The following is a 72,089-nucleotide window of genomic DNA, read 5'->3' as shown; positions in this document are numbered from 1 at the left end:
ACCATCGCTTTGTTTGTTATTGGTCCGTGATGAGGTTGGCTATAATAATGTTTCGTCAGAGTTCGACTCCCGAAAAAAGAAACACAACCAATTGCGATTATGCAGTGAAAGTCTCTCCCCTCTCCCTCTTTTTTTTCTCTTTTTTAAGAAGTAACCCCCATCAATCAAGTAATGAAATAAAAATGAGGATTAAATAAGACAAAAATGCGGATTTAGATTATGTACATGTATTTTAAGTAATCACTATACCTGTTTCAAATGTTAGATTCAAATGATATTGTCAAAGTTAGTTTTTTTTTTGAAAAATAGAAATGCAGAAACAAAATTAATTAATCAATCAATCATATACACAAATATGGATGGAAAGCAACATTGACTTTTCAGAAAATTTGAACCATGTATATAAACATACATAAAATATAATTATTCATATTACAGTTTTGACCAAACCTATGTGTGCTGTCATCGCATGAGTGAACTTGTGTTGGTATAGTTTGTATCTTTGTTTTGTTTTGTTTTTTTGTACCATATGCGTTGTTTTGACCATAAGCTGGTTGTTACCTGTTAGGCAGTTAGATAATAACATGTTTTTAAAAGTGTTGTGTACATTATCTAGTTTTTAAAAAAAAATGAATTGTTATACAGTGCTCGTTGTAGTCGAGTCCTCGAAGACAATAATGACAGTATCTTCATGTACATTATCTATTATGTCTCCTTTACTATACAATTGCTCGTCTGCTTTATTCATTTGATTGATTGTTTGTTTGTTTGTTTGTTTGTTTGTTTGTTTGTTTGTTTGTTTGTTTGTTTTAGGCGGGTATTTTCATTATCAAGTAATTCAATTGATGAGCGATATATTCTTTGGATATCGGAACAGACACCATGGCATGTCATGGCATGGCATGGCCTCAGGACACCATGGCATGTTGGTATACCCGAAGCACACTTTCAGCATTTTTTTTCCATGAGTGTTATTTTGTTGTTGTAGTTGTTGTTGTTGTTGTTGTTGTTGTTGTTGTTGTTGTTGTTGTTGTATCCGTTCGTAGTTATTATGATTATTGTTTCTATTTTCAATACGCCCGTATTATACTACTATACAGTTGTATTATACTACTCTACTACTACTACGACTACTACTACTACTACTACTACTACTACTACTACTACTACTACTATTACTACCACCACTACTACTACTACTACTACTATTACTATCACTACTACTACTACTACTACTACTACTTCTACTATTACTATTACTATTACTGTTATTGTTATCATCATCATTTGACGTGGGAGAGGTCCGTTGTTTAAAGGGAGATGTGAGCATGAGAATTACTCAATCTATGGGGGACAGCGTGTTTTGATGGAAACGGATATGTGCTCTGCAGCGGATTTATGAGCAGTGATTATCTGTATCATAGTCAGTGGATTAAATCCATAAGAAGTAGAACTAGGGGAAGGCGAAAAACGGACGGGTCGAGGTAAGTAGACCTCCTTTTGCGTTGGTGGTATACGGAAAAGATGAGGAGGGGATGCGTAGATGGCATGGCGACCCGGTCCCGGCGGCGTTCGGCTCTTCTAATCGCGAGATGAGTTGATTACTTGCGGAATGTGCCTCATAACATAGCCAGATGTGACATGTGTTCGCTGACTAACCCCCCCCCCCCCCCCCCACACACACACACAGACGAACACATACACATAATCAGACACACATAATCACACACTCGTATATTGAGACCCATATGCACCGTGCCCCTCATATTTTGTACACAGCACTTATACGGCTATTAAAGTATGGTGTCGTGATTAATAGAGATTCCACATCCACGAACTTCAGTTGACCGCTCAAAGAGAGGGAAGATGTTATTTTCTTCTCGCTCATACTGTAAGTAGCCTACACATATGGACCTGAATATGTCTGTGATAACCGCGCCTCTTGGCCGAGGGCGGTGTTTTAGCTGCATTTCGCATCAATACATCTCAATACTGGTTTTGCCGGCCGATCGGAGAAAAACCATTACCGATGATTGTGATCGCATTTAGTGTTCTTAATGTACTTTTGCTTTTCTTGCTCTTGATGTCAAAAGTTTCCAACGTGTTTCATTTTTCAAGCTATCTTTTGCAACTCTTGACTGTGCGTGGAGCGTGACCTCAAACACTGCAAAAAGTCCGGTGTTAAATAGTGAACACCGAGCTGGTGTTAAATTTTCGGTTCTCATTTATGGTGTTAAATTAACACCTCCGGGTGTCATTTCCAAATATAAAACTGTTTTTTAGTAACTGCACTTCTTGTTGATTTTTAATTGAAACAAGACGATCAAGAATTTTACATTAAAATACTAGATTTTTGAAAAAATGTGAAAATGAATTTACACCACAGTAACACCAGCTGGTGTGGTCTCTTATTGAAGCTGGATGGGTGTTAAACCATTGATATTAACACCAACAAATATCAAGTCAACACCATGTGGTGTCATTTTTGAATTAACACCAGTACAGTGTCAAAATAACACCAGGTACAGTGTCAAATTAACACCAGGTACAGTGTCAAATTAACACCACGAAGTGTCAGGTGAACACTTTTCAACACCATCACAGTGCATTTTCTACACCTGTGGGTGTGGTCCTCTATTGAAGTTTGATCGGTGTTAGATCATGGAGGTAGAATGGTTTCTACCTCCATGGTTAGATTTAACACCCATGGTGTTAAATTCTAACACCGATGTTTTTACAGTGAAGGAGGTCATATTGTGACCGCCGGTGTTCGTTGTTATTTTTCATAATGCAAAATTGTGTTTGTTTGCCTCTTAGCGATATACCTTTAGGGATTTTTTTTTTTCAGCTATAGGAACATGCATGTGTTCAACCTTTGGTGTTGAGTGTATCGATGCTGCTCATGACGCGAATGTAGAAATATTTGAAAGGGTAAGTGCAGATCATTGACAATTAAAAGAAGTATTTCTATTTTGAAAATTTAATACCCCCCCCCCCCGTCGTAAATATCTGTTAAACCCAGTTCTAAATAAGTACATTATTTCACAGAAAGAAAGAAGAAGAGGACAAAACAATCATATGACAGGTATGTTGGAGTAGCTGAATATATCACCATACCACTTGGGGTTTTTTTATCATCGTTTCAAGAAAACACAACAATATTACAATATTCCATCACGTTAAGAATATATTTGCAACCTTCATTACTTGTTTAAGGTGACTGTGCAATAAGCTTGAAAAATACGGAGGGAGAAACAACATCTTAAAATGGTATTCCAATACTCATGCGGTTGTTCTTGGTAATAGGACAGGCAGAATGACAGGACGATAGCGCTTACCTGAAGAAACTTTTCGCAGCGCGGCACCATCGAAAATACATTAATATCGCAGGTAGGTTCCTGGAGTCTGGGGACAGTCACAGTCCGTCGTTGTATGTAGCCTATACGTTGTACCAGAAGGGAGGATCGCAGCCACCCTCCTTCCTCTGCTCTTTCGTGTTCTGAACACTGTTATGGGCCTGATTGCTATCGGCATTGTATGGGGGCGCTGTCCACAGCGATTGCGCTGACAACGGTCGTCCAGTGCAAGTCACTGCCAGGTATGTCAGGTGTACAGAACAGCTGTGCATGTACAGTATTATAATCTTTCGTGTTCATCTCTGCCAACAATTTATCATGTGATGTAACTTCACATGACTTATTCGAACCCTAACGTGCAAACAGTGGTCGGTGTCTCTGTTGATGAGGTAATGATGAGGAGTTCATAATACCTCGCTATAGTATGTTTAAAAGAAACGGCTGGAATAAAAGCTATGTTTATAGCGGGAGTAGTCTAAAATGTGACCGACGAGTGTGATAATTTGTATGAAAGGCTCTGTACAGAAATTTGGTACCAATCGAGAATGCAGCTGCTTTTATCATTAGTGGATCTCTGGGTGTTTACCACAAGGGCATGTAGTGGCTCACTTTTTGGACCCTCGACAACATGTCATAGCATAGATTTACTCATAACTTGACCCAGAAGACTTATGATCCAAATAATGAGGGCACTTTGGTATGCTTCCTTTTATTTTGAAAACAAGGGATTTTTATGTTGATATTTTTGTATGTTTGTATGTGTCTTGATTTATCAGGGTTCTTTATAAAGAGATTCCGCTGTTTATACGGGGAATAACTAATGGTAGAGGCAAGAACAGGCGTAAATGAAGTAATATTCGGGGCGAAGAGGTGGTGTCGATGCTTTGAACTTATTGACATCTAATCTTTAGCCACAGGAGTTAACAACTTTGCGAAACATCTCCTGCAACATATCGTATGGCCCTATATTAGCCGAAGGCATGGTATAGTTTTGATTTAGATGGGGATTGAGGTTTAACTTTTTGTGGGATAATTAGAAACCACTTACATGAAATGTTTACAGAGCAAGAAATTCTTAGAGGAATTAAAAGTTTGTTCGATGAAAATTGGTTTTGAAATGGCTGAGAAATCCAAAAACAAAGTTAAACAAAGAGGTCCTAATAAAAGGTGGGACCCACCTTTTAGGAGGACCATTTCGTTTTGCTTATGTTATCTCAGCCATTTCCAACCCAGTTTTAATCAAATAAACTTTTAATTCCTCTTAGAATTGTATCAACTTTGATATTTCATATAGGCCTAAGTGATTTCTAATAATTATTCCACAAAAAATAATACCATGTTAAGTGAATACCCATCTTAACCAAAACTTATATTTCGTCTTTTTTTTAACTGTATATACTGTAAAGGTAGAAAGAAATAAAGGAGAGTCCTATGCTCTTGGTCAATCAACTATACCATCCCTTTAAGTTCAGTTGTTTGTGTCGTATCATGGAGTAACTTACGCCACCACATGACGACGATCCAATATTGAGCGACTTCTTTCTTCTCTCTTCATATAGTATTATTTTTCCTATCACTGTTTATTTGTTTGTGGTTTTAGTTTTAGGTTTGAATTTTAGTTCTCATGAAAATATTGTATCATGAAGCCCATGTCAGAATTTAGCATTGCCGTATTAACGTGTCGTCGTGAAAAAGATAGTGTCGAATATTGTCAAATCGTTTACAAAAAAAAAAAAGAAGAAGAAAGAAGACACAAGACACTCACATAAAATTTATCTGTATTACAAGGGTAGACTGACATGTGCTACTAGTATAACATTATACTAATTGTGAACGCCCGGGCATTACAGAAATATCAACTTTTGTTTCGGGAGTTATCGTCTACTCAGCCTTGTGACTAATATTGTGATCACGTGACCCCACACAGATATCGAAATCGCAAACACAGATGTTAACTCGCTTCCTGCTTGGCGGGTGATCTGGATACTTCACTTTGTTATCCCTCTTTTTTTTTTATTTAAAAAAAAAGAGAGAACACACCACAAGAAAAGAAAAAGTCAATTGAACCGCGACAGCGCAGACGACATTCATGTCATACACGTACCATTGCGTTTCCTCACTTTTAAAGGGAAACCTCAACTCATTTTCGGTTAACTAATTATCGCAAAAAATAAAAAGGAAAGAGACGTTATGGTATTTCAGACAGTATAGTGTAACATCTTCCCACTAAAGACCATTATTGCTCATTGATAAGTTAGATCATTTAAAAAGTTATGAGGATAATTAATGTTATATTCAAATATTCAATGTAATATATTCAAATATTCAATGTAATATATTCAAATATTCAATGTTATATTCAATGTAAGAATTCAAAACACAGCTGCTAGGCTTGTAACCCTTACAAAAAGATCTGACCACATTACTCCTGTTCTCCAATCCCTCCACTGGCTCCCCATACCATCACCGTATCACCTTCAAAATCCTCCTTATCGTTTACAAGATATGTAATAATCTTGCTCCATCTTACCTCAAAGACTTAATTTCTTTCCGCTCCTCCACTTCAACCCGTTCTCTTCGTTCTTCCTCCACTCTCCAACTATCACATGGTCCCCGCACCTGCACCCGCTATGGTGATAGGGCTTTTTCTGTTATTTCCCCGTCTCTCTGGAATAAACTTCCTCTCCATATTCGTAATGCTGATAACGTTGATAAGTTCAAGTCATCGTTGAAAACTTATCTGTTTACTCAACTTTAATTATGTTGTTTTGCTGTTGTATGTTATATCATAATACGTATATTTACATAATGCTGTATTTTATTTTAATGTCATACTTTTTTTTTCCGGATCAATGCGCTTAGAAACATCAGTATTAAGCGCTATATAAATGTTATTCATTATCATTATCATTATATATTGGAAAATATGATTATGATTTGGGATATGTAGGTGAGATATTGTTTGGTATGTCATGATGATGCATAAAACAATGTGATTCAGTGAATACATTTATGAGTTGAATCATTGTATAAAAGTGATATATGTTGATAGTTTTTGTATACATGTAGTTGTAAAAGTCGGGTTAAAGGGATGGTACAGTATTGGTGGAGCTGAGGATTTGACTTTTAACTTTTTGTGAGATACCAAGAAACCACTTATGAAATGGACACAGAGCATGCCATTCTAAGAGGAATTCAAGGTTTATTAGATGAAAATCGGTTTTGGAGTGGCTGAGACATCCAAAAACAAAGTAAAACAAAGCGATCGTAATAAAATGTGGGTCCCACATTTCATTAGTATTGCTCTGTTTTGGGTATCTCAGCCATTTCATAACCAATTTTCATCAAATAAACGTTGAATTCCTCTTGGAATTACATACTCGTTCATATTTCATAAGAGGTTTCTCATAACATCACCCCAAAATGTTAAAAACTTGAAGTTAGGTCTCAACTAAAACTATATGAGCCCCTTAATGTATCACGTTGTTATGGTGTAAGAGATATTGTATGTTATGAGTTAGTTTCAGTCGTATTCTGTGATATAATGTGTGTGGTGTACCTGTGATGTATATTTGCTGTTCATTATGTCGCGATATCCAGTGTACAAAGAATTTTCATCGTGGACAACAAAGTAATCAATCAATCAATCAATCAATCAATCTATCTATCTATCTATCTATCTATCTATCCATCAATTGTCTCATATTATTCATGTTTAATGAAGTAATATGTTGTCGCCCCTTCACTGCAAAACAAAGTTGGCGATATAGAGCAACTTTTCAACAATCATCTTAAATAGACTTTTGTCTATCAGCATAACTGATTTTTCACTTGCTTAGAATGCATGTTTGCCAAAGAAGAGAATCTACATTTTTTTATGCGTCTGACAATCGTACAAAGAAAAAAACTCTTGCATAATCTCTGCACTTAAATATCAATCTCAGATTAAGGTGGATAAAAGCTTGTAATCGTTTTGGTTTCCAGGATTTCTATTATGACGTCATCGGTGTTGACCGCGCCTACATGTAAATCATGTTGTGGAAACCTATTTTCTGCACGTTCTGAAACCAGATCAAAGCAATCCATGACAGTCCGTTGAGATAAAACTTATTAACACCTGTTACAAACTTTACATAAAAACCACAACAACATACACATAAGAATATTTTCCCTATCTAGCGTATTACTTAGTAGATACACCCTACCAGGATTTTAGGAACTTTCTTTTGATACTCCTAGTTTTGTTTTGTTTGTTTGTTTTTTGTATTCGTCATAAGCATTAAGTTATTTAATGGTAACGGTATAACATTAAATATAGCACGTTTTTCAAACATGGCGAAATCTATAAAGTCTGGTCGGAGCAGTATGCATGTGGTCCATTAGTTCATTCTTTTATTATTGATTTTTGTACTGGAATAATTACTTAGTTGGTCAAGATAAACATATCCGTTCTCTGTATAATTCCACGCCTATGACTTTGGGAACCTACAGTTTTACAAGCGTTATAGCTTAAATGTAGGCCCCATGATATATCACTTATTTCCTTATGACACCTTTATATCATGATATGACCATACATTTGTGTTCAGTATGTTCTGGGTTTTTTTTTCAATCAAAATACATGGTTGCATATATTTTGTATTCTTACTTGTTGTATTGCTGTCAATTATTTTGTAATTTCATTGAGAAAGTGGAAATATGAAATAAATTGAACTGAATTGAACTGAACTTGCAATTATATATTCGCCCTTATCTATAATTCTCTCTCTCTCTCTCTCTCTCTCTCTCTCTGTCTCTCCCTATATCTATCTATCTTACATGTATGTCTATATCTATGTATGTAGGCTATTTAGGCCTATGTGTATATGTATGTATGTATGTATGTATGTATGTATGTATGTATGTACGTATGTATTTATGTATGTATTTATCTATCTATCCATCTATCTATCGATCTATCAATGTATGTATCTATCTATGTATGTATCTATCTATGTATCTATCTATCCATCTATCTATCCATCTATCTATCTATCCATATATCTATCCATCTATCTATCCATCTATCTATCCATCCATCTATCTATCTATCTATCCATATATCTATCCATCTATCTATCCATCTATCTATCCATCCATCTATCTATCTATCTATCCGTCTATCTATCCATCTATCTATCTATCTATCTATCTATCTATTTATCCATATATCTATCTATCTATCCATCTATCTATCTATCTATCTATCCATCTATCTATCCATCTATCTATCTATCAATTAACATGGCTTGACACTGTTTTTCTCCGGTGGCCTGTTCGGGCCACTATAATCTTTAGATTACATCGTTTTGTTGCCCGAGAAAGACATGTAGCCCCTCGCCCGAAATAAAAGAAAACATTAAAAAAAAATATTTAAAATATGATAATAGAAAACTTTTTTTTTCTTAATCGTAATTGCGCGATCGGACCACCAAAAGATATGTAGCCTCTGTGGTTTAGTAGCCCAACATTATTTTCAAGTGGCTCCGTTCCACCGCGCCACAGCTATCGTCGAGCCCTGCCATTGTATAATATACATACATAATCATATACCATGATCATAAATAAAAAAAGAGAGGGGCGGGGGTGGGGGGGGGGGGGGGGAGACAGCCAAACCCCAGGGAGAGGGAAATATTCTGGAAAAGCGTTTCAGTACATGGGGATCCCACTTTTAAAAATGCAACGGAATTCTATGAAACATCGTCTACAATGTACAATATCAATATAACCACTTAACCCTAACCAGGCCGGGCTTTTTGGCCTGTTCTGTGGCCGGGGGAGGGTTGATTCAACCCCCCCCCCCCCCCCTCGAGATCTCGGCGGTCGATCGCACAATCGCCCTGAAAATTGGCACATACATTACTTGTCGCATAATCTACCAAACTATAGAAGAAAAAATTGAATTTGTCATTTCTCATATTTTGTATTAATTAATATGCGTGAAATCATAAATTTTGCTCTAATTCAGAAAATAAAGCTAATGGCATCCTAATTTTTTGGTGACATTAATCCTTGTAGCATTCCTAACAATGTAATTGAAAAAAAAATCTGGTATCAAAGTTAATTTCTTATGTATTCTATTGTTTTATGAATTTCTAATGTACATGTATTTCTTTGTTTTTCGACCTTTTGTTTTTTTTCGGTTTTTTTCACAAAATTTATTACAGAACCTATTTTAAGCATAATTATGCTAAAATCTATTGATTTCAGACATTCAAATGAAAATAAACATATCTTTTTGAATAAGGTGAGAAAACTATATTTGCATAGACTTTGTACACAAAATCACGTTTTCGAGCCATTTTCAGTCTGACAAGCATGTATAAAAGGTCGTGCAGCGTCGTAATGGTATGTCCGATTTTCGCGAAAATGGTGTCATAAGGATGTGCGAGACTTGAAAGTAAAAAGTCAGAGAGCGGCGCGGTCAAAAAAATGGTCGCGGAAAATGTCGAGGGGGGGGGGGGGTTGATTCAACTCCCCCCCCCCCCCCCCCCCCCCGCCCTTTTAGGGTTAATCTGGACATTACACTTTGGTTGAAATAGTTATTGTCATAATATATTTAAGTTCAAAATCAAAGCTAAATCCACACAAAACAGACAATTAGATATTTAGTTCCTATTCCTATATGGAAGCATTATTCAGAATAGTGTAGTAACTTCAAGGGAAATATGTTTGAGTCACTTTGTACCACCACTGTACTGTTGTATTCAAATGAGCGTGACGTTGATATAAGTAGCTGAAGTCCGTGAGTAGAAAGAAAAGGACATCGGTGTGTCAACTGAGTACTGACTAAAACGCGAGTTCGAAGCGAGGCATATATGCGTGATAAAAGTTTAGATGCATTCAGAAATCGATCAGACATTATTCAGCAGATTTGAAAATTATCTTAAAATGTGTGTAGATGGGTGTAAGTGTAAGGTTATCACGGTGTGTGAGGGTGTTTGGGGTTATATATATCTTTTGGTTAAAGCCATATGGGAGAAAACCACGCACATCTCGTATAAGGCTGAAATCTCCATCTATTTTGTAAGCACAAATTAATAGTCCATCCCCTTCTTTCCTTCTATACGATCACGGTTTAAAAATTCAAACATCTGGAACTCAGGCTACTCAGGCTAGGCTCGGCGATGCACAAATCCTGAGGATTGGCAGATGTACCAGGCCCTGACTGTAGCCAAGGCCAGTACACATGTATCGTACCAGGATATGGGCGACGAGTCTGTGAGTCAAACTGAAACCTATGTGTTCTCATTTCTACGTTAACAAAAAAAAATGATAAGACGAGGTTTGTGGTATGTACGTAACAGTTAACTTTGATTAAAAAGAAAATGAAGGAGAGAAAATAGGCAAACATAGGGAGTTTGGAGATAGTGGTGATGATGATGATGATGATGATCCACCACAGCATTTGTATAGCGCCATATATCTTTTATAGAAACATTCAAAGGCGCAGACTCCTCCAAGAGAGTTAGCAATTGAATGCCTGGTTAAAAATATGAGTTTTGGGTGAGACTTTGAAGTGATCCAGTTTGTCCAGTTAGTGATCGATCTGCGCTGAGGAGAGCGTGGGGTAAACACTTTACGAACGGGAAAAAAAAAGTGTCAGCAAAGTTCGGAGTCTCTCATTTTAGGGTCTATGTTATGCTTTGTTCTAATATTTATAATCTTGGCTCTCACCTCTCTTTAAGATAGTTTGATGTTTGCACACATCATGCAAACATCTTGGAGAAAGAAATTGATTCAGAGCCAAACAACAGAATCTCATAATCATAAGGAGTCGAAGAGAAAGAGACTACTTAATATTGGAATAATATTGGAATATTCAGATGTTCATGTTTACACGAATATCTGAATACAGCTTGCGATGTGAGCAAGCCTATTGAAAGAGACTACAAATAGAAGCAATTAGACATTCTAATAGCCCATTTTCTCCGAAATTTACTCTCTTTTCTTTTTTCTTACAAAGTATATTGCACCCCCATTTGTCTCCAAAAGTTAATGAGCTGAACCCCAGCAGATGTAACACGTAAACGATTAGCAAAATACTTGATTGAAATTCGAAAATAGACAATTCGCTAATGAAAACAAAAACCAAAAACAGTCAATCGATATCTATCAGCTAGCTTTGTTTGAAGAGATCTCATGGAGCCTATTATTATCTAAAAGCAACACAGTCCTACCGAGGAATTCTAGCTCTCAAGTCGAATCGGAAGGGACTGGTCGGAGATATTCCTTGTTACGTGGATTTCGACTTATGCAGTGGAATTAGCACATTAAAGGACAAGTTCACCTTCATAGACATGTGGGTTGAGTGGATGCAGCAATATTAGTAGAACACATCAGTGAGAGTTTGAGCAAAATCGGACAATCCGTTAAAAAGTTATGAATTTTTGAAGTTTCTGCTCAGTCACGGCTGGATGAAAAGACTACTATAGCTTGTGATGTCACATGAGTACAACGATATAAAGAAAGAATAAAGAAAATTCAACATATTTCCATTTTTCTCGCATAACAAAAGAACACTCGACCTCTCTCTTTCAGATGGCAAGGGGAATAATATTACCCTTAACACACGTCAGTAGCAAGTCGAAGAACTGTGCACTTTATTCAAAAAGTAAAGTTTTGTGAAATTCTCTTTTTATTTTCCTTATATAGTTGTACGCATGTGACATCATACACTGTAGTAGTCTTCTCTTCCAGCAGTGACTGTGCAGATACTTAAAATATTTGTAACTTTTGAACGGATTGTCCAATTTTCCTCAAACTTTCACTGATGTGTTCTACTAATATTGCTGCATTCTCTCAATCCTTATGTGTATGAAGGTGGACTTGTCCTTTAAGATTGTATAAGTACACATACCGTCAAAGCTGCCTTAGCGGCCACCTGTTTATAGCGGCCACTGAAAATCCCTTCTAGAGAAAAGTCCTGTTAAAGACCCTGTGTATAGCGGCCACAGACCCGATGGAGCCGTGTAGCCGAGCCGGTAATTCAGCGTGTTTTTCTGCTTTGTAGCCGTGCCAGTTATTCATGAGCAACGTTCAGTGATTGCCACCGCTGCATTCATCACTCATTCAGTCATAGTTTCAAGTTTTCTTCATGACTGTACACATGCTACTGTGCAACAATTTAAAAAACACCAGAATTTTTCAATGCATAAAACACACGTGTGCATACGTACAAACATACATGTATACCTGTAAGTGCGTGTATACTTATAGATGTATATAACGAGGATACATGTACTGTAGGCAATGCACACAAAATTGAATAACCTGTCTATAGCGGCCACCTGTCTATAACGGCCACTTTTTTTTTTCATCTCCCTTGGGTGGCCGCTATAGACGGTTCGATAGTACTATCTATCAGTGAAGATTATCTTTCTTCGTTTTATAGCCAACAAGCACGCCATAGCTGAGGTACTTGTACATTCACTTTGCTAGAATGTATTACACACCCGCTTTATTGTTCTTCTAAGTGATCTACGTTTTACAGGTTTCGCTTCTCAGTAGATCACTCTTATTTCAAAGTGTGCATTGATTTTCCATCATTGCCCGAGCGTACATTAATGGGTTCTAAAGTATATTGTATTATATTTCATGATTTCTATTTTGTTTTGTTTTGTGAGCGTGTATGTGTGTGTTGTTGGGTTTTTGTTTTTGTTTTTTTTTTTGTGCAAAATTCTCGCTTTACGATAATTTCTATGAGTTCAAAATGTATACTTTGTATAAGCGCGTCCTATCTATTAATTTATTCGATGTAAATAAATTGAAACGAATTGAAATGAATTGAAATGAATTTAAAAAGTCTATATATTATCTTCCAATATCTGAATTTTACAGCTTTTCGTGCACTGCCCTCTCTCGATGAAAACCGCAGCGGCGGCACAACATTTTCTGATTACTTGGTAGTGGCCATGGAAGGCATTTGATGAATAAATGTTTTCATTAAAATCATGTTCATAAGAAAAACACACAAGTCTCTCATGTTGTGGTAATCATCATTACCCATAACTCTTAGAGATGTGTAGGTAGGTCATCTTTTGATGTTTAGACAGACTGAATGGCATTCCTTATTCCAGGCATGAAGTAATAATGTGAGCGTATTAAAGGGGATAAGCCTACATAATATATGATAAAGTATTGGAGAAACTAAACAAACGGATAGTCTAAAATGTGATCGGCATCATTCCCTTTTAATGGCAGAATAGCTTGCCGCTTACTAAGACGAGAGAAGTTGACGTACTGCATGTCTTTGGCATAGGACCCGTTTTGACAACAGCAGCTGCAGCTCGACACCTGAGTAGCCAGCCAAGCGGGGCGATGACGGGCCATGCTAGACGGCCGAAACGGCCAAAATGACCGCAAGCCATTTTCTCTGCCAGGAAAGTGACGAGCGCGTGCCAAATCTGTGTTTCTCTTTCTCGTTGCCTTAAAGGCATTATTTTATCATTTGCAGATGAATACAAAAAAAAGTTCAGGTTTGGTGTTTCATAATAGTTCTAAAATGTACGTTAGGGATTGGAAACAATCAATGTAAAAAATAATTAATCAGTATAAGGAATGTTAAGTATTGTTAGATACAAAAATGTGAACAATAGTTATGATAAAACATCTAATATTGTTTGTAGAATAAACCGTGTACAGTAATGGTTTATTGAGACAAAAATGATAGTTATATCTCCTTATATTTTAGGCTTTATGCGAAATGCTTATTATGGTTGTATCTTTTTATACAACTGACCTACACATAGGCCCTATGCATCAAAGTAATAACACGAACATTTTTGAAATCACTGCTCCCAATGGTGTACAGTACCTTTAATTGTTCCATGATTGTCCTGGCAAGTCAACCCGGATAGGATCAGCAGCTAATGAAACGGTTCCGTTATTATCGAGACTTCCGGTTGACTGCTACTTTGGAGCATGGAGGTGGATTTAGTCTTCTCTCACCTCCTTGTTTGAAGTATATAATATGAAGAGTTTGTTTGCAAAAACCGATAAGTCCATTTTTTGAAGATTTTGAAGTACGGTCTCTGTCATAAAGTACAAAATAATATCTTTTAAATGATATATTGGTCACTACATATAAAGGTATAATTTTGAAGTTATGATCAAAAGAAGCAAAAATTTTCTTATTATTCTCTTTAGTTTTCTTGACCTTTAATCGCAAATATCTCCATTTGACAAATATGGACTTATCGGTTTTTGCAAACAAACTCTTCATATGGAGACTGCACATTAATTTTAAGCTTACAACCAGAGAGTTTGAAGAGTTTGAACATGTTGAAAAGATTATCTCTACACTATACACATGTACCTGATTTCAGGACTCGCACCCAGAACATAATGAGTTTGGGATGAAGACTACAGCGGGCGCTCTTCACATTAAACCTAAAGAAGTCATTGATTTCACACTGTCTTTCGCTGATGCTGAGTTTCGCATCCGGTGTAGGCGAGAGTCTCTCAGAATAATTCTCAGAATGACTTGCCCTGATCAAGATTCATCATCTTTGACAATCTCTTGGGAGGCTGACACATTATTGTGGCTTGAGAGTGACGGACTTGATGAGGAGTTTTCTGGGGAAGAGAAGATTTGTTTATTTTCTCACCCCCCCCCCCCAAAAAAAAGAGAAAAAAGATACTGCTCTTTGACAGGTTAGGGTAGTCGAGGGTACTAAGTAGAAGCGAGCACTGGTGTGCACTGTGACACCAGTAGAGCGCCATCTTTTGTTTCCTATCATAGACAACCTCTTCAATCTTCGAAAAGATACTAAAATGATGAAGAAAAAATGATTAAAAATCAGAAAAGCATTTTGGCAAAAAAGCTGCAGATACTGACTATGAATTTCTTTGCAAACTGAATTTTGGTTGGAAGATGAAAGTGTAACCTCATGGAATTTGAAGGGTTTTTTTTTCTTGTTTTTTTTTTAAAGAACTCGTAGTCTGGCTTTGAGAACCCTTGTAAGAGTTTGAGGTGAAGAACCCCCTCCCCCCCCCCCTTAGAAATTTGATGAATGAAAGAATATATCTCACTTTTTCAGGTAAGTGAAGATTATTTTACAGAATTTATTCAATTTTTCATTGTAAAGTCTTTTAAATTCTAACACACGTCTGGGCAAATATTCACCCGTATGAGCATTCTGCATCAGTTCTGCAAATTTCGCTGTAAACTGGCACCCGACCGACTTCCAAACAATAAAAGATCGGTTTACCGCAGATACCCTGCTGAACTATCTGACCTTTGTGTTGACTACTCACGAACGCTCTTCACTTTTAGACAATAGGACTGGTGGTGAGACCACTATGAGTCGACTGCCGAAGTGAAACACTCATGCTTATTCGTGTGTGAACAGGGTCAGGGAGATGAACGAAGCGACAGAGCGTCTGTAAATTATGGTGCAAACAATGCGTCCCCACTTCATGGCCTCACGTTCCTAATTCAACTCGCGCATTGCCTACAGGGAAGGCAGTACAAACTGAGGTAATGGAATTTTTTACCCCCCCCCCCAAAAAAAAAAAAAAAAAAATCATTAAATATCAGTCAAGTGGAAAATTGCCAACTTTGGTAGTGTTTGACATTGCTTGAGGACAGGAGCTTGTGCAGGCTATGAATAAGTTGAATAAATCAGGGTTTTGTATTTTTAATGAATTTGTATTGATATATGAGGTAATTTGCTATTTGTATTGTTTTTGAGAGTGACTGGATGACTAGTCTCGTATGGAGGCTCTTAACTTTTTTTAGAGCTGGAAAACATCCCAAAATATGTTGTTTGCTTGAAAGCACAGACAATTTCCCTTCATCTGCTTCAATAAAAAAAAAAAAAAAAATCTATGATTCGATTGATTTTTTATGATTTATGGAATATGCTGCATTTAACACAGGTTTCTATGGGAGCCCGGAAAAGGAGCGTGAGGCCACATGCGCAAGCAAGCAGTCGCGGCAGGCTTGTACGGGGCGCCAAGTGTCACATTTTGTTACGAAATCAGTCATTTCGTTTAGAAAATAATGACGTTATTTCCTTACGAAAATGATCATTTCGTCAACGAAGTGTTCATTTTGTTATGAAATGTATAGTCATTTCGTCAACTAAATGTTCATTTCGTTACGAATAACTTTATCATAATATGATTTTTTTTAATTACAAAATGATCTTTTTTTTCCCCACGAAATGTTAATTGGAATAAATTTCCAGCGGTGTTTAGGATTTATACGTGGAAAGAAAGATGGTCAAAGTAAACAAGATAATGACCGATTTAACACACCCTCTGTACCGTTACTATTGCCTGAAAAGATCAGGTATCAGACTCTGTCCTCCGCACAAAGCGTACCCGTTTTAGAAGTTCTTTTGTGCCGGATTCCATTCACACGTATAATGCCAGAGTAATGAGATAAGTTTTTATGATTAGTTTTTGGTGTATTTTTTTTCCATATATATCTAAAGAGTATAAGAAGGTATAGCGTGGTTGGTCGGGCGGTCGGGCGGTTCGTCGCAAAGTTTGCACCACGAACTTTTTCTACAGTTCAAAATTAATTCTGATCGAATTTGGGGTCATGGTGATATCGAGTGATTATCTTTATAAGTTGAAATAATTGAATTTAAACTTGGTGTGTATGATGAAAGTGAGGTGTAGATTTGTAGGATATGTTTCTAGTGTGTGTTTGATAGAGAAAGCATTGTTATGGTAATTTTATTTTATTTATTTTTTGTGTGGAGTGAATTATTCCCAATGTATTTAAGTTATGTTATTTCAAATTTGGAATATGTAATGATTTACAGGTTTATTTATGTAAGACACATTTTGTGTTATTCTGACAAGGCGCTCCCACGGTAATGGTATATACATATATATGAGTATATGAATATAAGAACGACCCAAGTCCATGGAAGACCATTTCGAGTAAACTAAAAAAAACTTTATATCTTTTTTGTTTGTCCAATAATATTCTATTTAACTGTGATGGGATGGCAACATTGTATATACAAATTAGAACATATATTATTATGACAATTAACATTAACATTAATTGTGGAGAGGCCATTTTGTGTGATGGACTTGGGTCGTTTTTTGATTCATATGGACTTGGGTCGTTCCTTGATTCATATACATGATATTCTGCTATAGAGATGAGAGAAGGACGAGAGAGGGCGCTATAATATGAATGTAAGAATGACCCAAGTCCTTCATTCTTACATTCATATAAGATTTAATTCATTTATTTCAGGCACTTCCGGGGGTAATTAGGATTTATCATTTATACACAAGATGAGTCCATGCATAAGCTACAATTTCCCATGTCAAACTGAATTTGGCCAAAAATTGGACTTGGGTCGTTCTTATATTCATATACTCATATATATATATATATATATTTTTTTTTTTTTTTGGGGGGGGGGATATTTTTGAGTGAATTATTGGGATATGTAGGTGACATATTGTTTGGTGTATAATGATGATGTATGAAAGGATATTAATGAAATAATTTATGAGTGGAATAATTATATGAAAGTGATATACAGTTGTATATTAATAGTTTTTGTATAGTTGTAAATGTTGGGTAATGTATTATGTTATTATAGTGCATACGTTATTATACAAATGATGCTCAGGATAGAGTGCGTTAGTGAAGGTGCGGCGCACTCGAGAGTATTGACAATGGTGCAACATGCACGAGGCGCAGCCGAGTAATGTGCATCATTTGTTTTATAAAATGGGTCGAAAACTAACAGCATTTTTCACGTACCTGTGTGGGTCAATACCAGTCAGCTACATGTAGCACTCGCTCAAAAGTCAAGATGTCCGAAGATGTTCGTCCCAAATATTTACGCACGTCGCACTCGGAAATCCCGCACATATAAGTACTGTACGTATAAGAGTATACGTACGCCACATGTTATGCACAAGAAAGGCCGGCCGGCAGCCCGAACTAGGTCTAGAAGTTGTTTACAGGATTGACAGCGCGTATAATAGCGCGCGACGCACTTGTAACAACTGATTGAGTGTGCACTGCTAGTGTAAACATTGTGACGTCAGGCCGTGCACGTTAATAAGAAATTAATGCACGCACATCACGTGGCTCATTTTAGCGCTTCCAATTGGCTACATTCTTGAACCCATTTTATAACGTACGTTAACATGAGTGAGTTTTATTCGTATTCTGTGATATGTCTGTGGTGTAAATGTGATGTATTGCATGTCTATTTTATTGCGATATCAAATGGATAAAGAATTTTCAGAGATGGACAATAAAGTAATCATTCAATTTCACAACGAAAGGACTATATTTTGTTTTGGAATATTAATGATTGTTTCGTCAACGAAAAGTTCATTTTGTAACAAAATGACTACATATCGTAACCAAATGTACATTCTGTTGACGAAATAACTATATATTGTAACTAAATGATAATTTCGTGACGGAATTATAATGAAATAATAATAACAATAAAGGGTAATTTCATATGACTAATGTGCCCAGGGCGCAGCGACCAAAAGTGAATTATGAAAATCATTACACACACATATATTTGAAAGTAAATGTAACAATAATGATGAAAAATAAGAAGTTACGTAATGTTCAATTATGCTGGAAAGCAATTGAAAACAAATGAGTCTTGAGGACAACTTTAAAGGTGCATATCAACATTCGAAAATGTAACTGATAGCTTGAGGCAACTAATTCCACAGGAAAGGTCCAGCACGGGCAAATGACCGACCCCCCCCCCCCCATGATTTCTTCGTTTTTGGAGCAAACAATCTATAATTTGGTAATCTCAAACATGTGGGGATTATTAAGTGTCAGCAAATTCACACTGTACTCTGGGGCAGACCCGTGTATGCCAAAAACAAACAAACAAACAAACAAACAAACAAACAAACAAACAAACAAACAATAATGATTTAAATACAGTTCGAAATTTGATGGGTAACCAATGCAGTGGGGATAAACAGGGGTAATGTAAGTACAATAATTGTATTTCTTCTGGCAAGGGTAACAATTCGAGCTGCCAAAGTTTGCAATGTTTGTAACCGTGAAAATTGATGGTGGTATTATACCAAAGTCAAGTCAGAATGAACTGAGGGCATGAACTTTTTTTCCTGTCGCTTAACGAGTAAAATACTGTCAATAATGCTTGAATTGTGTAACCGATACGTCACGGATTTACAAACAGCAAACATCTGAGCAGACATGGACATTGTGGAATCAAAATACTCCAAGATTTCTACATGTTTTAGATGGAGTAATAACCATAAAATTGTCAATCGTAACAGAAGGAAGACTGACCTTGTCAAGGAGAACTCTAGAGCTAATAAATTACAATTGTGACTTTTCTTGATTGTACTTTAACGAACGACAGCTCATCCACTTTTGACATGATGGATACAGGCCTCCAGTTTCAGAATAATATCAGTGGCATTGATTTGGGCACGCAGGAATGATGTGTATATCAGGATATCATCAACATAACAATGATAAAAGTCCACCTTCATCATAAAATGTGAATTGAGTGAATGCAACAATATTAGTTGAACACATCAGTAAGAGTTGAGGAAAATCCTACAATCCGTTCAAAAGTTATGAATTTTTGAAGTATCTGCGCAATCACTGCTGGATGAGAAAACTACTTTAACAGTGAATGATGTTACATGTGTACAACGATGTAAGGAAAATAAAAAGAGCATTTCACAAAACTTTACTTTTTGAATATCTTGCACATTTCTTTGACTTGTTACTGACGAATGTGAAGGGTGATATTATTCCCCCGGCCTTCTCTGAAAGAGAGAAGGCGAGTGTTCTTTTGTTATGTGAGAAAAGTGAAAATTATGTTGAATTGTCTTTAAGCTTTCTTTATATCGTTGTACACATGTGACATCACAAGCTATAGTAGTCTTCTCATTCAACCGTAACTGAGTAGAAACTTCAAAAATTCATAACTTTTGAACCGATCGTCTGATTTTCCTCAAGCTCTCACTGATGTCTGCTACAAATAATAATAATAATAATAATAATACATTTATAAAGCGCATAATAAGCACATGCTTCTCTATGCGCTGTACAATTCAGATACAACATACAAACAAATGACTAACAAATGTAACACTCAACATAATAAATACAATAATTAACAAAAGGAGTAATGAATGTTTATCTTAATCAAGGAAGACGAAACAGGTGAGTTTTAAGACCGGATTTGAAATTTGCAAAACTGGGTGCACATCGAATTTTTTGTGGTAAATTGTTCCAAAGAGTAGGTCCAGCAACTGCGAAAGATCTGCCCCCGTAATATGAAGTGTTGGTTCTGGGAATGTGAAGAAGCGCTTGGGTGCTTGAGCGAAGGTTGCGAGGAGGGTGATACTGCTTGAGCAAATCTGCCAGATATGTCGGGGAAGAACTAAGTTGTGCCTTGTAGGTCAGCAATATGAGTTTGAACATTATACGTCTGTCAACAGGTAGCCAGTGTAATTTTTTGAGGGTATGGGTTATACTTTGTTGACGAGGAGTCCGTGTGACAAGCCTGGCTGCGATGTTCTGCAGCATCTGCATGCGGTGGATGTCGGCAGAAGGAAGGCCATACAACAAGCTGTTGCAGGAGTCTATCCGGCTGGTGACAAATGCATGAACCAGTGTGAGTGTAGCTTTATTTGTGAGGAAACCTCTGACTTGACTGATGCATCTGATTGCTGCCATAGCCGATTTGCAGACGGTTTTTATATGTTCCTTCATACTGATGTGCTGATCAAAGACGACCCCCAAATTTCTAGCATGAGGCACAGGATTGATTTGGCCATCACCAACACAGACATTCAAAGGGTTGGGTTGAGAACAAAACTTCGATGTGAAATGGATCACTTCCGTTTTGGCATCATTCAGAGACAACTTGTTCTTCATTGCCCAAGCTCTGACATCAGCAATACAGGCGTTTAATCTTTTCAAAGATTCTTCACGCTCGGTGTTCTTAAACATTATGTACATTTGAGTATCATCTGCATAGAGCATTGCATTCACATCATGGGCTCTTATGATGTCATTTATTGGTGCTGCATACATCGTAAAGGAAAGGGGCCCGATGACGGATCCTTGAGGAACCCCTAGTTTGTCACTGCAGGTTTCCGAAAGGGCATCTTTTATCTGAACTGTATGCGTTCTGTTCTTCAAATAGGAGCAGAACCATTGAAGAACAGTTCCCCTAATTCCAAAGTAGCATTCCATTCTATCAAGCAGAAGATCATGGTCGATCGTATCGAATGCTGCGCTAAAATCTAGCAACACCAGCACCGCTTCCTGACGAGCATCTAAAGCCAGAAGGAGATCATTCTGGACCTTCAAAAGAGCTGTCTCCACACTAAAATGTTCACGATAAGCCGACTGGGTTTGAGGAAGGAGATCATTCTCACTCAAATACTCCCTGATCTGTCTAGCAGCAGCTCTCTCAACTAATTTTCCAACATAGCTGAGATTTGCTATAGGCCGGTAGCTTGATATATCATCATGGGGAAGATCATCCTTTTTTAGTCTGGGATGAATAATTGCATGTTTCAAGCATGTTGGCACAATACCGTTTTGTAAGCTGGTATTCACAATTTCAGCAAGAACTGGGGTGAGACAGTACATCACATTTTTAAGGAGAGTAGTGGGTATTGGGTCCAGATCACAATAAGCATTGGATGTTGCTTTGATGATTTTGACTATTTCATCCTCTGCCACCATGTCAAACTCACTCAGACTAGATGAGCAATGCTCTCGGACGGAAACAGACAGGTCCTCGTAGACTGAAGTATCTAGATTCTGCCGGATGCGTTGGATTTTCTCGTCAAAGAACCTACAAAAAGACTCTGCAAGTTGAATGGGGGAATCATGACGTGGCAGGATCTGGTTTGATACACTTGGTGATGACAAAGTCCGAACCATGCGATACAACCCTTTTTGATCACGAGGATCAATTTTCTTCAGAAAATAATCCGTTTTTGTCTGGCGAAGAAGTGCAAAGTAAGCTTTACACTTCTCTCTATAGATGTCCGTATGAACTTGAAGACCAGATTTGTAGCATGCCCTTTCAGCTTTCCTACGCTCTTGCTTTAGTCTCCTTAGAACACCAGAATACCATGGAGCATGAGGTCTAAGGATGAATTTCTTCTCCTTGCGTGGGGCATGTTGATCTAACAACCTCTGCATCTCCCTGTTATATAAATCGGTAATATCGCTGCAATCATCGGGTGGATTTGTGATTAATGAAGAATCCTCAATATCCTGTCGAAATTTTACCAGATCAACATCCTTGCAGTTCCTCAGGATAACGGAGCGTCTGACAGGAAGAGGCCGAGCAATTGACAAGCCACAGATTGCTGACCGATGACCAGAAGGCAACGAAAAATCAGTTGTTGTTGTTAATACTAGATCATCACATTCACGAGATATGATGAGATCAAGTGTGTGACCACTGGAGTGGGTGGGGCCCTTTACGTGGTTGCGAAGATTTGCCCCATCCAACAAGCTAAGGAATCGTTGGGCATCGACATTAGTTGGGTCATCAATGTGAAAGTTAAAGTCGCCAACTATCAAGAGCTTCTGACGGTTGGTGCAGAGAACTTCAATCAGACCAGATACTTCACTGAAGAATTTACTCATAGTCTCCCTTTTTCTACCAGAAGATGGCGGCCTGTATATGACTATGAGACGAAGATCTACTGATCCAGGGGACTTCAGTATCAAGTCAATATACTCAAAAGACTGGAAAGTCAATCGTTGATTAACACCCACGTTGAACCCTTCATGCACCAGTACACCTACTCCACCTCCCTTCCCGCCCAGTCGGGGGGAGTGGTGGAACGAGAAGTTCGGTAGTGTTGACTTAAAGTCTGCAAGGGTACGATTGTCACGATCTGAGTTAGTGAGCCAGGTTTCTGTGATAGCAAAGATATGGAGCTTTCTGGATATTACAAAGTCACATAAAGCTGCAGACTTTCCGCGGGCCTTTACTGAACGTGCATTCCAAACAGCAAAGTTTGTACATGAATATGGTCCTAAACTCATGTTTCTCTGAATGTTTACGACTTCCCGAGTTCTCATGACTGTTAAGGGAAGTAAATGCTTCTGCTTCTCATTACGCACAGTTATTCTAGTGCGTATGTGGTTCACCCTGGAAGGCCACTTGTTTCGTTCCTCCTTGTCCAACATATCATGATTTGCTCTCTTCTTCCTGACACCAGCGCGTTTTCCACGGTGGGTTTTCCTATACCTGACTTCATACCGTGATATACCAAGCTGATTTATCAAGTCCCGAGTGTCTCTAGGTACAGGAACAGGTGACAAGTTGCCTAACGATGGATTCAGCGACATCAGAAAGGAGCGATCATACCCATAATTACTTCTCTGACATACACTGACAGCACCACATACAGGCTTTGCGGCATTCACATGTATATCAGAAAAGTTGCGTTCACGTGGTCCTGGATTAGGATTTACATCACCACATTCTAGAAGCTGAAGTTGAAATGAAGCTTCTGAGTTTGAATAATATGGAATGCGGGATCCACAGATCTTTCTGCGAATAGGTGTAAAACTGCATAGCTGTTGAGGTTTCAATTGGGCAACATGGCTGACGTGATGGCTTTCTCCACAGTGCCCACATAGCAGCACCATGAGAACAAAAGATAACAGCCTGAGTGACTCCATTGTCCCCGTATGCAAGGTACTCCTAAAGATAGCTGATGGTCAGTTAGCAGCCAAGGCTGAGTGAACTTGAAAAGAGCATGAGCCCCTGGAAGGCATGCTATGATGGCTGTTCATGTAGTGTGTACAGAGTCCAATCCAAACATGGTGAAAACTTGGTTCTCAGAATGCAGGAAAATTACTCAACCAATTCCTCCACAATCGGTCCTGTGATGTCCACACTACTTATTCAACAGACTGTTAACCTCAAAACAAATGAATCTGATGACATGCAGCCGTAAGAGTGCAAACTATAGAGAGCACATTTAAGGGCTGCCTGCTAGGCGCACACTCATGCACTCCACTTTTATATATATATTGCTGCATTCACTCAACCCACATGTCTACTATAGGTGAACTTGTCCTTTAAAAGAGTGACAATGTAAAATATCTTTCGAACCAGTAAGATAAATCGAGAAAAGGGTGGGGGCCCCCGACAGATGCTTGTGGGACACCACAGTCTAAATGTCTCAGGATCTTGCTTGATTAATACAAAAAAAATGAAACCTTTTCGATAAAATGATTATGACTTAAACCACTCTTGAAAGAGCTTTATCATCAACACCTATAGAGACTGAATCAGAGTATTCACCATGCAGAATAATATGATTAACAGTATCAAATACTGAGGATAAATCGGGTGCACGTCACGAGATCGATACCCACGAGTCAGACAGCCCACGAGTCATGCAGCTCACAAGTCACAGAGCCCATTAGTTATACACTATAAGCTAACAAGGCCCACGAGACCGTGTTGTATCTGTCTAACTCATGGGCTGTATGACTCGTACGTGAGCTGTATGACTCTGGACCTGTTTTCAATGTTGAACTCGCGGGCTGTATGACTCTTGGGTGTCGGTCTAGTGGGATGACCCCGATAAATCAAGGAGTAGCAGCTCCTCCCTTCATCCATATCTCTCATGATGTCATTAGATAGTTACCTAGTTATGTGTCAACACTATGATGCGTCTATATGCTTACTGATGGTTATCCAAGATACTATTCTTCATCAGGTAGTCTGATAGTCTTGAAGAGACTATGCACCCCGCGCAAAGATCTTGTACAGAAATGGAAGAATCGATACAGGCCAGTTATAGGCCTCAGAATGAAGGGATGATTTCTTTATAGCAAAAGGTGGATGTATGCTAACTTTAACGAGGCTGGGACTGATGCCTACAGAAGACTCAGTCAAATTAACAATGCTGGCCATAATAGGTGCAAAAACTGTGGCCCAATCTTTCACTACAATAGTCGAAATTGAATTTAAAACTCCCAGGACTTCGTGTGAAACGACTTTATGTGATCATTAGCTAACGGAATTTTCATTTTGTTACGAAATGAATTTCTTTCATAACGAAATGAACATCAAAGAGAACCCAAATCCAAAGAGCAATGTTGATTGAGTGAAAGCAGCAGCATTAGTAGAACATGTCGGTGAAAGTATAAGGAAATCGGATTTTTTAAAATTAAAAATTTTAAATTTTTAAAATTTTGGTGTTGGAACTGCTAGATGAGGAGACTACTAGAGGTTATGACTTATGTGTGGACAACAAATATAGAAAATGTAAAGGGAACTCCATAAAAATTCATTTTTCATGAAAATTTCACATTCCATCACTTGATACTGAAGTTTGTTAAGGGTAGCAATTTCTCCCCTGCTTTAATTCTGAAAGCGGTCAGTCAAGTGCTCTAAGACTTTCATTATGCTATAGAAAAGTGAATTTTTGTGGAATTCCCTTTATGTTTTCGTTATTGTTGTCCACATACTTTATAACCTCTAGTAGTCTCCCCATCCTGCGGTTCCCCCACCAAACCTTAAAAACGCATAAATTTTGCATCGATTGTCCGCAAACTTTTACTGATATGTTCTATTAATGTTGCTGCTCTCACTTAATCCACATTACTCTTTTGTTTTGGGTTCCCTTTAACGTTTGACGAAATGACTGATTTCGTCACGAAATAGACTACGCGACACTTGGCGCCTCATAGGCTTTCAGATCGACTGCTGCACATACGTACTGTACTGGCCTGCAGCAGCTGTATGTAGTGTATTGTTGTTGCACGCAAATACAATACACATTGTACTATTAGACTGAGTATTAGTAGATCTAGTTGGATCCTTCGATTGTGCCAACCAGGAAGACTGTAATAGCTACTAAAATGGCTTCTATACTACTTGCCCTGTGGGTTGTTGGTGGTATATTACTGTCAATTCTTGTTGCAGCTATTCTGTTCATCGCATGGAAGTATAATCTAATCTACCAGTACTTACACCCGGTAAGTTGTCGGCGTTTTCTTTCTGCTTTACTTTCGTGCATAGCAAATCACCACTTCCTAATCATCGCTAGCGAGGACCCGTGGGTCGTCCCCAATTCGCTATTCGCTAGCCCGGAGGTTCCTCGCCCGAGCCATGTCAGCGCGCCGGTGCATCCTGCACTTGGCCGGGCGATTGTACCGGCTGAAGAAATTGCGTTTCTGTGAAAATGATTGGGCATTGGATCACTATCAATTGTAATTTTATTTTGTATGAAGAGCGGACAAGAATGTGATAGATTTGGTAGTACAGTAGGCCTACAGTGTAACGTTACAACGTGTAAACTCACTAGGCCTAACAAGTTACCGGTACTTGTACTACTAGAAACACGTAGAATGTATTGTAAGTTTAACGTTACAGTTGGAGAAGTACAAATTTTTGTATACAGAGCAGAGGAAGATAGAATAGAATTCTATACCGGTGGCGGTAGGCCCTACTGTATTTGCTAAATTTGCTAAAGACCCAGAAGTACAAGTGAAGTAGACACGTGCAACACCCACTTTATTGACTTTTTGTGCACTTCGAGTATTTCTGTGCTCAGCTCAACTTACCATGCTTACTGAGTTCCAAGCACTATTTTATCGGCATTCATATCATTGCTCTGTGAGACTGTAGACCAAATATGTTGAAAAGAGTATCATTTTAGAAATTCCCATTAAAAAAAGTAATGAAAGTTGAAGGTAACATTTACATTTTTATTGACTGTTAGATTTTGAATTGAATTTTTTTCGGGGCTCACCGTAACTTCCAGGACATTACTAGCCTACCTTTGCAGACCCATGCACTGCATGTGTGTCCATCATGTATATTTTGTGAATAAAGTTCATCAAAACTTACAAACATTTCTATATTATTCTTGCCACACACTCTATATGTGATCACATCAGCTCTTATACTTTTAGATTTGTGTTTATAGATAAAAAATACAGAAGACTGCAACAAAAAGGCTTTGCCTTTAGTGTGGCTGACACACAGAACTACTGAGTAGTTGAGTTTTGTGCATTATTCAAAATGTATATAACTGTTGACTTCCAAATTTCTAAGCAGTGGCCTAAACAAGTCCCCTGAGGTTCATATTTAATGTTTTGCTGCATTTTGGGAGTTCTGTAAAAGGTATTGTATCCCCTACCTGTATTTCAATATCTGGCACACTGGTACAACACTATACATGCGTACAGTACACCTGTAGCTTACATTGTATTATGCAGTGCAGTCGATATTATTGGTACGGTACACAGTTTTGTGTCAGAGAAATTACATGTACAATAGGAAATTTAGCCGTTGTCTCACTGTTATACAAGCTTATATTTAAAATAAGGTCGGGAAGTTTGCTGGTCCATCCACACTGGCAGTCAAACTTCTAGATCTTTAAAGTTCTCAAGTTTGGTCAGTGGTGCAAGAAAGAGCAAAGAGTATGCTGTCTGACAGCTAGTGATTGTGATGTTACATTTGCTGTACAATGCATGCACAAACGCTTGCATACACAATGACCCTGAGCCTAGGAGGTGCTGTCTGTGAACAGATATGGTGGACTGGTCAGGTGACAAACTTTGCAAAGTTGCTGCCATGTACAGACTGTACAGTTTGTACATTGTTCATTGCCCAAAGATTGAGAATGGTGGGGTTACGGGAAATACCCTACAGCTGTAGTTTGAGTGGGAAGTTTCACAGGAAGTTTTGTGAGATGTTTCATGAGAGGTTTGTGGTCACACTGACAAAATTTCAAGATCTTCCAGATTTACAATCTTAAACTTTGTGATCTCTTGCCAGTGTGACTGTGGCTACTGTATTGTCAAGGATTAATCATCACTATTGATTAAATATGCTATCGACAGTCTGTACAAATATTTGAATACCAGGTAATCATACAACTGACATTTTACAAGCTGTGTAGAATGTAGGTTGAGTTCTATCAGGAAAGTGTGTGCATCATTGCACAAACTTTGCCTTATGTTGGCTCCCTTTGTACAGTAGATTATTTTCTTTATACAGTGTAGATGAATGATTGTTTCATTAAATGTTTGCCTACAAGTACAGTTGTAGGTAGGGTCACTGCCACTGGGGTTAAAAAAAAGTGAATAACTTTGCAACAAATCCAAAATTATGTTGTTCACTCTATTAACAGTGCAGCTCTACATTATAAAGTAGATTACTCTCCATATGTACAATGTACAGTAGGCCTACACTTGAACAACCTGTTGTATGTACAGTACCAGTACCCCAGCTTCAGAATCAGAACAGAATGACACAAAGGATAACAGCCCCCATAGTGCAGTATGTGTCATACTACAATTGTAATTGCAGGCCCCTAGAGAAGAATTTTTGTGATCACAATTAGAACTGTTGATACGGAAGGTTTGACCTCCTCTGATAAATCCCAAGTGATGTAGAAATCAGGAGTGGACTTTGAGACCTGTCTCTGATTACAAGTGTATCAACTGGTGTTGATTCAGATTGGATCGCTCAAGGCACATAATAACTGCTAGGGGTTCCAGATTTGAAGAGTCCGAGGGCATGACGAAAAGATTTCTTTCAACAATTGATGCTAATTAGTGAACTAGTTTGTAGAGAGCTACAATGTACAGTTGTACATGGGATCACAGAGTGTACGCACAGTTTGATTTAAAAGCGTATTGCAGCTGGATAGTAGGCCTTATGGCATAAGATCTGCTTGTGCAGTCATCTGGGTTACAAATTGGTCTATCCACTGTAGTCAAAGAATTTAAGTTTTTAAGGTATGATGAATTGCATTGGGAGTAGTTTGTTCAATTGTGTTGAGCTCTAAGGTCATCAAATTTTGATTTAAAGGCTCCGACAAAGTCAGTAATTTCTTTTGTAGTTACTATAATGCCTTTTTTATGACAAAGAGGTTTTGTCATATACAAGGGTATACAAAAGGTTGAACCAACCTTTTATTAGGACCGCTTTGTTTTCAGTTATTTTGGGATATCTCTGCCATTTCAAAACCAATTTTCATCAAATGAAATTTGAGTTCATCTTTTAGAAATGTTTGTTCTTTAATATTTCATATTTAAGTGTTTTCTAATCATCTTGCAAATAGTTAAAAACTTAATTCCCCACACTTTTCAACCAAAATTGTACCATCCCTTTAAACACAGCCTTTCAAACTAGAGTTTTCACAACAACGTCCAAGGCGTCTGGGTAATCTTTTTCTACCCTGCCTGTTAAAATGGTCTCGTCAAAGGTGATAAGCACAATCAGGGTATGCAATCATGACTTTCTCACTTCAAAAAATTGTAACTTCTAAAAGAATGCACCAACTGACTTAAAAATTCACATGCAGCATGCTAAGACATCAGTAATCACATGTGGTAAGACAATAGCTAATTTCTTCTCATTTACTGTTAATTACTAAAGATTAATTACCAAAAAGTCCCCCAAAACCCACGTAATGCGTCAAAAAAACCGTTTTACAACTTACGTAAAATCAAGATTTGAGGTCCGTACTTTAAGTCTACCCCTATGTGTTTGGTATCAAATTAATGGATTTTTTCCTGGCATTGCTTGCATGTAATAAAAAATAGTGGTTCTTTCAGCTGGAGAAAGTTATAAGGTCTGAAGTCCCATCCTGGTAGGAGTGTAATGCTGGCTTATTTTTGTGTCATTGTGACCTTTTAACCCATGCTGTACAGCTATACATGGAGAAACAGCTTATTTTTCTGCTTTTCCTGAAAGTACTGAAGACACACTACAATGTGGTGCGCTGTTTGCCAATAAATGTTCAGCCAGTTTTGAGTTTTGAGCCATTTTCAAATGCTGAGTAAAATAAGTGCAGCCGTTTTTCAGTATTTTCAGTGAGGTATATCCTAATTTGACTACTTTAAAGAATCTTTCCCCCTTATTGAATATCCTTGTTTTTTTAACCATGAATTGTACATATGTAGAAATCTATTGTGTGAAAATTTTAGCAAATTTGAGCAATAGGAACTTATTTTTTTATATTTTTACAGATTGCTGAGCATAAAAAAGTGTGATACACGCCCATGTTATACTGCATGAAGGTCATATGATAAGTGTTCAGTGTTCATATTTCAATGCTTTTTCAATTTCTAAAGATATCATAAGTAAAAACATAGTATTTTGGCTTAATATGTCATTGTTTGAGTGTCACAGCTTGGATATCAACTCAAGTCATCATAAATCTCACATTCATTCTTCTATCTGTGTTTACAATTATGAGAATTGATCCAAACACTGTGCGCACATTCAAGGTCAAACTGTACAGATAATTTTTTGATTAAAAATATAATATCTTCCAAAGTACCAGCCCTAATCTCATAAAAATTTGTAATAATGGCCACTATATGTCTGTTACCTATTCCTGAAAGTTTCGCCTCTTCACTCTTCGGCAAAAGTGAAATATGATAAAATATGTAAAAGTGATTTTATTTGAATTCAAAATAATGCCTACAAAATTGATCATCCATTTCGAGAAGTGAAAATATGAAATTCATTCATATTTTGTGATATGTCATGGCTATGTGCTGGTGGTGAGTGAAAGGGATATTTATCAGGAATATCTAACAGCAATATCAGATGAAAAAAACATTCTCCTTTTTTTAAATGAATTTTTCCAATATATTAGTCATTTCAATGTAATTCGACACCCCTAATTTAAATGCTAATTTATGCGCAGTTTAATGCAAAATTTTGACTCTTTCTTTACATGAAATAAAAATTTGAACACTCGGCTACAACAAACAACAAAAAAAGCATTTTCACCAAGTTTTTTTCATTTTTGCCCTGTTACACAATTGCATACCCTGATTGTGCTATTGACCCAAAATGCTGCTTGGACATTGTCGCAGTAACTATTGCCAAATTTTATCTAGTCAGCTAGGGAAGTTATACACTGACATTACCCCAACATTACCCAAATAACCTTTCTACAACGTGTATTAGAACACAAAGTTCTGCGATATCATTCTTTTGATATACTGGACATGCATGCACAGCACTGCAGACAGAGAATGATTGACACACTGCACGCTGATCACATGCATGAATTGTAACCACTGATCTGTATTAAAATAGTTGAGATTGGTGATGGTAATCATGCTTTGTTTACTAGCATAATTACCTATGTTTTTACAAGTACAGTGTACCAGGTACTTCCAAGTACATTGTAGATGTGCACAAACTAGAACAAAAGGTGGCGCTGGCGGGTGGGCGGGGTAGTCCCATCAGTGGACACGCCCCCTTCATGGAAACCTACCCGTACCTGGAGAAGATTTTTGGTGTGTGTCTGTTAAAATTTTACCCCTCCCTCCAGTCTCCTGCGGTTTCATTACCCAAGGCAAAGAATTTTGTTCTCCTGACATTGTCCCGACATTGTCGGGGTGCGGTCTGTTAAATCAAGGCTTCAGTCTGGATAAGAATGATGCAGTACTTTACGTAATAGCAAGTACGGGTACAATGTACCCACAGTTATCTCACTCAGTCTGTATTTTTGCCACATTATTATGCATATTACTTCACAATTTCATAGAGGCCTGCTATTAAATTGTCTCCTAACAGGTTGACAAGGACAGCAAACGGAATGGCGGAGAGTTGGTCGCAGAAGTCCTGAAGTCACACGGCATCAAATTCCTATTCACGCTATGTGGTGGACACATTTCTCCCGTCAACGTTGCTGCCGACAAATTGGGCATCCGTGTTGTGGACACCAGGCATGAGGTACAGTATCTGCAGTGTTTTTGTTTAATTGTTTGTTTGTTTGTTCGTTGTTGGTTTTTTTCTTTGGAGGGGTGGTTTGTTTTATTTTTGTTTTTTTGTTTTTTTTTGTAATTAGTGGGTTAAATGTAATGTTATTGGAGAGTGAATGCTTATATTTCATGACAAATAGTTTGAATATAAAAAACTGGTCTGTACCCGTCACATACACTGTATGAATACAATGTATTGTACATACACTTGTAGTGCTCAGTACAGTGTACATGCATATAATTAGTAGTTGCTGCCTTATGGTAGATCTGCAAGCCATGCTGTTGTTGTGGTTTGAAAGTTTAGGATGCAGGCTATTTGCTCAATATCAAATCTTCTTGGTTGCTTATTTTCAATATTTCCTTGCAAACTTTTTTTCCCCCATCCTCTTTCAGATCAGCTCAAGTTATAGTATTCCAGTGTATTATACTCAGTGATACAAAAAATTAATGTCAGTATACAGGCCTATTTCTATCACCAAGCCTTCTTTGTAAGATGGAAGAAGAATCTATAAATCTAAAACTGTGAAATGTTGTAGGCAGCTTTGAATAAAATTACATTCACCATTAAGACAAAAGTTTGCTTGCCATTGATGGAATATATTAAAGAGAGAGAAATTCACAAAATTCCATAGTCAGTTACAAATTGTAGGGTTTATCCACATCAATGAAACCCTTGATTGGAGTGATTTCTCAAAAAACAGTTATGTAATCAACCATCAATATTTCACAAAACATTGCATTTGCTTGCTCAAACTTGAATACTGTGCCAAACAGAACATTATACCCAGAGCAATGTACATTGTACTCTCAGTTTTTCAGATACAGTATATGCATTCTGTATGTGGGCAACTTCTCTCATTTTAGCATTATTAGGAAAGTGTTTTGCTCAAACAAAATGCAGAGACTCCAACTCTCCCGTTTTCGACGGGAGATCTCACGCTGAAAACCCATTTTTGCAAAATCTCCCGTTCTCCCGTTTGAGATTTAATTCCTCCCGCCCTGGCTCTTTGTCTCCCGTTTGAAAGGATTTCTTACATATTTCTATCGTATGTTGAAAAAAACAAGCCTTAGATAGCACCAGACAGCATCTAGAACCATGGGAATTTTGCGCTTCGCACACATTAACTTTGAGTCTCCTGTTTGCTAGGGGTTTCAGGCGGGAGAATCTCCAGATCAGAAGGTACTTTGGGTTGGAGTCTCTGAAAATGAATTTATAAAGCTAATGTATTAACACAGAAACATCAGAACTACAGATCATGTACAGGGTGTACACTGTATGATACAAGTGTACCATCTGTACAGTAGTTCTGATGTTTCGGATCGGGGAAAGCACTCACAGACCTACAATGTATTGTCAATGTGTTTACATAATTAAACTGTCCTTGGCTCTCGTGCAGCTAATTGACCATTATTGCAGTGCTTTTATTTGGGATTTCAACCGTTCAAATCCTCAGCATGAGATTTACTTTATGATAATGTAAATCTGTACATGTTGCAGTATGGAATTGAAAGCATAAATTGTCTTGTCAAAGCATGAAATGATGAAAATAATGTGAAACAGTGACCTTGTGCAATGTAAAGCGATCGTTGTATATACAAGCTACTGTACTGTATACAAAGTACACACATACATGTATGTTCGGTTTGTGCATACATGATGCAAACGGGTTCCAGGACTAGGGTTAGAAGGAAGGATTTGTTTTGTTTTGTTTTTTTAATCAAGTGCATTTGTTGTATTTCTTTGTATTTCTAAAGGCTGAGATGTATGATGGATGCTTCTATCAATATGTAATGTATGAATGTCAATGCTATGAATATGAAGATACATGAAGATACATTGTACATCTTGTACGGTAGTGATGTGCATTATGTGCTGTCTGCTACACATGTACAAGTGCATGTTGATATGAGATACAGCTTACAGTGTACTTGGAGGAAGCGGTCTGTTGTGCGATTACTTTCTTGCCAAACTCTTGGTATTATATGGCTCTTTAACCCAAGGAGAATAGGGGTGACATTATTCAGGTACAACATGTACATACATTATTTGTATGTGCACTGCTTGTATTAAAGATGTCAGTTGAGCGAGAAGAATCATAAAATAAAGGTCAAAGGTTGTTGCTTTGATTATTGTTGAATATTATTATGATTTTTCTTTGGTCTCTCTCTCAAAGGCCACAGCCGTGTTTGCAGCGGATGCTGTGGCCCGCCTCTCAGGTGTGGTTGGGGCTGCTATCGTCACAGCTGGCCCTGGCCTCACCAACACCATCACGGCAGTCAAGAATGCACAGATGGCAGAGTCCCCCGTTCTGCTAATGGGAGGTGCCGCTGGAACACTACTGAAGGTGTGTTGTATACAACTGAGCTTTTGGAACGAACCATTTTCGTATGGAAATAGGGGTGGAAAGTGGGGAGAAAATCTGAGATATTAAAAAACAAGATCTGTCAAAGATGATATCAACAAATCATGAAAATAGATCAGAAGTTTCTGAAGTAGATTTACATTATGATTTCACCGCAGTCTGAATTGTAAAAAAATTATTAGAGAAAGGATTGGGGGGGGGGGGGGGGGATTTTTTCAAACACTGTGAAATAGTACACACAATGTACACATGATTTTGACAATCAATGATTATAATAAAGAGGATTAAAATTGATAATTTGTAATAATGATAATGAATGAATGCAATATACATTGTACTTTGTGTGTTAGTCATGTGTTGATGTACTATTAAGCAGTTTAGTGCATTTTGTCGGCCCCCTTACAATTGTATACTGAGATGGATTTGGCAAGTCATGAAATTAAAACAAAGAAGTCGTTGTACATACTGTATCTTATTTGAAAATTAATTTGAATACAATTGTTTGTATCAATAATTTCTATCATTACATCTCTGTGGAGGCATAAAAGAGATTAAGTAATCTATAAAAGTGAAATCAGGTATTAAAGGTCGTAATCATGATTAAACCTCTCGCTGTTATTGTTGAGTCTGATGTGTATTCAATTAATGTGTAAATGAGAATATTGCTCTAATAATAGACTATTAAACCCAGTAGTCCTCGTGCTTGGTTATCAAAATATGCAAACAAGAAATTCAATCAGTGCTCCGTACTTGAAAATGTTCAAATAAAGGTAGACAAAGTTCAAGAGGGTTAAGTATATCCTTCAAACCTTGTAAAGTACAAACTTTGCGCTTTTCTGCTAGACAAGGATGTTCCACTAGATGCAAGTCTGGTATAAAATGATATGATAGAGAAGAATACACAGAATTTTGTAAGATTTATTGAGTCAGCACTAATTACCAGACACCCTTTGACAGAAGCCATGTAAAAATTCTATCAAGAGCATGTTGTTTCCTTTCTTCACTGAACAAATAGATAATCTCTTATAAATACAAATTGCATGATTATCAGTTTTGTGTGAAACAAACACCCCCCATGATTAAGAAATAAAATGACTTGAGATGAAACTAGGTCTGCCCTCTGAGAAACTTTTGTGAAACTTTCCACACTGTGAAATCTTTCAGTCAAGAGTTTTATTCTACAATGAATCTTTTGTGGTATTAGCTTGACAATGATGAAGAATGTATCCTGGAATTTTGTGTTCTTCTTATTTTTGTCTCTACACCAAGTTTGAAAATTTCACATTATGGTCAAGTTGCCTTTGATAATAGATTACCGGTAAATAGGTTGACCAGAAGGGTGAAAGTTTCTTCAAAAATCAGACCCCTTACTGTAATTTACATTGTACACAGTCATAAAACCTTTTTTTTTTTTTTTCATTTCATGTAAAAAAATTGAGGAAATTTACTTTTATAAGACTTGGACAAAGACAATTGTGCAAATGTGATTTCTCATTTCATTTGATCACTGTTTTCAACCAATACAGTATCTCAAATAAATTATGCCTTTTTTGATATTGAAAACACAAAATGTATTTATCCCTCCAATACGTTAATTTGATTTCAAGGAATGGGACTGGGGAGGGGCACAAACTGGGAACACAGTAATTGTGTGCAGCTAAGCTCTTTTATGCATGGAATGGTCACATTATACATTGTATTCAATGCTGTGCACTTCTATCCCCATTCACTGTTAAGTTTTAGTCCCTCAGTGAAACAATGCTACAGGGTTTCTGAATCAGTCATTATTCATTGCCATTTATTCATAGTGCCATATGCCCATTGTGTCCCCAGATTGGTTCTGACAATGCAGGAGTGTGGATTATACATTGTATAAAGTTCATTGACCTACAAATTTTGCACCATATGTAAGTCACATGACTGGTGATGGATGTTCCTGCAGCCCTGATTAAACCAGAGTCAGCTTCCGGTACCAGCAAAATTTCCAGCTGTGAGACCACTGGGAGACCATTGTTCCTCTGCTGGCTTCTAGTATTACCTATAGAGGGGAAAATGTACTTGTACAGTTACATATGTATGCAATGTAAAGCCAGGCTGACACTTGCACGATTCTGTGGCACGCATTGGCACGACTCGAGTCGTGCCAGTGCGCAAACTAGTCGTAAACTGGCGTGAACTGTGCGTAGACCCGTCGTGACCTGCGTGCCATGTCCGGACGAGAATTTTGAATTGTTCAAAATTTTGGTCACGACTTGCCACGACAAAATCGTGGCCAAAAGTCGTGCAAGTGTCAGCCTGGCTTAAGGCTCTACATGTACAATAATTGTAGTTGAAATTATGGATTCTGAGTTGATGTGAATACAATGTACCTGGTAGCTTTATTTACTGAGAGTGGGGGGCAGCCCTGAAGAAAATTGTTTTATTTTTGTCATCAAGGAGTCCATATTTTCACAAATAGCTCAAAACAATGCATTGTGTCCCTCCACCGTATCATAAAATAGTAAATAAAGACCGTAAAATGTAAACCTTTTACACACCGCATCACAGTGGATGTGCTTTAGTACACAGTACTAGTCTATAACAGTCTAGACCAGCAGCAGTCACACACACAATAGATGAACAAATTGGTCACATATCACACGTTAATGACTTCGTTAGTAAATTCTTGGATTAGTGCACTATAGATATCAAGAATTCCTTAAGTGCACTAGTTATCAAATGAATAATACCTCACTGTATAGCACATTTTTCTCCATTACTAGCATTAATTTGCCTTCAACATCATAGCATTTGAACATGGTCACATGATGCTGTGTAGACTAATCACTGAAAAGGATATCATCAACAAAAATAACCTTTTGGGCAATTCCGCGGTTAGTAACGTTACATTTAAACAATTTTTTTAAATAGATATTTATATTTACTACTAAATCACCATTTATTCATTTCAAGTCAAAATCATGTTAATAACCCGTTTATCCTTCCCAGGTTTATAGAAAAGAAGTTAATACAATCCAACAAATATTAGAATTGCTATGGCAACTAAAAGGGCTGGTTAGTAACGTTACAAAAAAAGGGCATGACAAAAAAATCAATGTCTTGTAACAAAAAATGTGCAAAAATTAAAGTTAGTTCAAACAAAGTGTTGCACTAATTTCAATTATTTTATCATGACAAATGTTCACACAAATATTTTTGGCAGTTCGACCGATAGCTACAAATTGTAGACCCCCCAAAAGCATGGTTTAAAGTAACGTTAAGGTTTTAATAATAACATTACATTTGTTCAGAGAAATTCCGCAGGTCATTTCACCCTTTTGTAATTGAAAAAAATGTCACATGACTTCTGGAGTATTTAAATGTATTCATCATTTACCTTCTAGCAAATTTTTGAGAAAAAATTTCAAAGGAACCCACTGTAATTTGCATTTAAGTGAATTTCTGCATCCCCAGTCCCACATGTACATTAAAAATGATGGTTTTATATCTCACAAAACCAATAAATACGAAAAATAAAATCTACTGAATTTGGAAGACCTTAATGATTGGTGAACATCCATGCATAAGTTGAAACCTAAATCAAAGAGTGAGATAAAGAGGCACATTTCTTTTATCCATGACATGTCCACTTATGAAACTGTGGAATTGCCCTTTTTCATACCCAAAATGAGGTTTTTCATAGACATACAAACTGTGGTGGCCAAAAGGTTTTGCAAAGCACAATGTTGAGTTTTTGTGCTCAGAATATGACTTGATCATTGCCTGGTCATTGCCCTGCCTACGTGTACAGAGTTTTGCACCCAAATTGTGTCATACAATGAACACATTATTTTGCCTTGTGGGCTACTCCTTTTCATGACATTCAGAACTTATACTCCAAGTACATGTAACTGTACAAAGTAGCCCTGTACTGTTACGATCATAATCAAATTTTGATATTAGTAGAACTACAGGCTACTACTGATGAGTGGAATTGTTACCCGGAGATTTTACCATTACATGGAATATCTAAATCAACTACTACTACTACTCCTACTACTACTACTACTACTACTATTACTCCTACTACTACTAGTACTAGTACTACGAGTGTACTACTCATACTGCTACTACTACCATAAGTCGGTACCGGTACTACGATAGTACTACTACTGTATGTGTACTATGATAGTACTACAGTATGTGTACTACTACATACACTGTACTACTATAGTAAGTACTACTACTACTATTACTACTATACAATAAACTACGGTACCCACTACTACTTGTAATGACTACTGCTAAACAGCTGGGGTGGTATTCTGAGACCGTTTTATCTCTGTTGTAAGTCTGTTGTAACAAATCGGTATTCTGAACACCGTTTTATCTCTGTTGTAACTTCTGTTGTAACTTGTGTTGTAACTAGTGTTTTATCTTGCGCACTCTTTGCCTGCGCATACCATTGTCTTAGGGTATGCGCACCGCGTAACAGTGGGCGCAAACCTGAACACCCATTAGATTACACGGTATTCTGAAAACTGTTTTATCTTCTGTTGTAAGTCATGCCCCGTGCAAATTTATGCTTCTGAGATAAAACAGGGTGGAGGGTGTTATAACTCCGTTGTAACTTTCGTTTTAACTTATGTTAGATAGTGAGATTATTCATCAACTCAATATTGTGGTATGCGAGTTCAAAATAAAAAAGATATACAAAAAATAAAAACAATGTATGCACAGATAGACAAATGATATAGCAGTTTGACAAAATGTAAACTCATTCCACAATACAAAATTTGGTAACAGTAACATTGCAAGTACATACGCGTAGCATAATTATGCACATAGATAAAAACACAAACACATGAACAGAAAGGTTACCGGCACCGTCGGCACTAACTTGTTTTAAGCACTATTCATTTCAAAAATATCTTTCAAAATATTAAATATTTTTTAATATGATTTCACTATCTTCACCAATAAGAATTCATTATCAGTACCTTTGGGTGTTTCAAAATATTTATTGCTGGGGACGGCGCGAATCCTAAGAAAAGTATTAGAAGTCTAAGTTAACAACAACAATAATAATTTTTTTTTTTTTTTTTTTTTTTTTTTTTTTTTTTTTTTTTTGGTGTGCGCCTGGTCTAGGTAGCCCCACTCATATCGGGCTCTGTAATATTTCCTCCTGTAAAGTGTTTTATGTTGAGTGTTTTGTATCTAATTTGTAACATAATATTTTTGTTGTTCTTGGGGCTTTCCTAGACAATTTTGGTGCATTCTTCGTGTACGATTTGTTATATTCTCTTGTATTTTATTCCTATGCCGTTCTACTACCCTGTGCCACCATTTTGTACATGGGTGCAGGTACCCATTCTGCATACTTTACTTCAGTGGAGACTGATCCCTGTGTAGACAGACTCTTGTATTCAGTGTGTACTGACTCTTGTTCTTGAGCAACCATCAATGGAGGAGATTACCAAGCAGCTTTTCATCCATTCTTGTGAGCCGACACAAATTCCTGTGTAAACAGACTCTTGTATTCAGTGTGCACTGACTCTTGTACTTGAGCAACCATCAATGGAGGTGATCACCAAGCAGCCTTTCATCCATTCTTGTCAGCCGACACAAATTCCTGTGTAAACAGACTCTTGTATTCAGTGTATACTGACTCTTGTACTTGAGCAATCATCATCAATGGAGGGGTTTTGCAGGTGGCTTCTCATCTTTTGTGCAGTCCTGTCACCATTCATTTCATCCGCAGAGGATCAGTTCATTCAACCCCTGGACCTCTTTAAGTGCGTGAATACCACCAAACCGGACTCGTGGAAATACCATGGTCATCCAATTGCTTACTATAGTAACCACCATGCATGTTTCCAGCTTTCTATCTTGTTATGTGGGGACATACAGCTGAATCCTGGCCCGACTCAGTCGGACCATCACCAATGCGACAATGTAAGCCTACGTATGCATCATGACTCTGATCCACCCCACCGTGTAAGTTATGATGTTCACGCATTACATGACCTTAATAAAGGTGCCGACCAATTTCTTCATCAAGATGTCTGGCAAAGGATCTGTGAGCTCGGCATCAGACGACGTCGTCGTACACATCGTGGTCGCAGAGCTCACAAACCACATCTATCATCTCGTGTCGTTACAGACCGTCGGACAAGATCTAGGCCTACAGTAAGTGACATATCCTCTGTAACTCGTATTGGTATTTGGAATGCTCGCTCCCTGAACAACAAGTCTGCATACATATGTGACCTAGTGGTAGATGCCAAGCTCGATATTCTCGTTATAACTGAGACTTGGTTAACTGGCACACAAAAAGACGACCTGATAATTGCAGATCTGAAGGCCTCTCTTCCAAACTTTGATTTTGTACACTGCCCTCGAACAAATTCCAGAGGTGGTGGCATCTGCTTGCTTGTCCGTTCAACTGCACGTATTTCCAAAAATGACACTTTCATGTTCTCATCATTTGAGCTCCTTGATGTCACAATCAACCTTTCTCATTCATCTGCTCTCAGAGTATATGGCATCTACAGACCACCTCCTTCTGCTAAGAACAACTTAACAAATAACTTATTTTTGTCAGAATTCCCTACACTTCTGGAATCAGTGGCAATTGATGACCATCGTTCCATTCTGCTCGGGGATTTCAACATACATGTTGATGATTGCTCGGATAATTTGGCTGTGTCTTTTTTAAGCACCATCGACTCTTTAGGATTTCAACAGCATGTTACAGGGGCAACTCATAAAGCCGGACATACGCTTGACCTAGTTCTTAGTAGAAAAGTCGACAATATTGTATCAAATGTGAATCTTGTTGCATCTCTGCCCTCTGACCACTCCGCCGTCATCACCATCCTCAACCTCAAAGGCCCGGCGAACCCTAGGAAGCAGATCACCTCCAGAAATCTACGGTCTATGGACCTCTGCTCCTTTAAATACGACATTGCAGCATCACTTTCCCAGGTCAGAGAGCCAGCGTGTCCCTCCGAGGCTGTCCTGCAGCTCAACTCTCATGTAACAAGACTGCTTGACAAGTACGCTCCGCTCAAGACTAGATCAGTAACAGTGCGGCCGAATAATCCTTGGTACACGGCAGAAGTGAAGGAGGCTAAGAGGCGCAGACGCCGCGCAGAGCGCCGTATGATCAAGTCTGGTCTTTGCATTGACAGAGAGCTGTATCGGCAAGAGTGTGAGTCCTACTACAACCGCCTTGCCGACGCTAAGTCAAGGCACCTAAGACAGGAGATTGCTGCCGCAGACACCAAACAACTTTTCAACATCATCAAAAAACTCACAATTGCACATCCGGATTCTGTTCTTCCTGACCATACTTCAAATCTTGTACTGGCCAATCTGTTCGCTGAGTTTTTCGACAACAAGATTAGCACCATTGCTTCTTCATTCCCAGTGTCTCCTGAAATCTCTTTCTCAAATTCCTCTCACATAGATGTAAACACCAAGTGTGTATTTTCAGAGTTTGCTTTAATCACTGAGTCACAAGTGAAACGTCTCATTAATTCTCTTCCGTCCAAGTCATGTTCTCTAGATCCTCTTCCCACATGGCTACTAAAAGAGTGTCTAGATGAATTTCTTCCTGCAATAACTCACATTCTGAACCTCTCATTGTCATCTGGCGTAGTTCCTGAGCACTTCAAAAGGTCTCACATATTGCCCCTTTTGAAGAAACCAAGTTTAGACCATAATGATTTCAACAATTTCCGCCCCATTGCTAATTTGTCTTTTGTTGGTAAAGTTCTTGAGAAAGTGGTGGCTCGCCAACTCAGAGATCACCTCGATGAACACCAGTTGTTTCCTACTAGTCAGTCTGCCTATAGGCACTTTCATTCCACAGAAACCGCCTTATTGAAGGTACTCAATGACCTCCTCTTAGCAGTAGACAAAGGCCACGAAGCTGCTCTCCTGCTTTTAGATTATTCTGCTGCGTTTGACACTATCAATCATGTGATTCTTCTGAACAGATTAGAGTCCAACTTTGGTCTTACGGGAACAGTCTTGAGATGGATTTCATCTTACTTACATGACCGCCACCAGATGGTAAACGTTAACGGCGCACTTTCTCAGTCATTCCCTCACAGACATGGTGTCCCCCAGGGGTCTGTGGTTGGTCCTTTACTATTTATTCTATACACAGCCCCTCTGTCTTCTGTAATCAACTCTCATGAAGATATTCTACATGTTATGTATGCCGACGATACTCAAATTTATATAATCATACAACCAAATACTCAAGTCGAAGCACTCTGCAAACTCAGTAGATGTGTTGAGGATATTAAGCAATGGTCATGTGATAATTACTTGAAATTGAATTGTGTTAAATCAGAATTTTTATATGTTCATTCTCAGTTTAGGCGAGGTGGTTCTCTCACAGAATTTTCCCTCGAAGACAGTACTATACCCACCTCTCAGTCCGTCAGAGATCTCGGAGTTATTGTAGATAAGCACCTGAATTTTCAACAACACATTAAGAACTCATGTCGTTCTGCTGCTTGGGGTATCTGTAAAATTGGTAAAATCCGTAAGTTATTGGATCAGTCTTCCACTGAACGTCTCATCCACGCATTTGTTTCTTCCCACCTTGACTACTGCAATTCCCTTCTTGTTGGTCTCCCTGCTTCTAGTATTGCACCACTTCAAAGAATTCAAAACACAGCTGCTAGGCTTGTAACCCTTACAAAAAGATCTGACCACATTACTCCTGTTCTCCAATCCCTCCACTGGCTCCCCATACATCAACGTATCACCTTCAAAATCCTCCTTATCGTTTACAAGATATGTAATAATCTTGCTCCATCTTACCTCAAAGACTTAATTTCTTTCCGCTCCTCCACTTCAACCCGTTCTCTTCGTTCTTCCTCCACTCTCCAACTATCACATGGTCCCCGCACCTGCACCCGCTATGGTGATAGGGCTTTTTCTGTTATTTCCCCGTCTCTCTGGAATAAACTTCCTCTCCATATTCGTAATGCTGATAACGTAGATAAGTTCAAGTCATCGTTGAAAACTTATCTGTTTACTCAACTTTAATTATGTTGTTTTGCTGTTGCATGTTATATCATAATTTGTATATTTACATAATGCTGTATTTTATTTTAATGTCATACTTCTTTTTTTTTTTTTTCCGGATCAATGCGCTTAGAAACATCAGTATTAAGCGCTATATAAATGTTATTCATTATCATTATCATTATCATTAATAATAATAATAATAATAATAATAATAATAATAACATGGCATTGCAAGGGCTTAACTTAATTTAGAAGCGTCTAGTTCCCCATAAACCATGAAATTTGGGTTCCTCTTATGAACGCCAGATATCTTCTTATTTTTTAAACAAATTTCAAACAAAAAGACTTAATCTGAGATAACTTTGCGAATCCCCTACTGCACCAACTATACGTCAAAACCGGTAAGAAGGCATAATGATCCAAGCTTCTGTTGTAACTTTATTTTATCTCTGGCTCTCTTTACCTGCGCATACCATTGTCCTATTTGTGCGCACGCCAGAGAATGAGCGCTTCTTAAAACGCGCAGAGTTAAGCACGGCGCATTTGCCCAAGGGAGCAATCTTATTGGTTGAAATGTCTTAGATGCTACTTCTAACAATATTTCTTATTGGATATGATTATTGCGATGGGCGTGGTTATCATGACTTACAACACCGTTAAAACAGTTTTCAGAATACCGATTTACAACTGTTTTAACGGTGTTATAACTCACAGACTTACAACACAAGTTACAACACAAGTTACAACAGAGATAAAACGGTGTTCAGAATACCACCCCAGTACTACTACTACTACTTCTACTACTTCTTCTACTTCTACTACTACTACTACTTCTACTACTTCTTCTACTTCTACTACTACTACCACTTCTACTACTTCTACTACTAAAGTAAACTAATTACAATAAACTACCACAACTACTAGAACCTACTAACTATCGCTACAACTAACTACTACAATGACTACTACTACTGCTACAAAAGTACTACTACTACTACTTGTACCAAGTTAGTGCACATACCTCTATTATGTGTACTACATGTATGTGTACACAATTGTGACCCGCTACAACAACACAAGAATCCGAAAGTCGGGGCAGGACAATTTTCTGAAAATGGCATGACATTATTTCCTTACTCTTCTACTTTCATTTCAGATACAGCACAACTCATAAAAGTACTCGGTTGCAGAGATATCAATGATTTTATTAGCACATATCAAATGGTTGTTGAAATCAGGGTTTCGAGAAAAACACCTTCAAAGTTTTCCTTCCGACGCTCAAGGGGAGGCAAGACAGTTTTCCCCGCTAGACAATAGAAGGTATGCTCCTAGCAACCTCCGCGGTGTTCATTCAAGCTCAGCGCCAGCGGTCTACGCACGACCAATCTGTAATCAGGATGCCATGCAATGACCAATAAGATCACGCCCTCGTTGCTAGGGGCGGAGTCTAGCTGCGACGCTAAATCCAGATCTTCTTCAGACACATTTCTGTTACGTTGAGTGTCAGAAAATCATGGCCCAGAAAAACGCTGATTTCTTGCCTTTTCTTTCATCACTTAGCTTCGAAATTTCGGCATATGATAGACAAAACATTAGACTACAAAATTATGCCCAAAACAGAAATCTCACTGTTTTGACCACTTTTGATGATGTGACTTTAAACTCGATTTTCTCGGCTCAGCCGTCAGCGACTGTAGGTTCCTTTTGTTGTAGCGGGTCACAATTGTCTTTCTTCTCCTTCTTCTGCATCATGTATTTCTATAATGATCATCTGGCATTGCAATTCAATTTGGGGACTGATGTTCTTTGCTTTGTATGTGTGTACATGTAGGAGGAACGTGCACCAATGCCAAGCTTTGCTGGGTTTTTTTTTTTTTTAGTACATTGTGTTTTCATTCCTAACTGTGTCTTATACTTTCATCTTGTGTCTTTACAGGGCAGGGGAGCACTGCAGGATATTGACCAAATGGTCCTCTTTAAACCTCTTTGCAAAATCTGCATCTCTGTTACCAAGATACGCGACATCGTCCCATCCCTCCGAAGGGCTTTGGCTGTGGCCCAGTCTGGTACTCCAGGTGAGTGTGGGAGAGGACATTCTCTAGGCATGGTGATGGTGTAATAATAATGATATTATCTTATTTACCCAGGGTAGCCCCTTCAGTGTTGCCAGTGCTCAACCAGAGGGCCCTGCTATTATTATTACCCTAACATTGCCAGTTTTCCGGTAAATACACCTGGGTCAGGAGGGACATAGTGGGTGAAAACATCTTGTCCAAGGACGTGAGCACTGAGCAGGAATCAAACTCGTGTCCTCCAATCGAGAGTCAGGAGTCTTATCCACTATGCCACAGCACCCCCGTGGTTAAGATGATGGATGATGATGATGATGATGATGGTGACAGCTAGTTGCTATGGTTACCTTCTGTTGGTAATTAGAGTAATGTTATAAAAGGTGGAAGTAATGTTCAACGTAGTGACAGTGAACCCAAAATTGACAGCAGTGATGGTGATGCAAGAGTATTGTGATGACCTTGAATTATTGTGAGGTTTATGTTGGTGGAGGTTGATGTTGGTGTTGATGACATAATTAGAAAAAAATATTGATGGAATTTGATGATGGTGAGGATAATGATAATGAAGGAAATTGCTCTAACTTTGTGAAGTGATAGTTGGAGTAATGTTTCTGACCTGGCAGTTTAATGGTAAATTTTTGAGATGTAAATTTTGCAGGTTTCCAGCCTGGTCTTGTATTGACAAAAGGAGTAATGTTGATGAAGATAACAGTGTTCATGAAGATTAAAATGATGACAATTGATGCTGACGCTGATGCTGCTGCCGCTGATGATGATGATGTGTGTAATAAGTGACTTATTGTGGGATCCGGGCACCTTTGACTGCTTTGCAGATAGATGTAGCACTATACAGTGTATGTGGTCAATGATGATGATGACGATGATGATGGTGATGATGTTGATGATAATGATAATGTTGGTGATAATGATGGTGATGATGATGTTGATGATGATGGGGAGGAGGAGTAGGAGTTGGCTCACTTGAACCAAAGGCTCAAGTGAGCTGTTGTGATCATTCATCCCTTGGCGTCTATCGTGCATCATCTATCATGTGTGAACTTTGTACATTTTCAGCTTCATTTTGAGAACCCTATGATGGATTTTCATCAAACTAGGCAGGTGGCATCCCTAGGGGAATAGAATCTCAATTTGTTCAAGTGGGAACCATGTCCCTATTTGAAGTAAAAAATCTGTACAAATCTTCTTTTCTAAATTTGTCCTTAATCTTTTTTCTCTCCCCCCCCCCCCCCCCCCCACAGGTCCAGTGTTTGTAGAACTGCCGATTGACATCATGTACAGCTATGAGCTGGTCATGAAGAGTTTAGTGGGAACAACAGGTGGTAAAGGAGGACTCGTCGCTAAGATTGTTAACTGGTAGGTGGGGCGGTCTGTGTTCTTGTTTAGAGTAAAGTTTTGAAAAGGTATATCGAGCAAGGTTTTGTATTTATCTACATGTAATCATGATTGTATATTCCACAATATGTAAGTTTATCACCTGAGTATTTTGACATTTATGCATTTATTTTGAAATAAATGCAGAAAATATCTGCCAAAAAAAAGAACTAGAATAAATGGGAAAGGATTTTTGTTTTGTCTTTTTTACGAGAATTGTCCTACTAGATAAATAAATTGTACTCAAAGAAAATCGGGGTATGAAAGTAATATGTGGCTGTTAAAAAAAAAAAAAAAGGGCTATGTCAATGGTGATGTGATTATGTGTATGGAGATTATAATTATCTAATAAAGGGAATGTACAGATTTTAGTTGAGATCTATTTTCATGTTTCTAACATTTTTTTGTGAGATAATGCGAAACCTCGTATGAAATATGAAAGAGCATGTAATTCTATGAGGAATTCAACGTTTGTTTGATGAAAATTGGTTTTGAAATGGCTGAGATATCCAAAAAAAGAGCAAGCTTCTAGTAAAGTGTGGGACCCACACTTTATTACGATCGCTTTGTTTTACTTTGTTTTTGGATGTTTCAGTAATTCCAAACCCAGTTTTCATTAAAAAAAAACTGAATTCCTCTTTAAAACGGTATGCTCTGTTCTATATTATAAGTGTTTCCTTGTTATCTTGCAAAAAAAATAAAAGCCCAATTCCCATCTCCACCAATACTGTACGATCCCTTTAATCATACTTTTTATGTACAAATTGTACCTGAGCTGACAGAGGGATTGTAATGTGAATAATTTGATTGCGGTTTCCATATGTTGCAATTTATGTTCAAAGAATGACTTGTTACTCAATTGTTCTCTCACTATTCAGCACTCTGAATATATGCGACAAAGTTTTGGTTAACCCTAACTAGGCCGGGCTATTTAGGTAGTTGATAGAGCCGGGGGGGGGGGGGGGGGCCTCCCAGGCCCCCCTCCAGATCTCGGCCGTCAATCGCGCGATCGCGACGAAAATTGGCACACACATTGCCTACAATGTATGATGTAATCTAAAATACCATGAAGTTAATTTTTCAAAAAAATCATCATTTATGTTAAATTATGCTAATTTATGCATGATGATGCATAAAATCAGACTATTTGGTATAAATCACAAAATAAAGCTCAAAACAGGCACATTTTTTGTGTAAATATTCTTTTTAGTGTCCTTAGCAAATGTAATGAAAAAAATTGTGATATCAGAAAAAATTCTTAAGTATTTTATTGTTTTTTTGAATTTCTTATGTATTTCTCTGTTTTTTATGTATGTTTTTCATTGTTTTTTTGATGAAATTTGTCCGCGACATCGCTCCGAACAAGAAAATATGTTATTCATTGATTTTGATCAATAAAACACCAAAATAATCATGCTTTTATGAAATTTGCCAGTAAGCACAGTTTGCATTGAAATTGTACGCGAATTAACGTTTTTGAGCAATTTTTTGTCTGACCATGTACATATTTATGCGTAACTTTGGAACCGCGTGCCGGGGCGTTGCAAATTTGGTGTCAAAAGATGCGAGAGACTCAAAAGAAAAAAGTCATGAAACGTCGCGGCGATAGCTTTTTGCGATTGCGATACATTGCGCGGAACGTCGAGGGGGGGGGCCTCGGAGGCCCTCCCCCCCCCCCCCCCCCCCCCCCCCCCCCCCCCCGGTCTACTTAGGGTTAAAAAACTGACTACTGTAAGAGTGTTTTGGTTTTTTTTTGGTTTTTTTTTGGGTTTGTTGTTGTGTTTTGCATTTCACATAACATGAAACTAGCATATTTTTTTTTTCTTGTTGATTAATTGTATTTTTGATCTCAAGGTAGGTGTATTTGTAGGCATTTTAATAGCTGTTCACTTTGTTATTTATAGTTTTCTTCACATTAGCTAGAGCTGTTTAGAATGCTCACTGTTATGACTGTCGGTGAAATAGAGAACACGCCAATTTCATCTTACCTGATTGAACCTGAAAATTACCCAAATGGGAATTTCTGCTTTTCCAACATAAATGAAGCCAACCAATGTATGTGGACAAATGTATGACAGTGACAATAAAATGTGCTGTGTTTTGTGTCCTTGGCATCTGCCTGTGCAGGTACATCATGACTTTCATGAATAACATCTTCTCCGGAGCATTTGAGAAGAGAGATGTGACCCCTCTACCAGTCCAGCAACCTCTTGCCACCAAAGATCAAGGTATAAAGGCCTTTCTATAGTCTCTTTTTTTATGCCTCCGCCACGAAGTGGTGCTGGAGGCATTATGTTTTCGGGTTGTCCGTCCGTCCGTCTGTCCTTCCGTCCGTCCGTAATGAATTTTGTGGACAGCGTAACTAAAAAACCTTTTGAGGTATCCTAATGAAACTTGGCATGTATGTGTATTAGGGGGTGAAGTTGTGCCTATCAACTTTTATGTGCACATGCTCAAGGTCAAAGATCAAAGGTCAAGGTCAAATGCTAAAAATTTCACTATTGTCCCCATATCTATGCAATGCCTGAAGATATTTTCTTGAAACTTAGTGTATACATGTATTACCCAATTAAGATTCTCTGGTGAAAGTTTTGGGTCATGAGGTCAAAAGGTCAAAGGTCAAAAGGTCAAGTAAAATGTTAAAATTTCACTTTTTTCTCTGTATTTTGGAAATTGTTCAAGGTATCTTCGTGGAACATAGTATATGTGCATGTACTGACTGGCAGTGGTTATCTAGGGAATTTGGGGTTCATGGGGTCAAAGGTCAGGGGTCAAAGGTCAAGGGCAATACTTCAACATTTTACTATTTTCCTTATATTTATGCAATACCAGCAGGATTATTTTTTTTTTTAAATTTGATATATGCATGTATAACCCAATAGAGATTCTCTGGGATTTTTTTTTTTTGCCAAGAAGGTCAAAGGTCAAAAGGTCAAAGATCAAGTGAAAGTGCTGAACTTACTTCTTTCTCCATATCTCGGAAGTGGCTCGAAGTTATCTTGAAACTTAGTACATATTTATGTATGTTCTGCCTGACAGTGATTCTCGTATAAATCAAAGGCCAGATGAAAATGATAACAATTTACTGTTCAATACAGAAATTGCTCTCTTTCTCCATACCTTGAAAATTACTCATTGCATAAACTTATGAAAGGGTCAAAGTCAAATTAAAGTTCATAAATCCCCAAATACATGCTCTCCTATTCATCCAATTAAACATAGGTCAAGGAAGGTGAACATTCAATACATTTGTGACAAACATGTCATTTTAATATTTTGCCAATTTTGTGAAAATGTAATCACACATTGTCCACATGTACTATAGACCTATTAGGAGAATCATGCATTATGGCGGAGGCATACCAGTCGCCATAGCGACATTTCTAGTTTACCGGTACTTCTAAAGTTTGTGCATCCCTTTTGTAACCCTGAAAATTGGATTGCTTTCATAAGCTGGTATATTGTAAAGGTTGTGCAGGTAATTAAGAACCCTTTCCCTACGATAACAATAATGGAAAATTCTTTATGATGGAGGGGGAAATAAAAGGCATATTATTTTCGGATGAAATTTATGTAGACCATGAAAAATTTTAACCATTATTCTCGGTACAAAAGGGTAGCATATTCTTGCATGTCATGGGGTCATTATGTCATTTCTTTCAAAAAAAGAAAAGCCTGAGGTGTTTTACCGTAAAATTTCATATACAATGAATGGAGTTTAAAAATTGTTCGATATTAAAACCATGTAGAATTTTGTGAAGTTTGCCAAAGGGATAAAACTACTTTTAAAAACTGCAGTCATGCTATCACATGTCAAGCAGATACTGTGAAACTACATGTATTATTTTATTAACTGTAGTGTAGTAATCCCTTCAGTTTCTCATAGTGTTGGAATGGTTTTATTGCACACTGGAGTGTGCCAGAGGCACGTTCTTGCTGTCAAACTGTTGCCTTAGTCCAACCAGTATAAATGGGACCAAGATTCAACAGTCCTCGATATGTGACCGTGCACCACAAAACGAACAAAAAGTCGCACACACTGATTTTGCGTGAGGACTGAAAATTAGTGAAATGGGTCAACCTAGCCGATCTTGACTTTTTCATATTTTCTGAAAGAGCAAGTCTTCTTTTACATTATGCTAAAATGTGGGGTCATAAAACGGGCGGGAAAGTGTGTTTTTTAGCATTTTATCTCGAACATTTTTGGTAGAAAAGTGTGATTATGTGTGTCTTAAGTGTCCCTTTTTCATTTCTGAAAAACCTTGTACACTTCACTTTCAACTGTAATAACTTTTGAAAAGATAGCGCTACTGCTTTGAAAGTTGGCATTAATTAAGGACAGAATGTGTTAATGGGGCATGCTTAATTTCACTTTAATCTGATAATCCCTTCATTGTTGTTACTAGGGTGGTTTACTTCCTGTTTTTATACCCCCGCCAAACGAAGTTTGAAGGGGGTATATAGGAATCAGCGGACGGTCGGGCGGTCGGTCGGTCGGGCGGTCGGGCGGTCGGGCGGTCGGTCCGTTGCAAATCTTGCGTCGCGAACTACTTCCTCAGTTTTCAACCGATTCCCATAAAACTTGGCACAGATGTGTGCCTTGGGTTGTAGATGTGCAAGACGTATTTTTTGACAGTACCCAAAAGTACGTTGCCATGGTAACGGCATATTATGTGCAAAAATGGGTACAAATCTTGCGTCGCGAACTCCTCCCACAGTTTTTAATCAATTTTTATGAAATTAGGTACAGATGTTCATCTGAATATGTTAATGTGCAAGACACATATTTCCGCAGTGGCAAAAAGTGCGTTGCCATGGTAACGGCATGTTATTGGTAAAATATAGGGCAAAATGCTTCATGGCAAAACTGCTTCATCAGTGTTCTTCCAATTCTCATGGAATTCATATTGAATGTTTGTCTTAGGATATAGGTCAGCATGACACATTTCTTGACAGTGACAAAAAGTATGTTGCCATGGTAAAGGCTCACATATTATGAGCCAAAATGATGGAAAATTTTGTGTTGCAAGCTACTTCCTCAGTTTTTGCCCAATTTCCATGAAACTTGGTACAGATGTGTGCCTTTGGTTGTAGATGTGCAAGACGCATTTTTCGACAGTACCCGAAAGTACGTTGCCATGGTAACGGCATATTAATGGCAGAAGATCAAGGAAAGATCTTGCGGATTTAACTACTTCCTCAGTTTTTTGACCAAAGCTTATGAAATGTGGCACACACCTTGATCTTGGTGGGAAGATGTGGAAGACATATTTTTCGGACGTGTCGGAAGCTGCGTTGCCATGGTAACGGCATATAAATGGCAGAAGATCAAGGAAAGATCTTGCGGATTGAACTACTAGTACTTCCTCTGTATTCGACTGAAGCTCATGAAATGTGGCACACACATTGGTCTTGGTGGGAAGATGTGCAAGACATATTTTTTGGACGTGTCGGAAGCTGCGTTGCCATGGTAACGGCATATTAATGGCGGAAGATCAAGGAAAGATCTTGTGGATTGAACTACTTCCTCAGTTTTTGACAAAAGCTTATGAAATGTGGCACACACAATAGTCTTGGTGGGAAGATGTGCAAGACATATTTTTCGGACGTGTCGGAAGCTGCGTTGCCATGGTAACGGCATTTAAATGGCAGAAGATCAAGGAAAGATCATTCCTTGGGTAAGACTGTCGTCACGGGGCGGGGGTATTAATCACCTTAAGTGATATTTCTAGTTTGTCCTATTCATTGCACAGCCAGCGCGGTTTGGTAAAGATGAAGCGCTTGAATAGACACTGTACTTCAGAGCCTCTTTTCTCAGTTCAGACTTTTCCTGAGTTTGTGCTTTCTTTCCAATATTTAGATAGGTTAGAAGAGTCCATTTGATTTGAGTTATACATCATTTTAAAGCTTAAAGGACAAGTTCACCTTCATAAACATAAGGATTGAGAGAATGTAGCAATATTAGTAGAACACATCATTGAAAGTTTGAGGAAAATCGGACAATCCGTTCAAAAGTTATGAATTTTTGAAGTTTTTGTGCAGTAACCGCTGGATGAGAAGACTACTGCAGTGTGTGAATAACGAAGATGTCACATGCGTACAACAATATAAAGAAAATATAAAGAGAATTTCACAAAATGTCATCTTATGAAAAAAGTTCACATTCCCCCGACTCGTTACCGACAAATGTTATGGGTAATATTATTCCCCCTGCCTTTAGAAAGAGCAAAGTCAAGTGCTCTTTTGTTATGTGAAAAAAGTGAAAATATGTTGAATTTTCTTTATATTTTCTTTATACCGTTGTACGCATATGACTCACAAGCTGTAGTAGTCTCCTCATCCAGCGGTTCCAACACAAAAATTTTAAGAATTCATAACTTTTGCATCGATTGTCCAATTTTCCTCAAACTTTCACTGATGTGTTCTACTAACATTGTTGCATTCTCTCAATCCTTATGTTTATGAAGGTGAACTTGTCCTTTAAAGTCTGCTCTTTCAGAATATGGTCTTGACTAAAAATTCATGTCTGGCAACTTTTTGTTTTTTCTGTGGTGCAGGGTCACATATGACATTGCACTTCATCTCCTCTCTCAGAAGACCATGGCTCGGCGAGTGCTTGGTTCCTTTATTCAAACCCTCAATGTGCCAATCCAGTATAAAATTGCAAAGGTTTTTCTTCAGCATTCAGTAATACATCCAAACTTCACCTACCACAGTCAGGATAGTCATTCAAAATAGGTAGCAAGCCCAAGCAAGGTGTTGCAATGTGCCTTTTGAATAGTCAAAGAGAAGGGCCATGATGACACAATAGGGATTACATGTATTGGGATTAAGTAATCTCTATTCATTGATAAGTAGCTTCCAGAAGTTTGTGCCAACTGGCAGAGAAGCCACTCCAGTATGCTTCCCAGTTGACAAACAAAGTACAGTATAAAGGGTTAGGACCCAATTACTCTCTTCTGGACCCTGTTTCATAAAGCTGTTCGTAAAGTTACGAACGACTTACGAGCGACTGGTAATCAGTTCTGATGTGCTATACTTATCAGCATTTCCATAATTCAGCACAAGAACTGATCACCAGTCGCTCATACAGTCGATTGTAACTTTACGAACAGCTTTATGAAACACCCCCGACAGACTTCTTTTGTTGATAATATCAAGTGCACACTGCGCAATGCATGATTAATAGTTGGATGGTGAGAGGGTCAAGGACATTCCATTATCTTTCCCAGATTATACGAGAATGAGAATACAAGTGAGAAAAGGGATGGAGGGAAATCTAGAGGGTGTTTCATAAAGCTGTTCGTAAAGTTACGAACAACTACGAGCGACTGGTGATCAGTTCTTGTGCTGAATTATAGAAATTCTGATAAGTATAGCACATCAGAACTGATCACCAGTCGCTCGTAAGTTGTTTGTAACTTTACGAACAGCTTTATGAAACAGGGCCCTGGTTTTGTGGATAGTAGGGGGCTAAGTAGGGACGTCGTTAACCACATTCATGGCTCAGTTTCAGAACTTAATAAACTTTCTTGGTGACTGCGCTTCATGATGATGCTCAAATGCTTGATAAAACATTTAAAAGCATGCAAAAGTTTTGAGAATTGCATTGTCACTCGCAATAGATATCATTATGTGATAAATATCATTATTCTTATGAACCCTAGCTGTATAACCCATTGAGGACAAGCTGGTTTTGTTCTCACAGGCGTAGTATTCTCGGGTCTAGTCTTCAACAGGTTAAATGAATGGTTTATTCTAACACTTCACAAAGGATGTTACAAAGTATTTCACAGTTGTCACAGCTGTAAATAAGTCATTGATATGCAATGTCAAGGGCATCTCGTGGCGGTGGTCATTGATGGTTTACCCATCGTCATGATAAAGTGATTAATGGGAACTTTTGGCATCAGTTGTTGTCAATGATTGATTCTGGTTAACCCTTTCTCTGCCAGGGACTTTAAGACAGTGTGTACAGCACTATTGGCTCTTATGTGCCAATGGGCTCTTCAAATATGCACAGGGTTAAACAACTCCTCTTTCTTTGTCTTTTCTTCTTCTTCTTTTTTTTTTTTCAGTCCAGCAAGGAGTAGAGCTCTTGAGCCGGGCAAAGAAGCCAGTCATCCTCCTGGGAAGTCAAGCCACCCTGCCACCTGTTCCAGCCCAGAAGCTTAGGGAGTCTCTAGAGGTAATGCCCTGCACCCCTTTATGACCACGCCCTCCAAAAATCAATAGTATCATGTGACCGTGCATCACAAAACGAACAAAAAGTCGCACACACTGATTGTCGGTGAGGACTGAAAATAGGTGAAATGGGTCAACCTAGCCCGTCTTCTTCTACATCATGCTAAAATTTGGGATCATAAAACAGGCAGGAAAGTGTGTTTTTTAGCAGTTTATTTCGAACATTTTTTTGGTAGAATAGTGTGATTAGGTGTGTCTTTAGAGTCCCCTTTTCATTTCTTAAAAACCCTGTACACACTCTTCACTTCCAACTCTAATAACTTTTGAAAAGATGATGCTACTGCTTAGAAAGTTGGCATTAATTATGGACAGAATGTGTTGATAAGGCATGCTCAATTTCAATTTAATCTGATAATCCCTTCATTGCTGTTACTCCCATGGTTTACATCCTGGTTTTTTGTGTCCCATTCACCCATTCATCACACAGCCAGCACAGCTTGGTAAAGATTAAGCACTTGAATAGACACTTTACTTCAGAGCCTCTTTTCTCAGTTCACACTTTTCCTGAGTGTGTGCTTTCTTTCCAATATTTAAATAGATTAATACAGTCCATTTGATTTGAGTTAAATACATCATTTTAAAGCTTAAAGTTTGCTCTTTCAAAATATACTCTTAACTCGAATTTCATAACTGGCGACTTTCTGTTTGTTTTGTGATGCAGGGTCACATATGTGCCAGCTTGTGTGATTCCAGTGACCGAGGTTATGATGTTACAGAAGTGATGTGATGTGCCGAATAATTGGCGTAAAAGAACCAGTTAATTTTGTCATAATTATTATGATGTTGTCGACGATAACGATCTTGATGATAATAGCAAAAAACAAGATCGTCATCATCATAAATATAGGGGTGTGAGAGTTTAATCAGACTTCCTATTCTTATTTACTCAACCGATTTCCAAAATCCACTTTTCACATTTTTGGGGCAATTCAAACGCATTAATCCGTTGAGGACGAGTCTCGAGTATACTCGGGCAGGGGTCTGTGGGAAATGCGTGTTGTAGCAATATCAGTCCATCCTCAACAGGTTAAAATGTAGACAGATTAGATCACTTCAGACTGTTTTTTCATAAGTTTCAGGGTTGTTTTTTTTTTTCTGGATTTTTTGTCTGCTAGTACTGTCACACCCTAGGAATTATAATGATGTTGATTATTGGTAGTAATGATAGTAGGAGTGGTACAAGTAGTTTTACCATTATCATTATGTCTACTACTACTACTTCTACTGTTTCATCTTTATGATGGTCATCATAACTTGTATTTTCATGTTGCTAGGCGATAGGGGTACCATGCTTCCTCGGCGGCATGGCCAGAGGCCTTCTGGGTAGGAAGAGTCCGCTACACATCCGACAGAGGAGACGGGATGCCCTCAAGGAAGCAGATGTGGTCATCCTAGCAGGTGGGTTTGTCGTCGCTATGATGATGCATGCATTCCTTTGAACGTGTCCTTTTTCTTTTTTAGCTCGCCTAAAACCACTGATCTTGTGACCAGACATATTATCTTGTCCATCATCCTTCCATCATCTGTGAACTTTTTATATTATCATCCTCAATATCCATAAAGACCAATGACCAGATTTAATGCTTTTATGGCCAATTTTTCAGAAATGAAGATTTGTTCAAAAGGTAAATGTTGTCCTCACAGTGGACTTATTAAAGGAAAGACTCATGAATTCTTTAGCATCTTCTTCACTTGTGCATTTATAAGTTATATTAAAGATGTACTGTGATGAGGTATCATAATGATAAAGTTTTGCACCCTGTTAGGTGCAGAGGCAGTTTAGGTAATGATGTTCCAGGAGTGGTTACCATATTTAGTGTGCATCGAGTTTAACTTCATCAGGAAAAGCAGCCAAGCGGTAAGTCTGAAGGAATTTGCAAGTTTGTCTGTAATGTTCTCGGTTATTCTATATTGCAGGCGCGGTGTGCGACTTCCGTCTCAATTACGGTCGCTCCCTGAGCAGAAGGTCGAAGATCATCGCAGTGAATCGCAATCCAAGCCAGCTGTACAAGGTAAGAGTAGTATACTGTATACACCGAATATTTCGTGAGGTTTTTATTTTCGCGAATTTTGCAAGTCAGGTGCTATTCGCGAAATCACAGACACACAGAAATATTGTCTCTTATCCCAATGTGAATGTGACCTTTAGTATGCGTGTACATTTCTCTGTTCCGTACAGGACTCCAAGATCGCAAATTTAACCACTAGTGAAATCATCAGGAATTACTGATTCGCGAAAATTTAGACTCGCGAAATATATTGCGTATACAGTATTACCTGATGTGGCTCTTCAGTGTCATTTGAAATCGATGAAAGATAATTAAGATGATTTTTTCTTCTTTTTTACACCTGTAAACTGTGTGTTCAATCCATTCAAGTTTCATAAGAAGTCACAAAGGCAGTTCATGCATACTCTCTTAAAAATTCTTCCTGTCCAAGTGCAGAAAATGTGTAAAAGCAGTTTGTAGTTCCAATGGTACTAACTCTGCCAAAGATGTCATTTTTTTTTTACTGGTGGATAAAATCACAAGTAGATTTCGCTTCAAGGATAGGTCTGTTGTGGTATAAGACAAGGGAATTTGGTGACATCATCATCATAACATCCAATATGCATATGGGGTTTAGATTAAAGTTGTAATACCTAAACCGTCTTACTCATTCGTGACTGATTAAACCTCTTCAATCCTGTTTCTTAGATGTCATAGGACTCTTTGTTTGAAGTCAGCATAGATGCAGAGTTGTATTTCACTCTTTAAATTTGTGTTGTTCAGAAGCTTACATTCATTCTCTTCTACTACTCTCAATTTCGGCTCGTAGAACTCGGACATGTTTTGGAAGCCCACGCTGGCAGTAGAGGGCGACCCGGCAAGCTTTCTTGTGGAGCTCCAAAAGGGACTGCAGGGCTACACGTGTGATGAGGAGTGGCTGAAGACACTGAGGGCACGGGATGAGGAGAAGGAGGCAGCAAACATGTGAGTGTTGCTATGGCAATGTAATCTGGGATGCAATGAAGATAGTAGTGGTGATGAAGAAGAAAAAGAAGGGGAAGAGGAGGAGGAGGAAGAAGAAAAAGAGGAAGAATATGAAGAATACAAAGGTGGCTGAGAATGAAGAGAAAAAAAAAAGAAGTTAAAGGAAGATTATTTTATTTTAATCAAACTTTACTGATTTGTTCCACTTACTGTAAAATGAGGAATGGTCACATGCATTTTAATTTCGCGAATTTCGCAAGCACCAAAATTCGCGAAATTAAAACGCATGCGAAAATTCTTGCCTACACAATATGCATTGGATGCCAGATGCAATTTGCAAAAATTTCATGCTGCAAAAAGGGCTGTCGGCTCCAATTTGCGAAAATTTGTGCCGCCAATATATCATGTTGTACTGTATATTTCTACTTACCAGTACAAAATGTACATATGTTTGGAGTACAATTCCTTTTTTGTGAGAGCAGTTATGATGGAAATGCTTATGAAGGAGATGATATCCACATTATGTCCCATTTGTGATTGGTTTCTATCATTCCTACCATGCAGTGTAAAAGCTGGGGAGAAGGCGGACCGCTACCTTAATCCATTGAGTGTTCTCTACCAGGTGGAGGAGGTGATGGAGGAAAATAGCATCATCGTTGCCGACGGAGGAGACTTTGTTGGGAGCGCATCCTATATCCTGAGGTGGGGTTAGCTGTGTATTTGCATAGATGATGTGAAATGTTGGTATAATTTTGATTTGATAAAACAGCATCTTTGATAGTGATGGGCCCTCTGGCTCTCAGGGCCCTCTGGCCCTGAGAGCCCTCTGGAAAACAGTACTCTATGTATTTACAGGGGCACCCTGTTAAAATGAAACAGAATAAATGAATAAGTGAATAAATGAATAAGTGAATAAATGAATAAGTAAATAAATAAATAATTAAATAAATAGATAAATAAATGATGATGTATATCCAAATGTTTGCTGGCAAATGACAAGCCCTATGGCAGGTAACTCTGTTTTGTCAATTTTCAAATATGTTTGAGCTGGTTGTCTGATCCAATTTATTTCTCCTGCACCTTCTCCTATCCCTGAAGACCGAGAGGCCCACTCAAGTGGCTGGATCCCGGTGCCTTTGGTACCCTCGGCGTCGGAGGCGGCTTCGCCCTGGGGGCCAAACTCTGCTGCCCGGATGCTAATGTCTGGATTGTGTACGGTGATGGCTCACTAGGCTACAGCTTCATGGAGTTTGACACGTACACACGACACAACACGCCTGTCATCGCCGTCATCGGAAACGATGCTTGCTGGACCCAGATAGCCCGCGAACAGGAACCAATCCTTGGGTCAAGGGTCAGCTGTGAACTAGCCGTAAGTTTTTCACACGTTATATTCTTTTCTCTGTTTTTATTTTGTATAGGCTCTGTCGTGTGCTGTTTGCTGTCTTTCCGTTTGCCTATCTGTATCCAGTATACCCTGAGTCTTATTTACATGTAGAGCTCTGCAGAAGATTTTGTTGACATTCAACTTCAGGATACATTATTGTGCTTAGATGCACTGGATAAGATTTGCAGCAAAGTCCTTCTTGGTCAAAGTTCAAAGGACATGATAATAATTTTTTGTCTCAGTTCAGCAAGGAATGTCCATTTATCATGTGATTTCGTAGGAATGATATAAGTGAAAAGATGAGTCTCTCCACTCCATCCTACGGATGAAACAGAGTAAATCAATGGTCTCTCCACTTTGTAAGACTGTCATTTGCAGACAAAAGCTTGAGCAAGAAGCGTGTATTGGTACCTGAACTTGGTATAAATAAAAAGAAACATAAATGGGTAAATCTTTTCTTTGTGCAAAGAGGGTTGGAGATCAGTCTTTGGGGTCAAAGGTTATGAATGAAAATGTATATGAGAGATGTCTCATGAAAGCTACATAGTGATCATGTGAGGTGTAGACATCCCTGTTGAGTCAAATATCTTTTGCTCCTTTCCCCATCCCCACATTTCTTTAGGCAAAGAGGGTAAAAGGTTGGTCTTAGGGGGAAAAGGTCAGGATCGATGTCTGTAATTGTATTTAAAGTAATTATACTGTCTTTATAGAGATATGTTTCATTAAGCTAAATGTTTGTAGTGATTTTGTGAAACGGTTGAGTCAGAGTAATGGAATGAATTCTTTTTTCCTTCATTTTCTCCTTGTTTTGTCTTTATCTGTAGTTCTGTGACTACCACTCCGCCGTTGAAGGCATCGGAGGAGTCGGGATGAAGCTAAGTGAGGAGAGCAAAGACGAGATCCAAGCTAAGCTCCGAGAAGCCCAGAAGCTGAGTCAGAGCGGCAAGTCGGTCCTGGTCAACTGCCTCATCGGCAGGACCGACTTCAGGAACGGATCCATATCAGTCTGATGGCAAGCTGGCCGTGACGGTCCAAAGTCAACCGTCGTCACTTTTTGTCTGTTTGTTTGTTTGTTTGCTTTGCTTACGTGCTTACTTATTTGCTTACTCTGTCTGCCAGTGTGTGAGTGTGTGTGTATGTTTGTGTTCATTTATGAGCTTTAGTGCACCGAAAATCAAAGAAATTCTGAAACTAGTGTGATGCAAAGTGTATGAAACTTTGTAGGAGTACTGTGTATGCAAATGATTTGCGAGGCTTTATTTTCACGAATTTTTCAAGTCAGGTGCTATTCATGAAATTAATGACACACGAAAATACTGACTCTGATCCCGATGTGAATGTGATGTACGCATTTACACTTCTCCGTTGAGTACAGGACTCCATGATTGCAAATTTAACCACTCGTGAAATCGTTGGCAATTCCCGATTAGCGAAACTTTAGACTCGCGAAATATATGGCGTATACGTATACAGTAACAGTGTTGCTGGAGGGAGACCTGCACAAAGTATTAAAATGTCAGGGCAGCACATTCCACTTCCTCATACTGTCCAACCTTTGTTTTCTGGTCATGTCGGGACCGGCGCACTTCAGGTTAACCCGTTGAGGACGGGCTGATCTTGTTATAACATGCATTTCCTGTAGACATCTGCCCGACTATACTCGGGACTAGCCTTCAAGCGGTTAGGTGATCTTGCTGGAAATGGGAGAAACATATGAATGTACATTGTCCATGCAGCTCCCAATCCGGAGGTATATACCTGAGTAGATGATGTACGCAGCAACAGTGATATGAATCTATGCCAGCATATTGATTATACCCTGTTTATTTTTTATTTTTTTAACGAAATTGAAGCATTTTAGTGTAAGATTTGTGACATATTTTTGTAAGGAATATTATGCGTGAATAATGTGATTTTTCTCAACATTTTAATTGAGTTTGAAATCACTTTGATTTTGTTCACTGTGTTAACACATCCAGATGATAGAGAAGTCTGGGTAGGCCCATGTGATGGCCATATAATAGAAGTCAGACTGTACTTCCTACTTATGTTATAACTAATCCAATGCTTTATCATGGGATCAGTGTGTGCATGTTTTTTAAATACACACTTGGTGTTAATCCCTAACATTCTCTCTAGTTACTGTTGAAGCAAAAATTTTTGTGGTGTAAATTAAGTAATCATGCTTGGCCGAATAAGATGATTTTTGTGTGTTTTTTATTTTTCACGGTCAGTCGTTAACACTTGAGTGGGCACTCAAAACAACTTACTGCTTTAATGGCAATTAAGGGTTTTGGTAGCACATTCCATGGCAAAGGTAACTTGTAACACAGATGTGGTAGCATTTACCACAGGACTAACAAACATGGAGAAAATTACATATGACAAAAAGAGCAAACAAATCAAAAAAAAAAAAAGATGTGTTATTTTATTTTTGTGCATGGCATACAAAATCCATGGAAGTTCCTGGACTGCAAAAAATCCCACTTTGAAAGTAGTAACCAAGTCGGTTGCAGTGTCATGCTGTTCATGCACTAGTATTCTTGAAAGTAGATATCAAACAGATCAGATACAAAGTTTTTAAAGGTATACTAAGGTTTTACCTTCATTTGTATTAAAACTCAACATTTACAAGAAAGGAAAAAAATGTTGTTGTTTTCCAAAAACTGGGTGACCAATAGTACTCACTTATATAGCTATGTAACACAACTCTCCGTGTGGTATTATGCAGTGTGAGCATTAAACTTCATATTAAAGGCTTTTTATGAACACACAGTATCAATGGTGTATCCACAACCTTTTTATTATTATTTTTTTTAAATGTTTTTGTATATCTGCAATCTCTGAGGTATATCTCTGAGGTAATTTTGTAAAGTGGAAAATATATTTGCTAATTTGACACTTGTAGGTGAAGGGAGAAAAAGAAGAAGAAAAAAACAAACAAACCCACTGTGAGATAAACATGGTATAAAACAAACTGTGGTTGGGAGCCTTTAACATTGTCTAGAAATTTTCTTAAATCCTCCCAGCAACTGAAATGTGCTTTTTAGAGTCACAAAATCTTATTCACTTTCTTGAAAGGTGTGCTATAAAGTCTTCTCATTTTTTTTTCTTCCAGAGTGTGACCTCCAAATCAGGATGACTACACACAAAATGGATTAGAAGGATAGGGATTTTTTTTTTCATGTACAAAAAAAAATTAAAAAATAAATAAATAGATGGAAAGAGTTATCTGATTTTATTCAGTATGTCAAAGGTGAGACCATGAAACAGCCTTAATGGTTGGGCATCTTGTTTCACTTGTGAACAGATTTTGTCAAATATTAAAGGAAGTGCACTTTGAGCAATATTATTTCCTGAGCTCAGCCCCCAAGTATGCTTTTGCTAGATGACCCATGATATCTGTTCATAATTATGCTACCACTCTAAAGACCACCATCTTAAAGGGAAACCAACCCACAATTCGAGAGGGCGCTGTGTCTAAATAAAACTGATTCACTTGGGGAGTATGGCGGAAGTGGTCAAAGTCTTTGTTAATCTTACGTACGCGTAGTTTGTCTCTTGATTTGGCCATTGCTCCAGACTGGTTCTGCCTATACATTATATCCTACGTAGACAGAGTTTGCATGCTGTCTAGCTGGAATAAAAAAAATGGAAATAAATATGTGTAACAGATACATCTATGATAAATGAAATGAAATTAAATTAAATGAAATAAATCTAGGCAGTAGTCATTAGATGAAATGACTTTACAATGATCTTCATAATTATGATGGCAGTGGTCATCATGCCAACAGTGCCCTCTAGAGTCCGGGTTTTGTGTGCCTTTAAATTCCTTTGACTGTGTATGAAGGCGGATGACCAGTGGTGCTGATTGCAGCACAGTGAATTGAGAAGCTTAATGAGTCTTAAGCTTTCATAGGGTAACTTTTTGGAGGGGTTGCAGAATCATTGTGGGCGATATACTTGACTTGTGATCCAATCCTCGTTTTCTCTTGGACAGAGACACTGAATATTACACAAACAGTATTCGAAGTTAGCGGGGAAAGTCAGTAGTTATGATTGTCATGACATTTTGTAGCAGCAGAGCTCAGGAATATGATCAGTGCAATACTATATGTGTGCGTGGGAAGCTCTCGCTGCATGGATGTTCATGTCAGATGTTGGATATCGAGTGATGGGAATGCGATTGTGTTCTCTTTTAAATTGGAAGTGCCAGCAACATTAAAAGCAGGGAGTGCTGTTTGTCAAACTACCGGTATGCAGTGACTTAAGAGACAACAATAGCATTGTTTATATCACAGGATTTGGTGGGTTAGCATGGAAGAATAGATTTTCAACAAAATATCGAGAACTATTGTTGCCTTTTGTTCCATAAATATTTGCAGTATGTCACGTACGTATTTCTCATGACTGCTTGTGATGAAGCAAATGGAAAGCTTCTACGAGATGGGATTACTGTATAATTGTCTGAGATTTGATTGTGTTTAGTTATTCCTACCCTAAGGTTTACTGTGGTATGTGTCATTTGAAGAAAATACTTGCATGGTGAAATAGACTTTGCTTCATTTCTGTATGTTTTGTGTCTCCTTGCAGCAGTCTACTTCTCATTCCCTTCCCCCTAGTAAATAATGATAAGGGGCTTAATGAAGACTAGAATGCAAAAAAAATGTTCTAGTTCTAGTTGTTCTTTGTTCAAGTCACTATCATTTGGGCTTGATGTGACTAGATAGGGTAGAGATACAATGTGCACACGCACGCACAGATACACAAAAAAAGAAGAAACTAAAACACACTACAATTGTAACTCTGCGTGTCATACCCAAATGACGGGTTAGTGGGCCATGATACTAGATTGGTCATGAGATGGAAAATTGTATGCGTTATACACTTTTTCTGTACCAGAGTACCTTCTTCTTCCTGATGCACTAATTTTTGTCCATTGCTCCAAGAAGAACCATTCACCATTTGTTTTATAAAACACCGTGGACGTTAGTATGCATGGTCTAACCCAAGGTCTTATTGCAACAATAGGATAAAGCTAATTTAATGAAGAGCCAGCAAAAATGAAGTACATGTCTGTTTGATACACACACACTCAACAACAACACACACACATACAATAAACTTGATATTCTTCTGGTATTAAGATGGGTTTTGGTGTATTGGAATGTTGCAGGTTTGAACACTGAGGGTGCTGTATAGAAAGCATGACACATTAATGGTTAAAACTCCATTCAACATTTGGCTGTCTTTTGTAAACAGATATGGAAACATAATTTATGCTACTTGAGTTTCTCAGAAGAATGATTAAGAATTAGGTAGGGATGTGTTTATGTGTGTGTGTGCCTGTGTGTCTATATGTGTTGTGTGTTTCCATGGTAAAATACGGCATATGTTTTGTTATTAGTACTGTAGAAATCAATGTGCGATTCAACACCATACTCGAGTTGGCTTTTAATGAATAGAGTAAAACCACAACAAACTTGAGATCTTTGGATCTTCTTGTACCCCGGTACTTTGTAAGACTTCAGTGAAACTGTGGTCATCCTTATATACAGTCGAAATGTTCTCTATTTAGACAAAATACATTCCTCTTGAAATGGGATGTAATGTCACGTTATTAGGGAGCTTTAGATTTTAGACGCGCGGACCGTCAGAGGGGAAAAAACATGTTCTGAGCGTGCGCAGAAGCGTGCGTCAAGTTGACCCGCGCTTCTGCGCACGCTTTAAGAACATGCTCTTTTCCCCTCTGGACGTCCGCGCGTCTAAAATCTAAAGCTTCCTAATACCATTATGTGGAAGCTGCAGTTTTATTCTCACAGGGTGATCTAACCTTCACAGATTGAGCACAAAAAAAAAATAAGAGTTTTATCTTGCGTGATATTGTAAATCGAAAGACTTCAGACTTAATACCAAGTATGACCTTCGTTTCCATTGTAAATGCGTGAAATACATGATGCCTGTTGTAGAAAAATGTTGTCAAGTGTGTGAAAATCCCAAAATCATTGCATGCTGTTCCTGTGAATCAAAGTTGTAAGATTATAAAAAAAATGCTGGTGTAAAACAAAGTAATATAAATAACTAGCAGGAATGATTATTTTGTAAATGTACACTTGTGTCATTGATTTTTTAGATTATGATATTTAAAGGAAGAGAATGATAATTGTAACAAATGAATTATGTGTATGAGAAGCTGACCAGCAGTGGAAGTAAATGGTTTAAATAGTATTTCTGATGACTTCGAAGTATGTTTGGTGCTGTGTGGCACGTTTTTTGGGAATCCTTTAATGTGTTGGATATAATAAGTTAATATACAAGAACAATTTCTGCAGTATGTTCTGCGTCTCTCAAATTTTATCGTAAGACTGTCATACTGAGATTTTAATGTGAAATTATGTGCAAGTGGCTTTTGCTACAGGGCGACCAAATACACTGTATTATAATTTGCCGGTAACTGTTAATAAATCAAGTGATTCTCCAAATTGGAAGTGGATTTGCACAGCTCAATTTTGTCTTTGCTTACGATAGTATTCCGTGTGTGTGTTTACCCAGTTTTCCATGTGCTGTAGCATATATCCCCCCCCCCCCAAAAAAAAAAAAACCCTCGTTATCTTAGATCGCTACTGCTGATCTCTGAATTCAGTGAAGGTGAGTATTAACCGTTTTTTGTACAAAATTACAGCTGATCTCTGAATTCAGTAAAGGCGAGTATTTTGTACCAAATTAAGAACCATTTACGCATAATGTGTACTATAGTTTTCAGTTTAGTTTTAGTTTTCGTTTTCATTTTTCCGACACGTGCGTTGTTAGAAATATAAATTCGATTTTTTTTTTTAAAGCGTATATAATATGATAATACGCTATATATATTATAATTATAGCGTGGCCTTTATAGCGTTCGCGTCACAGAGCTGAAGCTCGCTATTACTGTTTCAGGAGAAGCGATCTAAAAGAGATGGCAAAGTATAGGTTGAGGTGAAAATTCGACTTTTAGATTTTTGCGAGATGCTTGAAAACCACTTCTGAAAAGTTAAAAAGCTAATTCTAACAGGAATTAAATGTTCATTTGAGGAGCATTGGTTTTGAAATGGCTGAGAGAACCAAAATAAAATAGAACAAATAGGGTGTGTCCCACCTTTTAATAGGATCACTTTGTTTTGGATATCTCAGCCATTTCAAAAACATTCATCAAGTAAACTTTTAATTCCTCTTCGACTTATATGTTCTTTTATATTCCATGCGAAGTGTCTCAATATCTCAAGAAATCATCGACAAAAAAACAAACAAAAGTTGGAAACCTCAATCCCCATCTAAAGAGAAACGGTATCATCACTTTAGACTATTATGTGTGTCATTTCAAAAAAAAAAAAAAAAATCGGTCCCTGTAAATCCTATGATCCCCACTGCATGAATAATTCTCTTTCGTCAGAGTAGGCATGGTATAACTCAGTATTCAGGGAGGCTTTAGATTTGTGCCGCGGACGTTGGAGACAACTGCTTTGGACGATCTCCTCTCTCTTTGCGTCGTGTTGAAAAGTAGCTTCAGATTATGCTAGGACGCAACCTCAAATGATAAAACGGCGCCCCCATTGAACATTATGTTCGGTGCTTCAAGTAGCTCTCTGCGTTGTGAATTGAGAGGACGTAAAAATAAGTCCAGAAGGCGAAGTGAAAATCCAAGACGACGCGAAATATAAACAGACTGATTTTGATAAGCAATATTTTGCGCATGCTCAGAACAGGTGTTTCCCCTTTTAACGTCCGCGTCGCGAAAATCTAAAGCTCACTATTTTTTTTTTTTTTTTTGGTCATTTCCAGCGAACGTAGCCTACGACAGCGTATACTGAGGGTAGGTTGAAAGTCTGTATGTATGTTTAGAGGTGTTAGAGGTGACGTCTCTTTCTCAATAGAGAAGATGCGATAGGCCTAAAAGAGCGAGATGGAATAAGTTGTGAGACAGCAGTCAAATTCGTCAACTGCGCTGATTTTGTATCATTGCTGATGATGTGTGAGTGCCATCATTGTGTATGTTTGCATGTATGAGGAAATCTATAATGTATGTGCATGTACAATCTGTCTATGTACATTATAATAATAATGGCCTATATCATAATGTACATAGGCCTACTGTATACGATTAATATACATCAAATGTTTGTACATTTTAATGTATTACATAGTGATTTTCTTATCGCCAAACAGAAAACTTAATTGACTAATCTATCATTTCTGTAATTTCCTAATATCTTTACTGATTTTGCAGATTACCGCTCTTGTGAAAATGTTTGCTGTATTTTTTCTTTCATAAATTAGGGAGAGAAAAAAAATCTTGAGAGTCGACCCTTGAATAGCCGTGCCAAAATCCATGGCTGGGAAAAAAAATGCCAGATGTTCTGCATTTGCCATAATTGTCATTACATGTTTTAGCTCCCCTCCTCTCAGAGAACTTTTTATTCATTTTAGTGCCAAAACTTGCGGCGAGTACTGAAATTGGTCTTGTGGCAATTACATTACATTTGTAATGGTACTGCTTACTTCAGCCCAGTACTTTGTGAATCTTACAGCACGTTTCTACGAAAGTAAGCACAACGTGATGGCTACAATGACAATAATAACTCTTTCTTCTGTTGTACGTAGAGACCTGGGGGGGGGGGCATTTCATGAAGCGTTTTGTCAGATAATTCGTCTGACAAAATTTTAAAAGCTACTGAAATCATTGCATCTGATTGGCTGAGAGCAAATTTGTCCGACAAGTTGTCGGACAAAAATGCTTCATGAAATGCCCCCCTGGCGTGTTCACGAGCCAAGTATATGTTGGTCTGGAGATCCAAAAGAGTATACATGTAGCAGTGGCTTATATCGATCACCCATCAATCGATCGGCCGGGGTCTTTTGAACTACGTAGTCGCCATGTCCGGACGCTGGAAAAGTATTTACAGTTTTATCTTAACTTCGACAGCTTCATGGACAAGTTCGAACCATGTATTCTTTTTGCACAACCGCGCGAGTAAGTGGGATTAAAGTGACAAAGATTCTTTAAAAAGTCCTCTTTAAGTCCTGGTCCTCTATTTTGGTTATTGAAACTCTTTGAGGAGAAAACTTTTGAAATAAGTTTGGAAGATAAGGATACAGGGAAGAAAATGTTACAATAGACAGCTTAAAGAACTTCGGCATTGTTTGATGCATGATTGTGTGTACTTATCTTCCTTATCTATACCGTCGCATTCATTTCATTTACCAACGCTTCGCCATCTTACACACGTTCTGACATCAGTGGTAAGTTTTCACTGTCAGACCATACTTTCATATTACCTGGTTGATATCAAATTTGGAAACATGCTTAAAGAAACAGAGGGTCCATAAGGACCATAGACATATGATAGAAATTGTTACTCCGGTAGTCTAGTATTGAGACCGACTGTACGTACGTTAGGTATATTATTTCGTCATGCGAACGGAGAAACAGGGGTGCAATTTTAAGGGGGTCTTGCATGTCATCAAAGCACTATTTCTCCAGTTATTATTTTCTGTACTGTTAGTGCGAAGCTTGTATAGTCAGAGAGTATTCCATTCCGTTTTATCTTTAGTTTACTGTAAAAGTGGTTTCTTTCGCGTACAGAAACTTTCGCGGTTTCCATCGGTGCCCTTTTTCGCGTGTGTTTAAATTCGCGGTTCAACCTCAAAGCGCGAAAATAAAACCACCGCGAGAGAAACCACATTTTGTCGACAAGAGCTGCGAATATACTCCGGTTTAAATATGTTATAGGCGTATTGGGCAATATTTGTACGCACAAATGCATCTCAAATCTATGTAGACTTCTGTGTATTGGTATAAATAAGCTATGATAATCATTGCTCGCCGTTTCTTGTATTGTATTTTACAGGAAGGACTAACATGTTAGATTTCTATTTCTTCACAAAATACAGATGCGAAACATAACGATCAATAAGAATTGCGAATATCATTAAGAAAAAGAGCGATAATCGAAAACACAAAAACTAAAATAAACGAAAGCAAAGCCTGAAACGAAAGTAGAACTGCAAGAAAATAATGAAGTAATAGTAATACCTAATTTTTGTATGTTGCTCGCACATTTTTGATGCTTTGGAAATGAAATCTCAAAAATATCTAGTGATTGATGATTTCATGTTCTATACTTCAACAGGGGACAGAAATACTCGGACACAGGTCGAGATGATTCGAGTATCCATGATACCAACGTGTGATGGATCTGACTAACGTGCAACGCAAAAAACTCAGAACGAGGGGTACCCTCCTTGTGGGTATCAGCGATAATTCTGTGCTAATCCGACGTATAGAGAGGGGGAAGTACTCCTATCAAAAATTACAAGTGCTGACCGAGAAAACCACGGAGTTTCTTCCGCGATGCAAGACGCACATACATGGCTGCGCTCTGCTGTCGGACAACTCTCTGGTTTGCATCGTATCGGAGAAAAACTCATCGATGTATCGCAAACTGGTCGTGTACCACTCGTCCGGAAAACACGTGCGAAACATCAATCTTCCGCCGGGAAAATCCGCGTCGGTAATTGCTGCAAACGAGGAAAAGTTCGTCACGTGCAACCAAGGAGATCTGCACCTCCTTGATGCACACACCGGAAGCGTAGAACACACCACCACTATTGGCTTCCGGGTCATGTACGTCGGTGCATTGTCCACGGGGGCCTTGCTCCTGCAGGCAAGGGAACGGCTGGTAGTCGTATCTGTTTCTGCGAGCGGAGTGACCAAGCAGCGAAGGAAAGTGATTCGAGCTTTGCGGACCTGTGTGCAGGGATCGGACGGAAGAATCTATGTAACCTGCGTAGAGAATGGCAACTCTCTTGTGCTTAAAGGTGATACCGAACTCCTCATGGACTTTACCCATTTTGTTGATCATCGACATGTGTTGGATTTTAGGACCAGGGGGTGTTTCCTGATGAACTTAATTGAACTTTAGTTAAGATCAGCCCATTAAAATGATACGCCATTGGTTTCCATTCAAGTTTTATTCTTTTATTGAGAATCTACTTCAAATTGTTATATACACTTACAGAAAATAAAATCTCTATCATTTCATTTTGTTTATTTATGGTTGCATGTAACCGTCTCCAAATTTTTTCATTTCATTTTGAAGTCAGAAAAACATTGAAGACACATACAGCATAGGCTACCATGATTTTAAGTTCCAGGGCATTCCCAGGGCATGTTTTTGAAATTATGAAAAATAGATAATTCAAAAATGAATGCATACAATGCCGAATATATTTGAAACTACGTTTCAATTGAGAAGAATCAATTTCTACGTGTCTGATGAATACTTTGTTTATGAATTTGCTGTGACAACAAAGCGTATAAAAAAAATCCACAAACTCACTATTTCAAATATACGTTTTCGCTATTTCCTCAACCCATGCAACAGTTCTCGACGAGAATCTCTCTGAACTTTATAGCACGCACGTGACATCATACTCGACCGAAGTTTCGCTGATCCGAAGTGCGTTCACCCCCGCAGGGAGCCTGGTCGTGCAGGTTGGTAAAAACCTACACGTGTTCTTTGAGGAGAAGAAGACACCGGAAATACGTAGACCGAAAAAGCCTGACGACTCAGCTGGCTTACTGATGGAGTAAGAAAGAGCGTAAATTGGTATTATCTTTTTTCTCGGACCGACTTTGGGTCAAGGGTTGAAGCTCAAATTTAGTGGGCAAAATCTAACCTTTCATTCTGATCTGAACATTCTGAACATTTTTATCACCTGTCAATGATTGCCTTAATTGTTCCCAAATTATTCATGATGAAGGAAAAAAAAATCCAAATTATTATCGAAACCTGGCTTAATAAAAGACAACTAAAGATAGCAGTGCTTATATTACGCCTAGCTGATTGAATAGGAAGTGAATAACATCTAGCTGTAAGAAAACGGTAATATGACAATGGAAAGACAATACTTGAGGGATTTTTATTCATAGACTATTCAATCTTCACATAGAATTCTATAAATATGCCGCTCTTGTATAGAATTAGGAAGAGAATTACAGAAATTCTAAATCTAACATGTAATGTCCGATTAAATCAAAACATTTCTATATCGTTATCCTTATTTATTGAACTACATTTTGGAGAAACTCAAATCTAGTGAATTATCTAATTTAAAAAAAAAGTTAACGTTATTCTTTTTTGCAACTTTCTCAAACGCTTTCATTTGCATAAACGATTCTGCAGTCTTAAATGACGAACCAAGTTAAAAAAACAAATATTTGTTGATGTTCATTTGCCTCTCTAGGTCTTTAGACGAAAATGACAACGTAGACCCATCCATGGTCGACCTGGAACCCGGTCCTCGTAATTCAATCTCCTCCGACATCGCGGATGAGGTGGAAGACATCGAGTTGGACAAGGGCGTCGTCTCAAAGTCTCACGACCACAGAAGTAAGTTTCAATATTTACGAAACATGGAAGGCGCATCGTAGATTTTTCACTAC

General features: G+C 38.1%; 1 protein-coding gene across 1 annotated transcript; it reads left to right on the top strand.

Moving 5' to 3' along the window:
* Nucleotides 1-26,222: 26,222 nt before the first annotated feature.
* Nucleotides 26,223-60,878, top strand: LOC139713963 (2-hydroxyacyl-CoA lyase 2-like). Its single transcript, XM_071625688.1, has 13 exons — nt 26,223-26,382; nt 31,958-32,116; nt 34,320-34,490; nt 45,475-45,613; nt 46,870-46,984; nt 49,130-49,230; nt 55,081-55,190; nt 56,521-56,644; nt 57,164-57,258; nt 58,064-58,218; nt 58,783-58,920; nt 59,317-59,590; nt 60,430-60,878. The coding sequence occupies exons 1-13, from the start codon at nt 26,266-26,268 to the stop codon at nt 60,613-60,615; spliced, it is 1,884 nt and encodes a 627-aa protein (XP_071481789.1). The 5' UTR covers nt 26,223-26,265; the 3' UTR covers nt 60,616-60,878.
* Nucleotides 60,879-72,089: the final 11,211 nt, after the last annotated feature.

This window comes from Diadema antillarum, unplaced genomic scaffold (assembly GCF_040938485.1).
Source record: "Diadema antillarum isolate AM-2024a unplaced genomic scaffold, OU_Dant_1.0 seq00002111_RagTag, whole genome shotgun sequence".
Lineage (NCBI taxonomy): Eukaryota > Metazoa > Echinodermata > Echinoidea > Diadematoida > Diadematidae > Diadema > Diadema antillarum.
Note: the sequence above shows the minus strand (reverse complement) of the source record. Positions and strands in the feature narration are given on the sequence as shown.

Coding starts and splice junctions, on each gene's coding strand:
- LOC139713963 (XM_071625688.1), top strand. CDS start 26,266: ATGGCTTCTATACTACTTGCCCTGTGGGTTGTTGGTGGTATATTACTG. Junction 49,231..55,080: donor TCTTGCCACCAAAGATCAAG/GTATAAAGGCCT, acceptor TTTTTTTTTCAG/TCCAGCAAGGAGTAGAGCTC. Junction 56,645..57,163: donor AGATGTGGTCATCCTAGCAG/GTGGGTTTGTCG, acceptor TCTATATTGCAG/GCGCGGTGTGCGACTTCCGT.